Source organism: Mauremys mutica, chromosome 15 (assembly GCF_020497125.1).
Source record: "Mauremys mutica isolate MM-2020 ecotype Southern chromosome 15, ASM2049712v1, whole genome shotgun sequence".
Taxonomy (NCBI): Eukaryota; Metazoa; Chordata; order Testudines; family Geoemydidae; genus Mauremys; species Mauremys mutica.
The window spans coordinates 10179891-10240838 of NC_059086.1; the positions used below are offsets into that span (position 1 = coordinate 10179891).

Genomic DNA, 60948 nt, shown 5'->3' on the forward strand with positions numbered 1-60948 from the left:
TAAGCTTAGAAGTGTTCATGGAGGTCCCCACATTTGTACTCTAAAGTTCAAAGTGGGGGAGGAAACCTTGACACCCCCACACCTTAATCCTCATCCCCAGACAGAGCCCTCATCCCCCCCGCACCCTAATCATCAGCCCCAGCCAGAACCCTCATCCCCCTGCACCCTAATCCTCATCCCCAGCCAGAGCTCTCATCCCCCCCCGCACCCTAATCCTCAGACCCAGCCAGAGCCCTCATCCCCCCGCACCCTAATCCTCATCCCCAGCCAGAGCCCTCATCCCCTCGCACCCTAATCCTCATCCCCAGACAGAGCTCTCATCCCCCTGCAGCATGAGCCCCTCATCCTCCTGGACCCTAATCCTCATCCCCAGGCCTGAGCCCCCTCCTGCATCATGAACCCCTCATCCCCCCACACCCTAATCCTCTGCCCCAGCCCTGAGCCCCCCCCCTGCAGCATGAACCCCTCATCCTCAGCCCTCACCCCTGCACCCTAATCCTCTGCCTCAGCCCTGAGCCCCCCCCCACAGCATGAACCCCTCATCCTCAGCCCCACAGCCCTCACCCCACACCTCAACCCTCTGCCCTGGACTCAGATCCTTTCACTGTCCAATTCCACTAGGGTATTGCAGAAGCCAGGAAACTGCCCCAAAATAACACGACCATTCCCCTGCTTACACTGGCTACTGACTCCTGCTCTAACCAGTAGGCACAACCACCCATGTCCCAGTCACTTGGTCTCTGTTCTCCTCCTGGTTGTGTAGTGGGGGTGCTGTGAGCCATTGAACCAAACTGTAAACCCTGTATATGATGGAAACCACTGCAAGTCAAGGGGTGCTGCCACAGCCCCAGCACCCCTAGTTCCAGTACCCATCAGAGGGTCTCTGTGTAGATGGTGGAGGTTTGCGCTAAAACCTGGGTAAGAGCCAGGATTAACTGTGCAGTGAAGACAGAACCTGTGAGAGCTCCTCCAAATTTTTTTTCACTGACACTAGGTTACTGTCTGCATTTGGGGTTCAAATGGCTTGATGAGGAAGCAAAGAGACCTAAATCATAATGCCTGACAGACCTCCCTGCCTGAGCTGCCCTTTGTTCAAGTCACTTCAATTAATAGCCACACCCAGCATTCAAAGCTCCTGGCCATTTCCTACTCTGGTTTTTCAGGGTTTGCAATAAAGATAAATATTCCCAGCAGCAGTTACTGAATTCCTGTAACTGGTAGCGACACATTTCAGTTTCACATTTATGGGCTGTGGATACTGATTAACGCCTCAATCAATATTGCCTTTGACCAGGAATCGTTAGGGCATCTGTGTCCCATCGCCCACGTTGGTGCCTCAGCAAGAGAGCATTTCTCCCTTGCCCTCATGTCACCTCAGGGACTGAATCACTTCTTGCTCAGTCCTCCTCAGACTTTTCCACTTTATTATTCCCCTTCTTTCCTCTCCCCACACCCGGGCATTCGCCCCGGCTGCTCCCTTCTCAATGCTGAAGCTGCTTACTACCATTCCAAAGGGGGCCTTACCTTTCCTTGGCATCCAGAGAGATTTCTGGCTGAACTATTTGGAGCAATCGGTGGTGAAGACAAGTCACAGACGTCAGAGAAATGTAGGGCTGGAAGGGATCTTGTGAGATCATCTATCCCATCCTCCATGCTGAGGCAGGACCCTATACACCTGGACCATCCCTGGCAGGGGTTTGTCCAACCTGTTTCTTTAATCTCCAATGATGGGAATCCCACAGCCTCCCTAGGTCACCTGTTCCAGAGCTTAGCTACCCTTAGAGTTAGAGAGTTTTTTCTCATACCTAACCTGAATCTCTCTGGCTGCAGATTAAGCCCATTCTTTCTTGATTTATCTCCTATGGACATGGAGAGCAATTGTTCAGTGTCTCCTTTATAACAGACCTTAACATATTTGCAGATTGCTCTCAGGACCTGCTCATCCTTCTCTTCACTAGACAAAACAACCCCTATGCTTTCAACCTTTCCTCACAGGTCAGGTTTGCTAAATCTTGGATGAGTTGTGTTACTCTCCTCCGGACTTGCTCCAGTTCTTACATGTCTGTCTGACCATTGTGACAAAGTTCCTCCTCTACTTTGGTGGGTCCTGCACTTATTGGCAGATTTGCTCAGTGATCTTCCCCACAGTCTGGGTCAACTCCTCCTGTGTCTGATCAGGAGTTGGGAGGTTTGGGGGGAACCCAGGCCCACCCTCTACTCCGGGTTCCAGCCCAGGGCCCTGTGGATTGCAGCTGTCTATAGCGCCTTCTGTAACAGCTGCATGACAGCTACAACTCCCTGGGCTACTTCCCCATGGCCTCCTCCAAACACCTTCTTTATCCTCACCACAGGACCTTCCTCCTGGTGTCTGAAAACGCTTGTACTCCTTAGTCCTCCAGCAGCACAGCCTCTCACTCTCAGCTCCTTGCGCCTCTTGCTCCCAGCTCCTCACACGCACTTCCTCTACTCTGGATCCCTCCAGCCTGACAGGAGTGAGCTCCTTTTTAAACCCAGGCGTGCTGATTAGCCTGCCTTGATTGGCTGCAGGTGTTCTAATCAGCCTGGCTGCCTTAACTGGTTCTAGCAGGTTCCTGATTACTCTAGTGCAGCCCCTGCTCTGGTAACTCAGGGAACAGAAAACTACTCATCCAGTGACCAGTATATTTGCCCTCTACCAGACTCCTGTACCCCACTGGCCTGGGTCTGTCACACCATGTGATGCCCAAGCTCAGGAGCAGAAGAGGGGCATACCTGGTCTGCAGGCTGCCATCACAGTGCCTGCCATCATGCGGTCCTGGGGTGCTGCATTACCTTGTAGTGATGGGATAGAGCAAGGGGAGGAGAGTGGGGACAAGATGGGAAATGTATCCACAAGGTTTCCATGGCTCCAGATAGGCCCTAGTACCCCCAAACAAATTCTCTGTGTCCACGTTTCATGTGGAGCTATGTAGGGGAACCCTTGAGGCCAATTAGGCAGTGCAGGAGACACCGGAGTACAAGTTGTGTGTCCAAGTGTGTTGCAGAGTGGTATGTATCCCAGAACCCCGTGCATTATTTCCAGCCACAGAGCATTCTGGGTAATTGTTGTGAGATCTCGTCTGCATCACAGAGGAGCTGTGAGGCAGGGGTCAGACCTGTCACCCTTCCCACCCCTAGACCTCAGCTCCCACCATTTTCACATGGATGTTGCAGTGAGACAAATTCTGACTGGAAACAGGCACAAATGCACAACAGGGAGGGCGGTTAAGCATTGGGTCGCAGGCCCAAGGGATGTGGGGAGTTCTCCAGCACTGGAGTCTTTACACCAAGACTCCAGCTTTGATCAGCAGAGGAAAACTGAAAAGACAGAAAAATGAAAAAGTGACACCCTCCCCCAAAACCAGAGCATCCTTCATTCTCCTGCATCCTGGGGTGTGCAAGGAAAACAGCAAGGACATTTTAAAATGGTTCCAAAAGGCATTTAATCAAATATTCCAACTGTCCTTCAGTTTTGGAGTTGCTTCTGGTTTCTCCCTTTGGCCAGCTCTACATAACACCCCTTTCCTTGCCCTTTTAGAAAGGAAGAGGTTTTGCATAAGCTTTGCCTTGATGTTCCAGACAAACACCACAGGGTTCTGGAGGATGGGAGGTGGAGTCCTCCAGGCAGCAGCCAGATCTCCCCTGGAGAAGCCCCTTCCCCCCGGCTTACTGATAGAGCGTGAGAACATTTATTGCTCATTGCCAAAGTCCAGCTTCCTGAGATGTGCTAGCAGGAAGCCCATGCATCTGGTGCTGGTCCTGAATGCTTGGCTGGGGCCTGGAAGGGCAGTGAGTCAGCTCTGTCCAGAGAGGGGCTGTTGGTGCTCTGCAGGAGCTGCTGCTGAACAATCCCTCATTGCTGTGAGATGACTAATGTTGGAGAGCTGATTGCGCCAGTGAATGCAGGCCGGTGTGTGGGCATCCAGATAACCAACAACACCAGAGATGTGACCCTCGAGTACCCCAGGTAAGCAGGTTTCAGCCCCCTCGACATGGCTTTCCAAGTCATCCTGCAGCTGGTGTCTATACAGATGTTCCAGGTTGTGGGGTATGTGTCTGCTACTGAATATCTGTCTGTCCGTCCCTATACACCCCATCTATCTATCTATCTATCTATCTATCTATCTATCTATCTATCTATCTATCTATCTATCTATCTATCTATCTATCTATCCTCATACACTCCTCTCTCTCTCTCTCCACCTTACATATTGGATGAGTGATATATGTTCCTTTGGATCATTGCAAATCCCGCTGCCCTCTGGGCTGAATTTGCTGTTTCTAGCCCTGTAGAGGCACAAGATTGTAATGGACCTTCCAGCCAGGACATTTTATGTGATGTGTCCAGGACTAGGGTTGGGGGTGTTTGGAGGGAAATCACACTTTTGTTGGGGGCTAAGGGGGCGGGAGAAGAAGGAAATGTTTCCCTAGTCAGTTGATTTGAGAGAAAACAGCTGCTGGAAGCCTCTTGGGAGGTTGGAAAGTCCCAGGGAGATGGACTGGAGGCAGGTGACATGGCGATAGGCCTGTGATATAATGTAAAGGTGTTCAGTGTATTTATTTCACATTGATCCACCTCCACATACATGTATGTATATGTCTGTCATGTACACTCACAGGTTTACACCCACACATAGTCACACAAACATACACACATGTGCATGTGTACTCACACACTCATACACAGCCGTATGATGAGTGTGTGTATGTATATGGCTCTGAACCAGGAGCGCTGTCGGCTTTTTTGCCGCCCTAGGCAGCGGAAGGTCCCACCCCCGAAATGCCGCCCCCGAGAGAGGCGGCAGAAGGTCCTGCCCCTGAAATGCTGATGATGGCCAGGGCAGCCGAAGATCCAGCTGCCGCGGTCGCTGCCCCCAAATGTTAGCGCCCTAGGCGACCACCTAGGTCGCCTAATGGGTTGCGCCAGCCATGCTCTGAACGCTTTACTTAATAACATAATGTGCAGGACCATGTAACACTTTCAGGATTGCCAGATTTCTACTGTATTAGTAGTCCAAAGTCACTTAAATACTAGCCCCAAAGGAGCCCAATATATTTATTGAAACAAAGGTGTTTTTTATTAACCCATTGGTCTGTCCATCAAATAACAAAGGAAAGCTTCTGTTAGATACCCAGTACAGATTTGATTTAAAAACAAAAAGCTACAAGTCCCAGCTGGCGATCGTCCACATTAGCAACAAAGCTGTGAGAAAACAATCAAATCCAAAATCAAACCCCCGAGGGGAATTTTGACAGGAAGGTCACTCCACCAACCGTCTCCCACCTCAACCATATTAAATTCCCCTTGACAGTTAGATCGCTACACACCCAGCCCAGATAAGACCCCCTACAAAAACTGTGACAGCCAGTGACCCCCACTAAAAATCCTTCCACCCAGAGTCCCCTACACCCTAGGGAAACCCAGAACTGTAATATAAACTCTGTCACCCTGACTCCGCCTTCTTTCCCCCCAAAGTAAACACCCTGATGCCCAGGGCTTCCTGCCACCCAGTAAAAACCCAGAAATCCCCATGAGACACCCTGCCACCTAGAGCCCCCCCTCACCCAGCCCTGTCATGTGCAGCCCCAGAGGGGCAGCTCTGGCTCCTCCCCCTGCCTTAGATCCAGCCTGGCTGCTGCTATCTCTGAGGCCGGAGGGCTCCTCCTTGCCCAGTCCTGGAGCCTGCAGGAAGCTGTTGGGCTCCAACACCTCAGCCCAGGCTCTGCAGCAGGCACTTCTACCAGGCAGGCTACAGCTGTGTGAGTGGGGAGTAGGGCAGTGGGGGAGGCAGAGCCCAACCCAGGTCAGGTCGAAGGATGGGGGCCAGCCCTGCCTCCCTTACCTTATCTCCACTACCTAGTGCCTTGATCATGCAGGAAAGACCCCTTTGTCCTGGGGTCTGGCCTAGGTGGGGCTGTGCTTTCTTGTCCAGCGACCTGTGTGTCCCCTCTGCAGAAGAGCGGCTGGGCTGTGACCCATCCCATCCCCTAAGGTCAGGATTTCCTTGCTGCTGGGATGGAGTTATTAATTATTGTTCGGGATGTTGTGTCATGAAGGAACTTTGTGTTGTTTTCCTCCAGGACTTACTGTTTCAGAGTCCGTTCTGTGATAGACCCTGTGTCCTGCATTCCCCCCCCCCCACCCGCCCCCGGGCTCTTCAGGGAGCAGTGTGATGGTGAAAACAAGCTACACGGCCCGTGGAAGTGTCAGGGTGCTGAGCTACAAGTCCAAAGCTTTCACCCTGGCCATCATGTTCTCCAGCCCCTTCGACCGCATGCTCTACAGCTCTGAGTTTGCCATCTAGCTCTTTGCTGGCAGGAAGCACTTTGACAGCATGGAGAACCTGTACTACTACATATACAACCATGGCCCACTCTATAAGTGCGAGTCCTATAGGAAAGTGAAGCTTGAGGTCCCGGATGACCAGCTGGAGGTGACCAATGAGAAGATCCAGGTGAAGGCCACCATATCCACAAAGGAAAAGTCCATCATTAAAGTGCAGATTGAACAGAAAGATCCCTACGCTGCCCACTCAGCCAACTCAGGCAGCCCAGGGAAATGCCCCAATGTGACAGACAAGAGGGCTGCTGGTGGGAAATAGTGACTCTCTTTCTCCCAGCTTGAATAGACAGCTATGTGCCAGTACTAAGAATGGCCAGAGTGGTGTGGATGGTGGGAAGAGCTAGCCACCCAAGTGCACTCTCACTTGACCTCCTGTGTATGTATTCAGATGGCTAACCTGAGCTACTGCCCATTCCACAGTGTCCACACTGCTATTTTTAGTCCACTAGTGCATGTCTCTCTACCCAGGCTGGGCGGTATCCAGACCTCCAGTGTTTTGTCATTCTAGAATATAAAAGGTTTGTTTCTTGTTTATTTTTTAACCTAAGAAATAACAGGTGAGGGAGGGATAGCTCAGTGGTTTGAGCATTGGCTTGCTAAATCTAGGGTGGTGAGTTTAATCCTTAAGGGGGCCACTAAGGGATCTGAGGCAAAATCAGTGCTTGGTCCTGCTAGTGAAGGCAGGGGGCTGGACTCAATGACCCTTTGGGGTCCCATCCAGTTTTAGGAGATAGGTATATCTCCATACATTATATTATAGCTGTTGGCATATGAAGATCTGAATCTTAAGCATTTATCATGGTGATAAAACTCCCAGAAAGCTTTGCAAAAAGTAATGCTAAAAAAGATAACATAGAATTATTAGCAAATAAGAGCTAAACTTCTTGTAAGTGGAAATATGTTTAAGAGCCTGGCCTTTGGGTAGAGCTGTATAAGGTTGTTTTTAATTGCATGCTATATAAAATATAATTGGCTAAGAAACTTAAATAAAAGTTATAAAATTTAATGGAAACTAAAAGAAAGGAATAAGTAGATAAGATCATAACAGAAGAATGGCCATACTGCATCTGCCCAGTGATCCATCTAGCCCAGTGCAAGATGCTTCAGAGGGAATGAACAGAACAGGGCAATTTCAAGTGATCCATCCCCTGTTGTCCAGTCCCAGCTTCTGGCAGTCAGAAGTTTAGGGATACCCGGAGCATGGGGGTGTGTCCCTGACCATCTTGACTAGTAGCTATGATGGGTTCCCCCCAGGGTGCAACCTGGAACTGGGGTACCACTGAGCCTGCCTAACCCACCAGCCTGGGCTCCCTTACATTGTCCTGCTGAGACAGGCCCCCAAGTCCCCTCCAGCACACACACAGGTAGGGACACCCCCAACTGCAGCAACACACAGACACTGAGATCAGCTCTGCATGGGAAGGCTTAAGCTAAGGAACTGCCCAAGCATTCAAGTGAACACCCCCTTCTGGGGGATAAGCCCAAAATTATACTGTCTTGCGCTGCACAGGGAACTGTACAGCGTAAGCTCATGAAATTCATCCCCTCCTTCAATGTGCAGAGGAATGTACACAGCTTTCTGCCCCCGGTTATGATTTCCACACGCTGGTTTTAGACAAAACAAAATAAGTTTATTAACTACAAAAGATAGATTTGAAGTGATTATAAGGGATAGCAAACAGATCAAAGCAGATTACCTAGCAAATACACAAAAACACAGTCTAAGCTTAATATATTAAAGGCATGGGATATGAGTAGCAAATTCTCACCCTAATTGTTGATTTAGGCAGTTTGTAGAGATTCTTGAGGGCAAGCTACTCTTCCTTGAAGCTTAAAACTGCAGGTATTTCTCTCACTGGCCAGAAATGCCTGTAGCCTGGGTCCAACACTTTTCCCTCAGTTCAGTCCTTGTTTCTCAGGTGTTTCCAAGCATCTCCTTTGGGCAGGGAGTCAGTGAAGAACTATGATGATGTCATTCCACTGCTTTTCCATATGGCGGGAACCCTTTGTCTCCCAGTTTAGTTCCCATGCCAGTCAGTGAAAAACACTGGTATTCCAAGATGGAGTCCTGTACCAGGTGACCTGGTTGTGTCAAAGCAGTCATGAGTCAGAGGCTGTTTGTAGCATCCTCGGGAAGGCTCCTGGTGGGAGATTAGCTTCTTCTAAGACCTATTCTTGCTAATGGCCCTTTCCAGCCAGCTATCTAGACTGATTGCATTCGGTCTAGTGGGCATTCCCCAAGTGTAAAAACATTTGTAATAGAAGCATAGACAATATTCCTAACTTCAGATACCACAATGATACATGCATTCAAATAGGATAATCATATTCAATGAATTACAACCTTTTCAATTATATCTTACATGACCTATCTTGCATAAAATACATTATAGTTATACCATAATCATATCATAACAATATTACTATTAAGAATAAGGGGTATAATGCCACAGTAGCCATTTCTTCTCCATGAACTTATGTAATTCTTTCTTGAACCCCATTATAATTTTGGCCTTCACAACCTCACCTGGCAATGAGTTTCACCCGTTGCGTGTATGTTGTGTGAAGAAGTATTTCCTTTTGTTTGTTTTAAACCTGCTGCCTATTAATTTCATTGGATGACCCCTAGTTTTTATGTTAAGAAAAAGATGATACTTCCCTATTTGATAAATAACACTTCCCTTCCTTTTTTCCTTTGTTTGCACCATTCATTATTTTATAGACCTCTATCATAACATGGTGGTCTGTGCCCTGTATACACCCATTTCACACTGTTGTAATAATGTTTGTACAAAGTTTGAAAACTCATATCTTGCAGGTTAATATTGTCCTCATGGGGTGTGGGTGAAAACGCTGTTAGGGGAGGCTAGCCCCTCCCCCTCTGCCCGAGCCCTCACACCTTCTTCCCCCCTCCTCCACTGGAGCTTGGAGCATACCCCCCTTAGCCCCCTCCCCTCACACTCCCAGCCCCAGCATGCCAGGCAGGTGGCTTGGTGTGGCATGGCGTGGCATGGAGTGGCCCCAGCCCGGGGGTCTTGTGCACACCACAGCCCCCATTCTGCCTGCCCCAGCCTCTTGGCCACAAAAGGGAACAGCAGTCAGGAGGGGGTCTGTGGGTGGAGCATGGGAGGGGCCACACCAGACTGTTTGTGGAGGCACAGCCACTCATGATTGTCCTGATAAAATGTGTGTAGCAACGTTGTATGTAAAGTTATAAGATTCCATTGCATGGTGTTAGTAAAAAATAGTCCAAGTCTGGGGAGTGGCCAAAAAAATCTACATCTTAAAAAGAAATAGCTTGGTGTTTCCATCCACACAGTCTTTTTGTCTCCTGAACCTCAGCTGGAGATGTTTCTCAAAGATGGGAAAGGACAATAAGAAGGAAGGGCAGATGCCCCAAATCATTCCTCATTTTCTCTCTGCCCATGGCACCCACAACACCTGGAAAACAAAGGGAGCAACATTGGACCAGGGGAGGGATCTTGACTGAAAATTCAGTCAGTAGAACTGCTGGAACACGCGATGAGAGCACTTGCTTTGAATTCATTCGAGTTTGTTAAGTTAGGCATTAGTTGCATTTTACTTTTATTTTTCTTGTAACCAATTCTAACTTGTGTCTCATTACTTGTGTTCACTTAAAGTCTATCCTTATGTAATTAATAAACTTGTTTTATTGTTTTTTCTAAACCAGTGTGTTTGCATTGAAGGGTTTGGGGAAACTCATTTGGGATAACAGGATTTGTGCATATGATTTTCTATTAATAAATGCCAGACTTTCTATGAGCTTTTATTGTCCAGGAGGGTGCAGGGCAGTACAAGACACACATACTTGGGGAAAGTCTGGGACTATGAATTTCCTGGCGTCCCTCTGCAGTGTAATTCAAGCGTGGCTGGCTGCAGCACTCACACACTAGCAGTGTAAAAGGCACCGCAAGTTAGAGAGGTGAGAGGACACAGTTGTTCATCAATCCAGATTGTATCCCGGGTATGCCACAATCCCCCCTCAGTTGTCTTTTTAATCTTTCCTTGCACTGAAGCTGTTCCATACCCTTAATCATTTTTGTTGCCCTTTTCTGAACTTTTTCCATTTCCAACATGTTTTTTGAGATGGGATGACCACATCTGCAGCAGTTTTCAAGGTGAGAGTGTACCATGGATTTATAAAGAGGTAATGTGATATTTTCTGTCTATTTATCTGTCCCTTTGCTAATGATTCCAAACATTCTGTTACCTTTTCTGACTGCAGCTGCACATTGAGCGGATGCTTTCAGAGAATTATCCAGGAGGATAATTTTTTTGAGTGGTAACAGCTAATTTAGACCCCATCTTTTTTTTGTATAGGTGGGATTATGCTTTCCAATGTGCAGTACTTTTCACTTATCAGCACTGAATTATGTCTGCCATTTTGTTGCCTAGTCACCCAGTTTTGTGAGATTCCTTTGGATTAACTATCTTGAGTAATTTAGTATCATCTGCAAACTTTGCCATCTCACTTCCACCCCTTTGTCTAGATCAGGGGTTCTCAAACTTCATTGCACCGTGACCTACTTCTGACAACAAAATAAAATAAAATAACTGGAGATATACCAATCTCCTAGAACTGGAAGATACCTTGAAAGGTCATTGAGTCCAGCCCCCTGCCTTCACTAGCAGGACCAATTTTTGCCCCAGATCCCTAAGCGAGGCCCTCAAGCCTTAGAGCTCACAACCATGTGTTTAGCAGGCCAATGCTCAAACCACTGAGCTATCCCTCCTCCTTACTACATAACCCCAGGAAGTGGGAGCAAAGCATAAACCCACCTAAGCCCTGCCACCCCTGGTGGGAGGCCAAAGCCTGACCCCACCCCCCACACTGGGGGGAGCCCAAGGGCTGCAGCCCTAGGTGGGGGTTAGAACCTGAGCCCCACCACCCAGGGCTGAAGCTCTTGCCAGAGTTTATGCTCCTTTCTGTTTTTCTCAGGGCTTGGCTACACTTACAAATTTGCAGCGCTGCAGCAGGGTGTGAAAACACACCCTCTGCAGCGCTGCAAATTGCGGCGCTACAAAGCGCCAGTGTAGTCAGAGCCCCAGCGCTGGGAGCCGCGCTCCCAGCGCTGTCCGTTATTCCCCACAGGGATGTGGAGTACGGACAGCGCTGGGAGAGTTTTCTCCCAGCGCTGGTGCTTTGACTACACTTAGCGCTTCAAAGCGCTGCCGCGGCAGCGCTGCCGCGGCAGCGCTTTGAAGTGGAAGTGTAGCCAAAGCCTTAGTAGGATTTGACATCCAATTTTTTAAGGCTGCCTTTTTGCCTCTAACCATTTCTTGTGCATTGTTGTTTACTCCTGGGGGCATTTTTTGTCCTCTTTTTGTACTTTTTTATTTGCAGTATACACTTTGTTGAGCCTCTATTATGGCGTTTTAAAATAGTCTAAATCAAGAATTGCCTCTCTCCTTGTGGGTTCCAGGACTAGTTGCTCTAAAAAACAGTCATTAATGGTGCCAAGAAATTTTATCCCTGTATCCCGTCCTGAGGTGACATATACCCAGCCAATATAGGGATAGTTGAAATTATTATTCGGTTTTCTGTTTTTGTAGCCTCTCTAATCTCCCTGAGCCTTTCACAGTCACTGTCACCATCCTGGTCAGCGGGTTGGAAGTAGATTCCAGTTGCTATTCTCTTATTATTCAAGCATGGAATTTCTCTCCACAGAGATTTTATGGTACTGTTTGATTCATTTAAGTTTTTTATTATATTTGACTCTACGATTTCTTTCACATATTCTGCCACTCCCCTACCAGGGTGACCTGCTCTGTCATTCCTACATATTTTGTATGCTAATATTACCATGTCCCATTCATTATCATCCTTCCACCAAGTTTTTGTGATGCCTATTGTATCAATATCCTCATTTCATACCAGGAACTCAAGTCACCCATCTTAATATTTAAATTTCTAGCATTTGTACACAAGCATTTATAAAATATGTCAATGTTTAGTTGTCTGCCTTCTTGACATGTAATTGAATGGGACTCTTTTTCATTTGACTGTTTCTCTTCAGTTCCTACCTGAACTTTATCAACTTCCCTACTCTCCTCTTTACTAAGATAAGATTCTCTAATCCCCTTTAATAAATCCCCTCAAGGGATATCTCTGTCTGAACCTTGTGATTCTCTGTACCTGCAACCATGGAGGTCCTGGACTTTAATCTCTCACATAGCAGCCTAAATTTGACCTCCAGGACTTCTCTCTTACTTTTTCCTATGTTTCTGCCTTTTATAGTCTCTTCCAGGTGTAAGGACACCTCTCTGTTCTTACTGTGGAAAATTACAGCAAAATGGAGTTTGGAGTCACATGGGCAAGTCACATGTCCATGCATGACTCAGTTCTTTACAGGCAGCAGCCATTGCTCACATGCTATCTTGAATGTTCCCAGGAAGACTTCTTATGTGGATTGGAGTCTTCCAAGGTCCATTGTCCATTAAGTGTTTCTTGATTGGGCACTTAATTTACAAATTCCTTTCTCAAGAAGCTGACCAAATGCTTCACTAAGGGTATGTTTACACTACGGGATTACTCCAGTTCTACACAATTTGATTTTTGGCAACAGATTGTATAAAGTCGAGTGCATGCAGCCACACTAAGCACATTAATTCGGTGGTGTGCGTCCATGTACCGAGGCTAGCATCGACTTCTGGAGTGTTGCACTGTGGGTTCCCGCAGTCTCCCCCACCCATTGGAATTCTGGGTTGAGATCCCAGTGCCTGATGGGGCAAAAAACCTTGTCACGGGTGGTTCTGGGTACATGTTGTCAGGCCCCCCTCTCCCTCCCTCCATGAAAGCAACGGCAGACAATCGTTTCACGCCTTTTTCCTGGGTGACCTGTGCAGGCACCATACCATGGCAAGCATGGAGCCCGCTCAGCTCAAGACTGCAGTCCTGAACATTGTAAACACCTCGCTTATTATCGTGCAGTTTATGCTGAACCAGAACCTGAAAAAACAGGCGAGGAGGAGGCTGCGGCGGCAGGGTGGCGATGAGAGTGATGAGGACAAGGACACAAAATTCTCTCAAACCTCAGGACCGGCGCTTTGTAGATCATGGTGTTAATGGGGCAGGTTCTAGCCATGGAATGCCAATTTTGGGCCCGGGAAACAAGCACAGACTGGTGGGACCACATAGTATTTCAGGTGGGCACTTTCATGGAACTTTGTAACTTGCTTTCCCCTGCCCTGAAGCACCAGAATACCAAGATGAAAGCAGCCCTCACAGTTGAGAAGCGAGTGGTGATAACCCTGTGGAAGCTTGGAATGCTAGACAGTCACCGGTCAGTCGGGAATCAATTTGGAGTGGGCAAATCTACTGTAGGTGCTGCTGTGATGCAAGTAGCCAAAGAAATCATTGAGCTACTGCTACCAAAGGTAGTGACTCTGGGAAATGTGCAGGTCATAGTGGATGGCTTTGCTACAATGGGATTCCCTAACTGTGGTGGGGTGATAGATGGAACCCATATCCCTATCTTGGCACCGGAGCACCAGGATAGTCAGTACATAAACTGCATGGGGTATTTTTAAGTGGTGCTGCAAGCACTGGTGGATCACAAGGGACGTTTCATCAACATCAACGTGGGATGGCTGGGAAGGGTTCATGACGCTCACATCTTCAGGAACTCTGGTCTGTTTAAATGGCTGCAGCAAGGGATTTACTTCCCAGACCAGATAATAACCGTTGGGGATGTTGACATGCCTATAGTTATCCTTGGGGACCCAGCCTACCCCTTGATGCCATGGCTCATGAAGCCATACACAGGCAGCCTGGACAGTAGTCAGGAGCTGTTCAACTATAGGCTGAGCAAGTGCAGAATGGTGGTAGAATGTGCATTTGGACGTTTAAAGGGACGCTGGCACACATTACTGACTCGCTCAGACCTCAGCTAAACCAATATTCCCATTGTTATTGCTGTTATTGCTCCACAATCTCTGTGAGAGTAAGGGCGAGACGTTTATGGTGGGGTGGGAGGTTGAGGCAAATCGCCTGGCTGCTGATTACTCACAGCCAGACACCAGGGCGATTAGAAGAGCACACCAGGAAGTGCTGCGCATCAGAGAAGCTTTGAAAACCAGTTTCATGACTGGCCAGGCTACAGTGTGAAAGTTCTGTTTGCTTCTCCTTGATGAAACCCCGCCTCCTTGATTGACTCATTCCCTGTAAGCAACCCACCCTCCCCCATTCGATCACAGCTTGCTTTCAAAGGAAATAAAGTCACTATAGTTTTAAAATCATATATTCTTTATTAACTGATTATAAACATAGGAAGAGAACTGATAAGGTAGCCCCGTTGGAGTATGGGAGGAGGGGAGGAGGGAAGGAAAAGGTCACTTCAAAAGTTGTTGAATGACAGCCTTTTGCTTGTGCTGTCCACTGTAGTGGAGTGGCAGGGTGCATGGAGACTCCCCCCGACACGTTCTTGGGCGTCTGGGTGAGGAGGCTATGTAACTTGGAGAGGGCAGTTATACAGGGGCTGCAGTGGCACTCTGTGATCCTGCTGCCATTCCTGAAGCTCCACCAGAATGCCGGACCATGTCCGTTTGATTACGCAGTAGCCCCAGCATTTCATCCTGCCTCCTCTGATCTTCCTGCCGCCACCTCTCATCTCGAATGTCCCTCCTGTCCTCACATTCATTGGCCGTTTTCCTGTACTGCGATACTGTGTCCTTCCACTCATTCAGATGAGCTCTTTCACTGCGGGTCAACTGCATGATCTCAGAGAACATTTTGTCTCACATGTGGTTTTTTTGCTGCCTTATTTGAGATAACCTTCAGGATGGAGGAGGGAGGCTTGAAAAATTTGCAGCTGTGGAAGGGAAAAAAGGGAGAGAAGTATTTAAAAAGATACATTTCGCAGAACAATGCTTATACTCTTTCACGGTGAACAACACTATTCACATTACATAGCATGTGATTTCGGTACAAGGTCACATTTTGCATCTTAATATTGAGTGCCTGCAGCTTTGGTGTTAGAGATCACAGACGCAGGGCTGGGCAACAGAATTCGGCTTGCATGCGGCCATGGTAAGCCATTGTCTTTTGGCTTCTGCAACCTTCATAAAAGCAGCGCCCTCCTTTCCCATACCAAACAAAGCCCATTGAGTGCTGTGGTTTTCGTGTTAACGTGAAGCAGCAGCAGAAACCAAACTAGCCCCCATACCCCATCCAATTCTCTGGGATGAGCTCCTTACCCCTCCCCCCACCACATGGCTGGTATCAGGGAAGATCCCTGCTAGCCAAACACAAACAGCTCAGCGGCAATGCCCCCCCAAGCCGCCCACCGCTTGGCTAACTGTGGGGAGGATTTATTTTCAGCCACAGTAGGAACGGCCACCTATGAATGTCCCCTTAATTAAATTCCCGTATTACAACCAGGTTACCATGAACGATATCACTCTCCTGAGGATAACACAGCGAGATAAAGAATGGATGTTGCTTGAATGCCAGCAAACACTGGGACCATACACTGACGGAATAAGGCTGCTCTCCCCAGAAACCTTCTGCAAAGGTTTTTGGAGTACCTCCAGGAGAGCTTCATGGAGATGTCCCTGGAGGATTTCTGCTCCATCCCCAGACACATTAACAGAATTTTCCAGTATCTGTTCTGCCCACAAATGCATCCCAAGTCCCCAGGGTAAGTTAATCATTAAAAATGCTTGATTTTAAACTATGTTTTATATTTACAAAGGTACATTCACCAGAGGTCCCTTCCATGGCTTCATGGTCTGGGATACTGCCATGGGAGGGTTGGGAGGGTATTTCAGTCAGGCTGAGAAAAAGATCCTGGCTGTTGGGGAGAAATGGAGTGCTGTGTGCTCTCCGCAAGCTTGTCCTCCTCCTCCTCATCATCTTCCCCATCCGCAAAATCCTCAGGCACGGCTGAGAGTAACCTCTCATCGGAATCCACAATCAGGGGTGGGGTAGTGATGGCAGCCCCCGCTAGAACTGCATGCAGCTCAGCGTAGAAGCGGCATGTCTGCGGCTCTGCCCCGGACCTTCCATTTGCTTCTTTGTGTAAGCAGAGTCAAGTTGAGCTCTACCCTTACATCTGGTGGTGAATTATGGCAAGTGTGGAAAAGAATTTCAGGGGTTGATCGTGTTTGCATAGGCACACCCACCCCGCCTAGCATAGCCCACGGCAGCCTAAAATGGTCACTTTGACAGCTGTGGGATCCTCGATTTCTTTGTTATTGGGGCAGGAGAAATAAAGTGTTGTCACCCTGATTATGTGAATGAGGAATTATGAGTCTGCTTTATGACAGAGGATCTCACCATCAATGAAGTAGCACTGACTACTGTTCTAACTAGTGGGGGAGCCTGAAGCTATATTGCGGAGCAGAGCAGCTGGTGGAGCGGAGCAGAGCAGTTTGTGGGGACAGTTAGAGTGCCCACAGAGCAAGTGGAGCCAAGCAGTCTGTGGTGACAGCTGGATCGGATCACAGGATGGCTGGTGGAGCAGAACAGCTGGCAGAGCGGAGCAGTTTGTGGGATGGTTGGAGTGGCCCACGGAGCGAGTGGAGCCAAGCAGTTTGTGGGGACGGCTGGAGGAGCAGAGCAGAGTGGAGTGGCTGGTAGAGTGGAGCAGCTCATGGTGAAGACGGAAGCAGAACCCCACGGAGAGGCAGGGCAGTCGGCCCCGGACCACGTAAGGTGCCCCTTTCTACCCAGGCGGGGGTGGGGGCAGGAACCCTGCAGATAGACTCTTGAACTCTGGGACTGCACTGACCTGGGACAGAGACTTTTGGGTTACGGGACTTTTGGGACTGTGGGTGATTTTTGGGTTGCTGAACTCTAGGGACATTTGGGATATTGGACTTTGGAATCTTGGGGTGATTTGGGGGTTACTGGACTCAAGAGCCCAGGGAAAAGGACATGGCCCAATGGCTCATGGTTTGGTCTATGAACTCTAGTTGACTTGTTTTCCCAATTTAATGCTATGTTGGTTATCTCATGTTATTAAACATTTTCTGCTACACCAAGACTCTGTGCTTGCGAGAGGGGAAGTATTGCCTCTTCGAGGTGCCCAGGCGTGTGTGTAAGATTTTCCCAGGTCACTGGGTGGGGGCTTGAGCTGGTTTGCATTATGTTGTAGGGAAGGGACCCCTATGTATTGAACCCAGCCCTTGCTGCTATCAATTTGGCCTGGCAGAAGGGTTACACTCATTATTGTAAGTAACAAAAGGTATAAATGCTTCCTGTAATTGTAAATGTCAAAGTGAATGGCTATGTTGTGTGGACGGGTGCAGGACTAATTTGATTTAACGCTGCTAAATTCGATATAAACTCATAGTGTAGAACAGGCCTTGGACTTAGAATCAAAACACATTGAGATACAAGTACATAGCCAGTATGATACACACATACAGACAGCATAATCATAACCAGCAAATCATAACCTTTCCATAGACACCTTACATGACAACATTCTGTTATATCCTTGGGGGCAGCCGGTTTAGGAAGAAATCACTTGAGGCCAGACAGCAGACAGCTAACAAAACTACCATTTTATTTACAGACACAGAGCTCACCCAACCGGCCGAAGCTGGCCGGGCTATCCCCTAATAATCTAACTCAGTTGCCATAGGAACAAAAACCATGACAACCAAATACACAACATATTCCTCCCCCCTAATAAGAACATCCCCTAAATAAAACACACACTAAACTAGAGAAGGAGGGTAGACTGCCTCCATTCCCGGCTAAACCCTGGGGATTATTTTGCCCCATAACCGTGGGTTTGCCCTAGCTAAAGATTTAGCCGATGAGGAGGCCTTCTGTCTCTAGGTGGATTACGGCGAACTTCTGGTGTTGTTGCACCCGAAAGTACCATGGGCTCAGGGTCCGCAGCACGAACAGGTGAGGAGGTGGTATCAGCTCGTGCTGGGCAAAGGGGTATCTCAGCTGCCGGCAGTAATGGAGGAGAACAGTCAGGAATAGGTGATTCGTGATTCGGTGTCTCACCAGAAGAGGTGAAGTCAGACCCCGCATCTGCAGATGTGTCCTGAGGACTGGCATGACCTGGCAACAGCTGATCTACATGTCGCTGCCAGGTAAGATTCTCTGCAGTCCGGACTGTGTAGGAAACAGGTCCTGTTTGAGTGATGATTGTGGCTGGGACCCATTTAGCTCTGGAAGTATAATTCCGAGCCAAAAATGGCTGACCCGGGCTAAAGGTTCAGTCTTTTGCTCTGGGTGCCCATCTGATGACTTGATATTGCTGCTGATATTGCACAATTTGTCGGGGTTCAGAAGGTTTCAGCAGATCAAAGCAAGTGCGCAGCTGTCGTCCCATCATTAGAAAGGCCGGGGATGCCTGGGTCGTAGCATGAGGTGTGTTTCTGTAGGAAAGTAAGAAGGTATCCAGACGCTTTTGAATGGAGTGTTGTCCCCTTGCTGATTTCAAAGCGTTTCATTGTCTGCACAAATCTTTCAGCTAATCCGTTGGTGGATGGATGATATGGTGCTGACGTGATGTGGTGTATCCCATTTGCCTTCATAAAATTTTGAAACTCCTGAGAGACGTACTGCGGTCCTTTGTCGCTTGCAAGTTGTTCTGGCAGACCAGATTGGACCGATATCTCCACCCTCCTGGACATGTAGGTAACAAGGTCGGATGAGACCGGAGAGGTTTGTCGAGATTTTCCATGCATCACCAGGTCCATAACTTGGGACAATACTGTGTCAACGCGAGTTGCCTTCTTTATCTGAGTAGCAGTGATGGGTGTATTCTCTACCTGTTCAAAATAGAAGATTTCCTTTTGGGCACTATCTTGATGTGCAAAGGCAACCTTGAGAGGCCATCTGCATTGCCGTGCAGAGTGGATTTCCAATATTTGATTTCATATGTGTGTGCTGAAAGTAACAATGCCCAACATTGCATACGACTAGCAGCTAATGGGGGAATGCCTGTGTAGGGTCCAAAAATTGACGTCAGAGGTCGATGGTCTGTGAGAAGAGTAAACTTTCGCCCAAACAGGTACTGATGAAACTTCTGAATTCCAAAAACAATTCCTAATGCCTCACATTCGATTTGGGCGTAGTTAGTTTCTGCTTTGCTTAGAGTGCGTGAAGCAAAAGCAATAGGTCTCTCTCTTCTCCCGAAGGCATAATGTGTGACACGACCGCTCCCACTCCATAAGGGGAGGCATCGCAGGCCAGTTGTAGGGGTAAGGATGGATCAAAGTGCGTTAGAACTTCAGAATTTAGCAATGCATCCTTAGCTTTGTTAAATGCAACATCACAGGCTTCAATCCACTTCCAGGCCTTGTTCTGCCCAAGGAGCTCATGAAGTGGTTTTAGCAGTGTGGCTAACTGTGAGATGAACTTTCCATAATAGTTCAGTAGTCCTAGAAACGAGCGCAGCTGGCTTACATTTTGAGGTGGGGGAGCCTCCACAAAAGCTTTAACTTTTGCAGGGGCCTTATGAAGACCTGCAGAATCAATGATGTGTCCCAGATATTCAACAGAGGGCTTGAAGAATTCACACATGTCTTTGCGAACTCGTAGGCCATAGTCTTCCAGTCTTTGTAGGGTAGCCTCTAAATTCTTTAAGTGATCCTCTTCATTTCTTCCAGTGACCAGGATATCATCCAGATAGCACTGAACTCCTGACAAGCACACAAGATCTGGTCCATAGCCCTCTGGAACAGGGCGGGAGCAGACGTTATTCCGAAGGGTAGACGACAGTATCGATAAAGCCCCTTATGAGTCACAATAGTCAACAGCTCTTGGGACTTTTCATCGATGTGCATCTGTAAATATGCTTGACTCAGCTCAATCTTACTGAACTTTTGTCCCCCAGCCAGGCCTGCGAAGAGGTCATCGATGCGGGGAAGCGGGTATTGCTCTGCACACCACACTGGGTTGACAGTGACTTTAAAATCACCACAAATCCGGAGAGAGCCATCTTTCTTCACTATTGGAACGATAGGAGTGGCCCATGAGCTATGGGTAACTGGTATTAGGACTCCATTGGTGACCAGGCGCTCCAGGTTTGCTTCAACTTTTGGCCTGATGGCATATGGCACAGTTCGGGCTTTCAGATATTTTGGTGGACTGTCGGGTTTAATATTCAATATCACAGTGATTCCCTTCATACTTCCCAAATCATCTCCAAAAACAGCAGCATGTTTCCTTAGTATAGGGGTTAGACTGGTTTCTTCTTTAGTCATCCGGTGCACTTCTGCCCAGTTCAGTTGAATCTTCCCAAGCCAAGACCTACCCATTAAGGCTGGGTAGTTACCTCTCACCACAAACAGTGGCAATTTAGCAGCCTGTCCAATGAGCTCCACCTTAACATCAATAGTGCCCAACATGGGCACAGCTTCTCCCGTATACGTCTTCAGAACAGTTTTTGTTGCCTTAAGCGAAAGATGCTGTAGCTTTTCTTTATACACAGTCTCGGAGACCAGTGAGACGGCTTCACCGGTGTCCAGTTCCATGCGTATAGGTTTGCCATCCAACAACGGGGTTACTCAGTATTCATGTGAGCCCACTGCCAAAGACAAAACATGGAGGGGCTCTTCTTGTGAGGAGGTATCTCCTTGGCCAGTCTGGGTATGCTCTAGGGTATGCAGATTTCCCTTGTTGGTCGGCCAGACCACAGGCCTCTTTTTCTGTTGTTTACAGGCACACGCAATGTGTCCCTTTTTGCCACAGTGTCGACACACCAGGTCCTTACACCAGCATTCTGATGCCTGGTGACCTGGCTTACCACAGCGGTAACATTCTTGACTCTGCACAGTTTTGTGGGTCGGTTCTTGTGACACTTTTTGCACCCTAGGGGATGCACCAATGTATTGTGCCTCCCTTGTAGCCAGTTCCATGGAGACAGCAATATCAACAGCCTTCTGTAATGTAAGCTGAGACTCTATCAGTAGGCGCTTCACTGTAGAGGCCACACACTAACCTGTCACGCAGGGCATCATTTAACATCTCTTTAAATTCACAGTGTTCTGCTAGCTTTTTTCAAAATTGCTACAAATTGTACAACTGTTTCATCTTCCTTTTGGTCTCTTTTGTGGAACCTATATCTTTCAGCAATTACCAGTGGTTTTGGGGAAAAATGGGACCCCAGGATTTCCACAATGTCACTGTAAGATTTAGTCTCAGGCTTAACAGGGTGTAGTAAGCTGCGTAGCAGGGAGTAGGTTTTAGCCCCTACAACACTAAACAATATTGGCACCTTCTTCGCTTCTGTAATGTCATTTGCAATAAAAAGCTCAAAACGCTCAGTATACACATGCCACTGCTCTATATTCTCATCAAAGGGTTCCAGTGGCCTGGTCAGAGTAGCCATGATTTTTAGTTTCACTTTCACAGTCAGTGCAAACAAGCTGTATTTTTGTTTGTTTGTTCTTTACCTTGACTTCTACTTCCTTCTGTTACTGGAGCAGCACCGAGATCCCATCTATCGTCGCCACATGTTATATCCTTGGGGGCAGCCGGTTTAGGAAGAAATCACTTGAGGCCAGAGAGCAGACAGCTAACAAAACTACCATTTTATTTACAGACACAGAGCTCGCCCAACCGGCCGAAGCTGGCCAGGCTATCCCTAATAATCTAACTCAGTTGCCATAGGAACAAAAACCATGACAACCAAATACACAACACATTTGTACAATATTTGCTGCAAATATATAACAGTGGTTGCAACAATGATCTATACGGTTATAGGTTATCTCAGTAACGTCACACCCGCAACGCAAAATTGATGCAGGAAGGGATGACACAAACATCACTGATTGCATCCCAAGAGCACCTCATCCTTGGTTCTGTCTTACTACAGCTAGTATTGGGTTAGAAGCTGTACCAGTGTATAACAGAAATAGTTTATCAAAGTCATGTTCAATAACATGATTGAATCTCTTTACAAACTCAAGGTAAAATTTGGTTAGAACAATAGTGGATTGGATCTGCTCTTGCAGCATGGTTCCTGTATGTTTCATGAGATCTTGCCAAGAGCTAAAGAAGATAGCTACTTTATCCATATAAGCTCTGGCAAATGTTTGGAACCTAATTACCATCAAGTTAATGTAGATATTAATGTTGTGCACAGTACTGGAATCTTACACAACAACCTTTGTACAATATTTGCGGCAGATATATGACAGTGGTTGCAACAATGATCTATATGGTTACAGATTATGTCAGTAATGTCACAATGTTGCATCCCAGAACAGCAGTCCGAACACACACAGACACACAAATAAAGCAAGACACACAGGTAAGTTGTCCATCATCATGTAACTGAGCACCTCTCAACATCAAATCTCTTCACACAGCCCCGGGGACACTGGCAGAGGTGCCCTGGACTCCTTTACCCATGATCCCAAGGAATTGCAGGGATTCCCAGGAGCGGGGCTCCCTTCCTATGGGCACTCTAGCTAGCAGGAGACCCTCAGTCAGTTGAGTGTAGGGCCTTGCTTTGCTCAGCAAAACACCCAAAACATTGTGTTGTCCTGTGAGAATAACTGGAGAGGAAGCTGTAACGGCCCCAGGAATTTCTATATGTTTTTATTGAATATTTGTTGTTTGAAAGCAAGTATTAGTGTAGTTAATTAAAGCTGAATAGAATTGTTGATATCCTTATATAAGAGTTAGATAAGAGGGCTCAAACACAGAAGATAGGGAGCCCAGCAAAGCCAACACATTGTAGGTTACGCATCCCAGGAGGGATTCGTACTGAATTTCTAAAAGTTCTGTTGATGAATTTTTAAAAATCAGTTCATCCCATGTGGCCCATGTGTTCTCAGATGGGTCAGTTATTCATCTGATGCAGGCAGCACGTCCATTTCTCTTCAGTCTTTTGTTCTGGTTTTGGAGACAGTATGTGTTTTTTCAGTCAAAGTGATAAATTGCATGTTTTTGGGGTGCCACCATGATGGTTCTAAGCAGATGGTGTAGGCCATGATATAACTCTAGCATCAATTTTCTAATATCAGATCAGTAAAGAAAATGCTTATATTTTCAATGTTTATATTTATATTCATTATAACCCTTATAATGACTAATGAAGAAACTCAAGATTCCCTTTTACACACACATCAGCTCTGGTGACCCTTCCAGAAGTTCTCATGGGCTTTATAAAACTCCCTACCAACCTGACATAATCTAGAAATTTTCAGAAGACATGGCAGACTCTAGAAAGTCTCCTGTTCTAGACTCATGATTCTCCATGGCCCTGTGTCCATGTGTCACCCCAGAGGTGGCTGCACTCCCTACTGGACAACATTATCTCTGTGGATATTTTCTATTTCTGTTTATTACATCTGTAAATGTGCTGGCATCCTTTGACCTGAAAAGCCCTATTGAACTCTCCAGCCTTTGTTCTTCATCTTTTTATCATCAATCATCATCATCATCATCATCACTGCTATATTTACCCTGTTAGACGACAACCTCTCCTCAATTAACAATCTGGCATCCTCCTTGAGTGGCCCAGTTTAAAGGTTGCTGCTCCTTTCCCATTCATCTGCGGCACCTTCATGTGGCTGGTCAGCACAGCCAAGGTCACACCAGGATAACGTCAATGTACCCTGCACCTCTCCCACCCACTTATTTCCCGTGAATGCTGGCCCAGGTTCCTCCCTGTCTCTTGTGATTTGAAGACAGGCCTAGAGTTGATTAAACACCACGGCTGGGCACTGCCTTCCAGTAAAAACAGCAACAGCCACGACCTCTGAGGCACAGAGAGAATCTGGAAACCCCCAAGTAACTCACAAGAAGGAGGCTGTTGATCTGCTACAGTTTTGTGAGTGACTGGTGCGTAGACCAGAGGGCCTGATTCTGCATTTGGGCCTGATCTGACCACTCTCAGCCGCATTGGATGAAATTCCCCTTGTGCACAAAGTCAGTAGGAGTCCCATGAATCCCACCGAAGTGCCCAAAATTTGATTTAGTTGGGGTTGGCCCTGCTTTGAGCAGGGGGTTGGACTAGATACCTCCTGAGGTCCCTTCCAACCCTACACCGCCTGACTGATTGGAAGAGTCAGCAGCCCGGCTCCTGAGCCCAGCAACAGCAGCTGCTCAAAACATTTGCCCAGGGCTCTGATAGGCTCTGCTCCTGCTTGTTCCCAGCCATACTCCTGCCTTGTTCCAGCCCTGCTCCCGCCAGCCTCACATCAGGTAGCCCCGTCCTGACCCTCGGCTCCAGTTTCCTGGGCTCTGGCTTCTGGACTCTGACTCCTCCTCTGCTCCTGGAACTTGATTCCTAATGTCAGGGGCTGTTGGCCTCTCACTGGAATTAGTGTTTTTTTTCAATGGGCCCTTTTCCAATGCCAAGAGAAAGGGGAGGGCTGAAGAGAAATCAAGCTACTGAGACTGATAGTCCCCAGGGCCATTGGGGGAGAGGCCAACACTCCAGGTCAGCTGGATTGACAGGACAGGCAGGCCAATGAGGCAGTCAGACTGCAGTTGACTGAGCCAGAGCAGGGCAGAACTAAGACGAGAGCAGCTGCCCAAGCTGAGCTGGAGACGGAGCTGGACCTGGAGCAGTGCAGACCAGTTGTGCCGATTGGGAGCAAGGGATGAGCTGTGGGGCCAGAGCCGGGATGGCAGACTCTGGCCCAGACATGAGTAACACCGGAGCTGGGTGCAGCAAGTAGCTGGGGCCAAGTAGGGGGCCCTGGGCAGAGGGCACAATGCAGGAACATGTCAGACAAGATGACCAGGAAGGCCGAACTCGGAGCGGGGTCGTGGCCCTGACAGGAGGCACAATGCTGGGAGAAGTGTCCTGCCACCTAGCACCTGATGGCGTGTGGCCACCACCAGAGCAAGTGTCTGACCCACAATATCAGTGCAGTGCAGTCAGTGCCTGGGAGGGAGGCCTGGGCCTGGGGGGAACAGACTGTGACCTTGTCTCGTGTCCCAGCGATGGCTGTTTGTGGTGTTCCCCTGCCCACAGGGTGGCGTCCCATGTTCCTTTAACCTCTTCCATTTCCCTTATTTTTCTTACAATTGCTGTTTAATAACTTGCATTGGCTTGAACTGTATGTAATGATCAGTGGGTCAGGGAAGTGTCCAGTGCAGAGAGAGCCCCCCAGAGTGGGGACACCCTAGCCCCTGTCCTAAGTGACCACAACAAGGTTCGGGGGTCAACCCCACCAGGACTCTGCCACACCGGAAAGTGTAAGGAAAGCTCTCAAGGTCAGGCAGGCCTCTGGGTGAAGAGAGTGGAAGTGAGGACTCAGAGCTTTTCACTATTCATTTCCACTGGGGTAGTGCAGAAGCCAGGAAAGTTCTCCACAATAACAGGACCATTCCCCTGCTTATACTGGCTACTGACTCCTACTCTAACCAGTAGGCACAACCACCCATGTCCCAGTCACTTGGTCTCTCTGTTCTCCTCCTGGCTTCCTGGCTCCTGTCCCCACAGCCTGCATCCAATATCCCCATCCTCGCATTTGCAACTGGGGAAACGCCCCCATCTCCACTCATAGCCCCCTGTTTGAAGTTGTCTCTAGTACCTAAAGGGGCTTTATTACTTCTTCCACTGAGCCTGAAGGAGGGAGCTTGGCACTCACTTGCTCAGCAAGGTCTGTGGTTGTCTGGATTCAAAACCTACCTGCTAACAGCCACTAGCACCTGTCAGCATGATGGTATGAAGGTGGAAAGGAATGCACATGCCTTATGCCCTGCTGGTACGGTTTGGCTGAGCTCCTGCTACAACTTTCACTAAATGGATTTTTTATTAGTGTTAATATAAATATGGAAAATGGAAGTACAAATTTCAGCAACAATGGCACTATTCAGTCTGGAGCCCGGCCCCGGGGCACTGTTCGGCGTGGCCCCTGGCTGTTTTGGGTCTGGAGCCAAGCTCTAAACCCCCAGGCTCTAAACTCCAGGCTTGTATTAAACTCCCAAGGTTACAGCTTCTCTCTGACCTTGGATGGGTAGATGCTGCCACCACCCAAGTGCAAAAAACCCCTTTGGACCCAGGAAGGAGCACTTGGGAATTCCTTCCTGTGAGGTACCCTCAAGCCCTTTCACCCCCACTCCAGAGCAGAGAAGAGCTGAGCAAGAAAACAAAGGAAATCAGCTGTTGCCACCAGCTAATTAAACAACATGTGCACAAACCTCTGAGGACACAAAAGCACAATTCTGTTCTTAAAAAAGGTATATTTTATTAAAAACAAAAAGAAAGAAAATAAATCTGGAATTTAGGCTTTTGCTAGATTTTAAAAATCCACTTACAAAAATTAAACATCAAGAATAACCTTCTTGAGGTCCAGATTAAAGGTTACAAGCAAAACAAAAGCATTTGGGATTAGCACAGAGAAGTACGCAAGCCAATAAGAAATAAACAAGAGATAAATATAATCACATCTTTCTAGACATTTTCTGATTTACTTCCATATCTGGGGTCTCAAATGAGGAGGTTTTAGATATAATCTGATGATTTCCATACCTGATAAAAATCTTTTTACAGCATAGTCTCAGCCCTGTCTCTGCTCTGTCCTCTCTCTCCGGAGAACAACAACAGCCAGACAAAGGGAAAGTTTTTTTCCCCGATTTTAAAAAGTTCTAAGTTACATCAGGGCCAAAAAGAGAGTGGGCCAGTAGGGCCTTTTGGCCTGGGGCTCAAGCTCAAAAGGAGCCTCAAATTAAGACACTTGTTAATTTTTTGGCATTTCATAAAGTTTTTCAACTTGTTTTTATGCTCATCTATCGGACCAAATGCAAGACACTCTTTCAGCTTAGAGCTGCAAATAAGAGACGTGATTTGGTAAAAGACATATTTTTTTGTTAACTAATATAGATTTTGTCATATTAAAGAGTTTTAAATGTTCATAAATATTAATAAAAATATATCGGTTCTGATGGCACAAGATTAGACCGTGATGAACGTGTCCTCTCAGATCAGCTGATTATATAAACAAACCACTACTAGTGGCTGGTGCTAGATCAAGTGCGTGTTGAAAGGTAGAGAATTGTTACATTTTAGTGTCTTTATATCTAGTTGACTAAGGAATTATTTATGTGTGAGAATTCCTCAGTATTATCTTCATATGGTAGCTAAAAGAGGTGACTGGTTGGTTGGTTGAGTTCTAGCTTGGTAGCTTGGTCATCATCATAGGCTTTCATAGTCTATAGGCCCAGAGTCAAGGTGAAAATTTGTGAGGACAATCTTGTATAGTGAGTTTCGTGAGGATACACGTTTGAAATTTTTGAACATTATCCCTCTATCTGTATCCGTGTCTGTGTTTACTATATATATGTCATCCCTTTGTCTTCAGCGTGCTTGAGTTTTGATTCAGCAATAAGTATAATAACTTGTCTGTTTCATTGCGTGTTCTTAATTAGTATTCCTTCATTATAAGTCTTTTCAGCATTTGTGTACCATTCAGCATTTGTGTACATGTTTACAGTAGAATATTTCAAGTGTGAATAGGCTACATATTGACCAGATAGATCACTATGAAGAGGAGATTTGAAAGTGGTGCAAGCAAGAGAAGGTGAAAACAACTGAGTGAAGCAGCAGCTAAGAGCTCAAAGCCAATAACTTCATTTCACAAACCACTGGAAAACACGCCCTACCCAACAAACAATGCTACAGATAATGAAAACTCCGCAACTGCAACAGGTGATATTTTAATGCCAATAACTGAACATGAGAACAGGAGTCAAGAAGGAGATGTGCCAACAGTAACAGATCTAGCAGAAGATCCTGTGTACGATCAAGCAACAGGAAGATGTAGATCTTACGCAGGAAGAGCAATTGATGAGTACTACAGGTTTGACTGTGACTGACATGGGAATTATTGATGAGAACAATGCTGCCAAATGCAATCTTTTCTTCAAATTAGTTGTTTTGAAATTCCAAGTAACATTCCATGAGATGCTGATAATCATGCTTTCCCTACTCATCTGCTGAGAAAAATTCTTCCAAATGGTGACCCCCCAAACAAGACACTGCTTATCCTGGAGTACGGAAAAACAATCTCTGTACTGTGCACCCTGCTTCATTTTGAACAAAAGTATTGAAAATGCATCAGTTCTCTCTGATCAATCAGGATGGAACATCAACAGATGTTGGAGGAAGTTGAAAGACCGAATACCATCACATGAGAGTTCAACGTCACACAAAGAAAACTATGTTGCATGGAAATCAGTCAGTAGGGCAGCATCAGCTGAAAGTTCCGTTGAAAATTTATTCTTGACTGAACTCTCTTTACAGAACCTAGTCACCGGAAAAAACTGCTTGAGTGCATCCTGAATGTCATCCTTTTTCTTTCTGAGCGTTCCAGTCAACGTATTGGTGATTGTGCAAATGGAAACTTTCTAGGTATAGTTGAGCTCCTCGGCAAATATGACCCACTTTTATCAGAGCATGTTAAACATGTTCAAGAATCGTAAGCAAGTCAAAAGCGCATGCAAGTCCATTATCTCTCCACACGCATAGAACCAAATGAGTTTATTGAGCTATGAGGGTCATTTGTACAAACAACAATTCTTGATGAGATTCGAAATTCCAAGTATTTTTCAATCATTCTTGATGCCACTTCAGATTGTTCTCACAAGGAACAGACTACTATGGTTATTCGATATGTTAAGATTGTAGACAGCTCAAAATTTTCAATTGAATAAAGGTTTATTTTGTTTGATAATTTCATGAGAATAACTGAAAAAGAAATTGCTGCTGGAGTACTAGCAATTCTAGAGGGTTTTAAGTTAGATTTTCAAGTCTGCATTGGTCAAGCCTATGACAATGGATCTAATATGGCTGGGAAGTACAAAGGTGTACAAGCAGTTCTGCATGAGCATAATTCAAACTGTATTTTCTCCAGCTGTGGACACCACACACAAAACCCTGTAGGTGTTGACTGTGCTGAATCATGCAAGGAGGCAATTACTTCCTTTGGAACAGTTCCTCAAATGTACAATCTCTTCAGTAGCGGTCCACAAAGATGGGAAATTCTGAAGCAATATCTTCCTGTTTTACTACATGGGATGTCCCAAACTAGATGGTCTGCACGGATTGATGGTGTTCAATCATAAAAACATAAGAACGGCCATACTGGCTCAGACAAAAGGTCCATCCAGCCCAGTATCCTGTCTACTGACAGTGGTCAATGCCAGATGCCCCAGAGAGTGAACCTAACAGGTAATGATCAAGTGATCTCTCTCCTGCCGTCCATCTCCACCCTCTGACAAACAGAGGCTAGGGACACCATTCCTTACCCAGCCTGGCTAATAGCCATTAATGGACTTAACCTCCATGAATGTATCTAATTCTCTTTTAAATCCTGTTATAGTCCTAGCCTTCACAACCTCCTCAGGGAAGGAGTTCCACAAGTTGACTGTGCGCTGTGTGAAGAACTTCCTTTTATTTGTTTCATTTCATTTGGTGGCCTCTAGTTCTTATATTATGGGAACAAGTAAACAGCGTTTCCTTTTTCACTTTCTCCACACCGCTCATGATTTTATATGCCTCTATCATATCCCTCCTTAGTCTCCTCTATTCCATGCTGAAAAGTCCTAGCCTCTTTAATCTCTTCTCATATGGGACCTGTTCCAAACCCCTAATAATTTTAGTTGCCCTTCTCTGAACCTTTTCTAATGCCATTATAGCTTTTTTGAAATAAGGAGACCCCATCTGTACGCAGTATTCAAGATGTGGGCATACCATGGATTTATATAAGGGCAATAAGATATTCTTTGTTTTATTCTGTATCCTGTTTTCTTTTTTGACTGCTGCTGCACACTGCATGGATGTCTTCAGAGAACTATCCACAATGACTCCAAGATCTCTTTCCTGATTAGTTGTAGCTAAATTAGCCCCTATCGTATTGTATGTATAGTTGGGGTTATTTTTTCCAATGTGCATTACTTTATGTTTATCCACATTACATTTCATTTGCCATTTTGTTGCCCAATCACTTAGTTTTGTGAGATCTTTTTGAAGTTCTTCACAGTCTGCTTTGGTCTTAACTATCTTGAGCAGTTTAGTATCACTTACAAACTCGGCCCCTGTTGTTTACCCCTTTCTCCAGATCATTTATGAATAAGTTGAATAGGATCAGTCCTAGGACTGACCCTTGGGGAACAGCACTAGTTACCCCTCTCCAGTCTGAAAATTTACCATTTATTCCTCTGTTCCCTGTCTTTTAACCAGTTCTCAATCCATAAAAGGATCTTCCCTCTTATCCCATGAAAACTTAATTTACGTAAGAGCCTTTGGTGAGGGACCTTGTCAAAGGCTTTCTGGAAATCTAAGTACACTATGTCCACTGGATCCCCGTTGTCCACATGTTTGTTGACCCCTTCAAAGAACTCTAATAGATTAGTAAGACACGATTTCCCTTTACAGAAACCATATTGAATTTTGCCCAACAATTTATGTTTTCTACGTGTCTGACAATTTTATTCTTTATGATTGTTTCAGCTAATTTGCCCGTACCGACGTTAGACTTACCGGTCTGTAATTGCCGGGATCAGCTCTAGAGCGCTTTTTAAATATTGGTGGAAGATTAGCTATCTTCCAGCCATTGGGTACAGAAGCTGATTTAAAGGACAGGTTACAAACCATAGTTAATAGTTCCGCAATTTCACATTTGAGTTCTTTCAGAACTCTTGTGTGAATGCCATCTGGTCCTGGTGACTTGTTACTGTTAAATTTATCAATTAATTCCAAAACCTCCTCTTGTGACAGTTCAATCTGTGACAATTCCTCAGATTTGTCTCCTACAAAGGATGGCTCAGGTTTGGGAATCTCCCTAACATCCTCAGCCGTGAAGACTGAAGCAAACAATTCATTTAGTTTCTCCGCAATTGCTTTATTGTCTTTAAGCGCTCCTTTTGTATCTCGATTGTCCAGTGCTCCACTGGTTGTTTAGCAGGCTTACTGCTTCTGATGTACTTAAAATACATTTTGTTATTACCTTCTTAATTTTTGGCTACCTGTTCTTCAAACTCCTCTTTCGCTTTTCTTATTACACTCTTGCACTTAAGTTGGCAGTGTTTGTGCTCCTTTCTATTTACCTCACTAGGATTTGACTTCCATTTTTTAAAAGATGCCTTTTTATCTCTCACTGCTTCTTTTACGTGGTTGTTAAGCCATGGTGGCTCTTTTTTAGTTCTTTTACTGTGTTTCTTAATTTGGGGTATACATTTAAATTGGGCCTCTATTATGGTGTCTTTGAAAAGTGTCCATGCAGCTTTCAGGGATTTCACTTTAGTCACTGTACCTTTCAATTTCTGTTTAACTAACCTCCTCATTTTTGCATAGTTCCCCTTTCTGAAATTAAGTGCCACAGTGTTGGGCTGCTGAGGAATTTAACAGGAATGTTAAATGTTATTATATTATGGTCACTATTACCAAGCGGGGTCCTGTTATAGTTACCTCTTGGACCAGATCCTGTGCTCCACTCAGGACTAAATCGAGAATTGCCTCTGCCCTTGTGGGTTCCCGTACCAGCTGCTCCATGAAGCAGTCATTTAAAGTATCGAGAAATTTTGTCTCTGCATTTTTTCCTGAGGTGACATGTACCCAGTTAATATGGGGATAATTGAAATCCCCCACTATTATTGAGTTCTTTATTTTGATAGCCTCTCTAATTTCCCTTAGCATTTCATCGTCACTATCACTGTCCTGGTCAGGTGGGTCAATAACAGATCCCTACTATTATATTCTTATTAGAGTATGGAATTACTATCCATAGAGATTCTATGGAACATGTGGATTCATTTAAGGTTTTTACTTCATTTGATTCTACATTTTCTTTCACCGACATTGCCACTCCCCCCATCCCCCTGCACAACCTGTTCTATCCTTCCAATATATTTTGTACCCCGGAATGATTATGTCCCATTGATTGTCCTCACTTCACCAGGTTTCTATGATGCCTATTATATCAATATCCTCCTTTATCACCAGGCACTCTAGTTCACCCATCTTATTATTTAGACTTCTAGCATTTGTGTACAAGCACTTTAAAAACTTGTCACTCTTTATTTGTCTGCCCTTTTCTGATGTGTCAGATTCTTTTTTATGTGACTGTTTATCATCTGATCTGGCCCTTACATTATACTCTTCCATCCTCTCCTCCTGACTAAAACCTGGAGATTCTCTATCAATAGAAGAACAGGAGTACTTGTGGCACCTTAAAGACTAACAAATTTATTTTAGCATGAGCTTTCGTGAGCTACAGCTCACTTCTTCGGATGCATAGAATGGAACACACAGACAGGAGATATTTATACATACAGAGAACATGAAAAGGTGGAAGTATGCATAACAACAGGAAAAGTCTAATCAATTGAGATGAGCTATCATCAGCAGGAGGAAAAAAACTTTTTGAAGTGATAATTAAGATGGCCCATAGAAGGTGTGAGGAGAACTTAACATAGGGAAATAGATTCAATTATTGTAATGATCCAACCATTCCCAGTCTCTGTCTAGGCCAGTGTTAATTGTATCTAATTTGCATATTAATTCGAGTTCTGCAGTTTCTCTTTGGAGTCCGTTTTTTAAGTTTTTTTGTTGCAAAATTGCCACCTTCAAGTCTGTCACTGAGAGGTCACTTCAACCTCTCTAACCACTCAGTGACAGACTTGAAGGTGGCAATTTTGCAACAAAAAAACTAGTTCCACCCCTAGTTCCAGTACCCATCAGAGGGTCTCTGTGTAGATGGTGGAGGTTTGCGCTAAAACCTGGGTAAGAGCCAGGATCAACTGTGCAGTGAAGACAGAACCTGTGAGAGCTCCTCCAAATTTTTTTTTCACTGACACTAGGTTACTGTCTGCATTTGGGGTGCAAATGGCTTGATGAGGAAGCAAAGAGACCTAAATCGTAATGCCTGACAGACCTCCCTGCCTGAGCTGCCCTTTGTTCAAGTCACTTCAATTAATAGCCACACCCAGCATTCAAAGCTCCTGGCCATTTCCTACCCCGTTTTTTCAGGGTTTGCAATAAAGATAAATATTCCCAGCAGCAGTTACTGAATTCCTGTAACTGGTAGCAACACATTTCAGTTTCACATTTACGGGCTGTGGATACTGATTAACGCCTCAATCAATATTGCCTTTGACCAGGAATCGTTAGGGCATCTGTGTCCCATCGCCCACGTTGGTGCCTCAGCAAGAGAGCATTTCTCCCTTGCCCTCATGTCACCTCAGGGACTGAATCACTTCTTGCTCAGTCCTCCTCAGACTTTTCCACTTTATTATTCCCCTTCTTTCCTCTCCCCACACCCGGGCATTCGCCCCGGCTGCTCACTTCTCAATGCTGAAGCTGCTTACTACCATTCCAAAGGGGGCCTTACCTTTCCTTGGCATCCAGAGAGATTTCTGGCTGAACTATTGGGAGCAATTAGTGGTGAAGACAAGTCACAAACATCAGAGAAATGTAGGGCTGGAAGGGATCTTGTGAGATCATCTAGCCCATCCTCCATGCTGAGGCAGGACCTTATAAACCTAGCCAATCCCTGGAAGGGGTTTGTCCAACCTGTTTCTTTAACCTCCAATGATGTGAATCCCACAGCCTCCCTAGGTCACCTGTTCCAGACCTTAGCTACCCTTAGAGTTAGAGAGTTTTTCCTCATACCCAACCTGAACCTCCCTGGCTGCAGATTAAGCCCGTTCTTTCTTGACCTATCTCCTGTGGACATAGAGAGCAATTGTTCAGTGTCTCCTTTATAACAGACCTTAACATATTTGCAGATTGCTATCAGGTCCCGCTCATCGTTCTCTACACTAGACAAAACAACCCCTATCCTTTCAACCTTTCCTCACAGGTCAGGTTTGCTAAATCTCGGATGAGTTGTGTTGCTCTCCTCTGGACTTGCTCCAGTTCTTACACATCTGTCTGACCATGTGATCCCCAAAGCTCAGGAGCAGAGCAGGGGCATACCTGGTCTGCAGGCTGCCATCACAGTGCCTGCCATCATGCGGTCCTGGGGTGCTGCATTATCTTGAAGTGATGGGATAGAGCAAGGGGAGGAGAGTGGGGACAAGATGTGAAATGTATCCACTAGGTTTCCATGGCTCCAGGCAGGCCCTAGTACCCCCAAAGAAATTCTGTGTGTCCACGTTGCATGTGGAGCTACGTAGGGGAACCCTTGTGGCCAATTCAGCAGTGCAAGAGACACAGGAGTGCAGGCTGTGTGTCCAGGTGTGGTGCAGAGTGGTAGGTATCCCAGAACCCCGTGCAGTACTTCCAGCCACAGAGCATTCTGGGTAATTGTTGTGAGAGCTCTCCTGCTGCCCAGAGGAGCTGTGAGGCAGGGGTCAGACCTATCACCCCCCAACCATGCCCCAGACCTCAGCTCCCACCATTTCCTCACGGACGTTGCAGCGAGACAAATTCTGACTGGAAACAGGCACAAATGCACAACAGGGAGGGCAGTTAAACATTGGGTTCCAGGCCCAAGAGATGTGGAGGGTTCTCCAGCACTGGAGTCTTTACACCAAGAGTCCAGCTTTGACCAGCAGAGGAAAACTGAAAATGCAGGAAAATGAAAAAATGAAAAAAACTCAAACCAGGGCATCCTTCATTGTCCTGCATCTTGGGGCAGGCAGGGAAAACAACAAGGACATTTTAAAATGTTTCTAAAAGACATTTACTAAAATATTCCAAATGTCCTTCAGTTTTGGAGTTGCAGCTGGTTTTCTCCTTTGGCCAGCTCTAGATAACACCTGTTTCCTTGCCCTTTTAGCAAGGAAGAGGTTTTGCATAAGCTTTGCCTTAATGTTCCAGACGAACACCACAGGAGAACTGGAGGTGGAGTCCTCCAGGCAGCAGCCAGATCTCCCTTGGAGATGCCCTTTGCCCCTCGGCTTACGTACTGATAGTGTGTGGGAGCATTTATTGCTCTTTGCTGAAGTCTGGCTTCCTCAGATGTGCTGGGTGCTCGGCAGAAGCAGCGAGAACCCTGTGTGAGGAGGAGCTCAGCTGAGACTTGCTGAAAATCCTTGTGCGCACTGGTGAGCCACAGAGATGGACAAGAGCGAAGCCATCGAAGAGATTCTTAAAGGTGTGGACCATTCAAGATGTGTGGGAGTCGAGATAACCAACAAAACGACCGTGTCCCTCGCATCCGCAGGGTACGTGGGATTGTTTTATCCAGAATGCTTACTTCCAGATGCTCTCTCTCGACATCTAGAGCAGTGTATATTTCTCTCGGTAGCTTCTCCATATGTCAGCAGCCATCTAATTTCTTTTTACAAAGCCTCTTTATTTTGTGTAGCTCACAAGCTTGTCTCTATCACCTCACCCACCTTGTATCTCTAAAGTAGGTGGGACTGGGAGCTGCTTGGATGGGAAGGGCACAAGCCTGAAGAAAGTGGTGCTTAAATAGGGAAGGCCTTCATCCAGCAGGGGCCTGAAAACAAATGATTGAATAAAAAAGGAAGGGTAAAGAGGAGGCAAGGGCTTTGTGCATATCCACCAGGGGCAGAGTTAAGGGTGCCTTGTGCCACTTTGACATTTTCTACTTACATTTTTTGTATGCGTAAATAAAGATATTGGGCAGGTGCTACCATAGCAAATGCCAGATGGTGTCAGGGCAAAGGTCTTCAAGTGAAAGTCCACAGGGAATGGCTGTTTAAGGGAAAAGCTCTTTGAATCTACAAATATCAGCCGGACCTGATGAGACATTCCTGGCTAAACACAGACACTAGAGGCTGACTTGTTGTTTGACTGGAAGTTAGCTAATGTAACGCCAATATTTAAAAAGGGCTCTAGGGGTGATCCCGGCAATTACAGACCGGTAAGTCTAACATCGGTACCGGGCAAATTAGTTGAAACAATAGTTAAGAATAAAATTGTCAGACACGAAGAAAAACATAAACTGTTGAGCAATAGTCAACATGGTTTCTGTAAAGGGAAATCGTGTCTTACTAATCTATTAGAGTTCTTTGAAGGGGTCAACAAACATGTGGACAAGGGGGATCTGGTGGACATAGTGTACTTAGATTTCCAGAAAGCCTTTGACAAGGTCCCTCAACAAAGGCTCTTACGTAAATTAAGCTGTCATGGGATAAAAGGGAAGGTCCTTTCATGGATTGAGAACTGGTTAAAGGAAAGGGAACAAAGGGTAGGAATTAATGGTAAATTCTCAGAATGGAGAGGGGTAACTAGTGGTGTTCCCCAGGGGTCAGTCCTAGGACCAATCCTATTCAATTTATTCATAAATGATCTGGAGAAAGGGGTAAACAGTGAGGTGGCAAAGTTAGCAGATGATACTAAACTGCTCAAGATAGTTAAGACCAAAGCAGATTGTGAAGAACTTCAAAAAGATCTCACAAAACTAAGTGACTGGCCAACAAAATGGCAAATGAAATTTAATGTGGATAAATGTAAAGTAATGCACATAGGGAAAAATAACCCCAACTATACATACAACATGATGGGGGCTAATTTAGCTACAACGAGTCAGGAAAAAGATCTTGGAGTCATCGTGGATAGTTCTCTGAAGATGTCCACACAGTGTGCAGAGGCAGTCAAAAAAGCAAACAGGATGTTAGGAATCATTAAAGAGAGGATAGAAAATAAGACTGAGAATATATTATTGCCCTTATATAAATCCATGGTACGCCCACATCTCGAATACTGTGTACAGATGTGGTCTCCTCACCTCAAAAAAGATATTCCAGCACTAGAAAAGGTTCAGAAAAGGGCAACTAAAATGATTAGGGGTTTGGAGAGGGTCCCATATGAGGAAAGATTAAAGAGGCTAGGACTCTTCAGCTTGGAAAAGAGACTAAGGGGGGACATGATAGAGGTATATAAATTCATGAGTGATGTTGAGAAAGTGGATAAGGAAAAGTTATTTACTTATTCCCATAATACAAGAACTAGGGGTCACCAAATGAAATTAATAGGCAGCAGGTTTAAAACAAATAAAAGGAAGTTCTTCTTCACGCAGCGTACAGTCAACTTGTGGAACTCCTTACCTGAGGAGGTTGTGAAGGCTAGTACTATAATAATGTTTTTAAGGGGACTGGATAAATTCATGGTGGCTAAGTCCATAAATGGCTATTAGCTAGGATGGGTAAGAATGGTGTCCCTAGCATCTGTTCATCAGAGGATGGAGCTGGATGGCAGGAGAGAGATCACTTGATAATTGCCTGTTAGGTTCACTCCCTCTGGGGCACCTGGCATTGGCCACTATCGGTAGACAGATACTGGGCTAGATGGACCTTTGGTCTGACCCAGTACGGCCTTTCTTATGTTCTTATGTTCTTATGTTCAGGGAACGACAGCTGGGGAAATGCACAGCCACAGCCCCAAGGTGGGTTAACCCACAGAGATGGAACTTCCTACTCCATGCATGGAGTACAATTATTCTGTTAATTCTGGGGATCAAACATCATGTCTGCTTTGCTAACAGCTAGTGACTATAGTAATCCCACTGCTGAAGATGCAATATAACAAGTCAATTTCCTATCTCCCCGCAGTGTTTTCTGTTACAGCGGCCATACCTTCAGTCCTGTCCCACCATCCATCGGCCCCCAAAGCAGGGAGAACTGTGTGTTTGTGAAAAGGAACTTCAGCACTTGGGGGGTTGCAGGAGTCTTCACCTATGAGTCAGACAGATTCTCATTTATCGCCATGTTCTCCAACCCCTGGGACAACAATCTGAACGAACTTGAGTACGGACTGGAAATCTTTGAAGGCAAAAAGAACTTCAGGGAAAATGAGCTGCAGTTAAAGTACGAAGCAATGCGCAGCCACAAGTGTCGAACGGAAACATACGTAAGCGAGAAACTTGTCAGAAATTCAACAGCTCTTGTTGTTAAGCTAGGGCAGTTTAAAATTTCTGGCACCATGTCCGACCACAGCAAAGCTGTCTTTAAGATACTGATTGAAGAAACTGATTCCCCTCCTGCCTACTCTCCAGCATCTAACCAGCCACAATCCTTATTTCAGAAACCCAAGCAATAAAATCCCCACAAATGATTGAACTGCCCCATGATGCATTTCAAATGAGCAGGAAATGTCCCCCTCCTTTTGAATCCCTTTCGACATGCTGCAGAATTCAGGCTGCTTTTCCCCTAAGAAGTTCCCTGCTTTTTGTCTGCTTGGGAACTTCTCATGAACAAACTCTGAGATTTGGAAACTGTTTGAGTCTGGTCATTTTTCACCTACAACTTTTAATGAAGATTTCCCCCCTGTTTGCTTATCTGCTTATTTTGCATTTTAATCTATTTTTTTTATTTCCAGTTGCTACCAGTTATGCTCACTCCTTAGCTGTGCAAAATACGGTCTGCTTTTATCCCAAATAATAGTCTGAAAAGAACATTTTCCTACAAAAATATTTTTGACTATATCCCATTTTTTGGTGGGAAAATGATTCTGATAAAAAAGTTTTAATTCGTGCTAGTGCAGTGGTTTGACAGACTCCTCAAAACTAGAGCAGGGGCTTGTTAGGTTATAAGGCTCAGTATTGATCAAAAAAATAATGGAAAAGAAGAGAGATTTGCTAGAGTGTGTGTATTTAGTAGTGGCTGTTTTGTCTGTATGTTGCAAATAAATAAATAAATAAATAAATCTTATGATCCTAGGCTGGGCTTTTCCCATGTCAATAAAATAAGTTGAAATAAAAGTGAAAAGCCTAAATCAAGGGAGATTGCACATCTGCATTCCTTTGATGATGATGATTGTGCTCGGTAAAATGTTTTGCAATCTGTTTCCCTTAACTTTTGTGCTCTTCTTTGACAAACAAAGTCAGGTTTTATTTTTTTTAAATGAAGAAGACTCAACCCGCGAGCCCTGGGTTAAAAGGAACGGTCTCAGTACATTTCTAGCACTGAGTGAGTGAGAGGTCGGCGTGGGGTTAGGCATGGAACAGGGGCGGTGGATATTAGTTAGATTGTGTTTGTGACGACTTGCGCTGTGCAGTGAAGGGAGCAGGGCAGGTTCCAGCTTCCAGGGGCAATCGTCTGGCACTGTGAGATAGTCCTGGAGCTGCTCTTTTTGAGCAGTGAAACAATCCAGATAGGAAAGAGATCCTGACATGCACCGCCACCTACTGGGGATGCGGCTCAGCAGGCTGGGTCCTTGGCTATGCTGCTGCAGGGGAGGGTGGGGGAGACTTGGAGCTGCAGGCCAGATGCTCTGGCTGGGGGGACACACACAGCAGGAGGCACCATGAGGGCATGTGCGGGGCAGGGGGGGAGTGAAGCCTCTAATATCATGGGACCAGCTTCCCCAGCAGTTGTTGGTGCACAAGAGCCCCCAGCCTGGTTCCAAACCTCCAGGCTTCTTGGCTGAATTGGCGGGAGGAATGAAACCTACAATTCCGCACCAGCTCATGGGGCACCAGCAGAGGCGGCGGAGCCCTAGGCACACCCCACAGCCCTGCCCCTAGGACATGGCCCTGCCGCTCATTGCTTGGCAATTGCCGGGGGCCCCCCACTGTCTCCTGGGTTCATCAGGGAATTGCCACACCTCCTGTCTGGATGGCTCAGCCCCTGCTTGCCTGAGCAGAGAGATCTGGGGGCTGGAGGGGTGGGGGGCTTTGTGAGCCACCCCAGCAGAGCCAGGACAGCAAGGCAGCAGCAAACAAAGGGCCCTCTGCTGGGGTGGTGTTGCTGGGGCCCAACCAGAACTTCAAGTGTCATAGAGCAACACCTCTGGGAGCTATTGTTACAGACTCTCTGCACACTCAGGCGGGTCCCATTTCCAAGCCTTTCTCCCCAACTAAACAGGCCTGGAAAATGCCATCCAATTGTCATCCCGTGGCTTCAGGACATGAGCCCTGTGCCTTTCTCCAGCGCCGGAGAGGGCCAAATTCAAAACAGTCCCACAGGCACGCAAGGCTGCTCAGGTGTGAGAGATAACGGCAATACCCAGCATGCCTGCAGCATGCCAGAGCAGGGTGCAGCCTGTGCTATTTCTATGGCACATGGGTAACCAGGAGAGGCACACGGCGGGGCTGGTGTGAAACCCCGATGAGGGTCTGAGTTGGTGGCAAAAATACTGTCTTAGAGAGAAGGAGCGAAATGAGCATCACCCCGAGTGGACGGGCAGCTCTGGGGCACAGCACAGGGTCTGGGGCTGTACCTGGGAATGGTCCAGAACTAGGAGCTGTTCAGTCGGTGCTAAACTCCTCCAAGTGAGTTACCCCAAGCAGCTCAGCACGAGCCAGCCCAGGGTCTGTGCTGAGAGCCAGGGTGAAAAGCAGCTTCTAGGGCCCTGAGCCACATTGAGCTGCGTAGTGTGTTGGTTATTTGAACCCAGAGCGCCCCCTGCTGTCAGCACAGGATGCTGGTTTGCTGGCATTTCACGGATGGGGAAGGATCACCCAGCACACCCCAAAGGCTGTGAGGAATCAGACTGCCTGCCCTCAATGGAGCTAAGAAGAGTCACCATCTGAGGGTCCCCCATGGCATTATTTGGTGGGGGGCGGGGGAGGGCAGTGAAATTTGTACAGCTCAAGGCCAGAAGTGGCCACTGTGATCATCTAGCTTGAGTTCCTGTTTGGCCCAGGCCAGAGACCTGCTCCACATAATGGCAGCAATTCCCCAGCTCACAGGACCCCAGTGAACGTGCTGGGGCCAAGGGCAGCCAGCTGCAGAAACGGGCTCTGACTTGAGGCACAAAACAGCAGGTACAAGCCTCCGGGGCAGCATGATTCCAGGAGTCCAGTGGAGGGCAACAAAAATGATTAGGGGGCTGGAGCACATGATTTATGAGGAGAGGCTGAGGGAACTGGGATTGTTTAGTCTGTGGAAGAAAAGAATGAGGGGGGATTTGATAGCTGCTTTCAACTACCTGAAAGGGGGTTCCAAAGAGGATGGATCTAGACTGTTCTCAGCGGTGGCAGATGACAGAACAAGGAGTAATGGTCTCAAGTTGCAGAGGGGGAAGTATAGGTTGGACATTAGGAAAAACTTTTTCACTAGGAGGGTGGTGAAGCACTGGGATGGGTTACCTAGGGAGGTGGTGGAATCTCCTTCCTTAGAGGTTTTTAAGGTCAGGCTTGACAAAGCCCTGGCTGGGATGATTTAGTTGGGTTTGGTCCTGCTTTGAGCAGGGGGTTGGACTAGATGACCTCCTGAGGTCCCTTCCAACCCTGAGATTCTATGATTCTATGATCTTACCAAGAGTCTTCTCACTGTAGCCCAATCAGAGAACCTTATTTAGTTTGTTGTTATGACCACACCTACACCTTATGTACATGCATGAGAGCATCAACCCTCTTTTCCTTATCTATATTTCCACACCCCATGAATGTTGGGGTGCCCCATTTTTTCATAGGCTGTTTGCTTTGTTCCCCTAATTCTGATTAGTTGGTGTTGGTCCTGCTTTGAGCAGGGGGTTGGACTGGATGGCCTCCTGAGGGCCCTTCCAACCCTGATATTCTATGATCCCCCTTCCCACCAGCAGCACAGCAGCCCTTCTCAGCGCCCCACCCCAAGAGCAACCTCTGTCTCAAGCAGTGAATAGCTGCATTCTGCCTCTAACATTAACAGCTGTGTGACCACAATGAACAGCACTAACAACTTGCATTGCCATCCTTACACTTCAGAGTCAACAGCCATTGAGATGAATGGGGCTGGTTCACACCCCTCTGGAAAGTCAGGCTGGCTGCAGACTCAGGCACCATCACTGCATCAGGGCATTTTTAAGCCAATCTCATGATTTCAGGGGCCCAAATCATGACGTTCAAAGTCCTGGGAGTGGCAATGCTCATTGCAGGTTTGGGGGGGGGGGTTTCTTTGCCCTGTGCAGAATATTAATTTGAATGGACCCCCTGGTGTTGGGATGGGGGAAGCCCTCACTTAGTTACGCCTCACCATGGCTTGCAAACAGGCTCAAACCCTGGGCAGCTGGCTCATTTCCATGTGGACTACTCAGGGGCGGCTCTAGGAATTGCGCCGCCCCAAGCAGGGCGGCATGCTGCGGGGGGCGCTCTGGCGGTCGCCGATCCCGCGGCTCCGGTGGACCTCCCGCAGACGTGCCTGCGGATGCTCCACCGAAGCCGCGGGACCAGCGGACCCTCCACAGACGTGCCTGCGGGAGGTCCACCGGAGACGCCTACCGCCCTCCCGCGGGACGCCGCCCCAAGCACACGCTTGGCGCGCTGGGGTCTGGAGCCGGCCCTGGGTCTACTGGCTAATGCAGAGGGCCCTATACAACTCAGCACTGCTATAGACCTGCAGTGAATGGGTGACTCCGACTTGACCTTGGGGGATTTGAGATCAGAATCCAGTCCAATGGATGAGGGGCCTGGAGCACATGATTTATGAGGAGAGGCTGAGGGACCTGGGATTATTTAGTCTGCAGAAGAGAAGAATGAGGGGGGATTTGATAGCTGCTTTCAACTACCTGAAAGGGGGTTCCAAAGAGGATGGATCTAGACTGTTCTCAGTGGTACCAGATGAAAGACCAAGGAGCAACGGTCTCAAGTTGTCATGGGGGAAGTCTAGGCTGGATATTAGGAAACACTTTTTCACTAGTAGGGTGGTGAAGAACTGGAATGGGTTACCTAGGGAGGTGGTGGAATCTCCTTCCTTAGAGGTTTTTAAGATCAGGCTTGTCAAAGCCGTGGCTGGGATGATTTAGTTGGGGTTGGTCCTGCTTTGAGCAGGGGGTTGGACTAGATACCTCCTGAGGTCCCTTCCAACCCTGATATTCTGATTTAGGCCACGTTTATCTGTTAGGTTTGTTCCAGGGTGAACTCCAACCTGACTCCTAGGCTCACCGTGCCCTCCCCCCCCCGCCCCGCCATGGCTGCAGTTCCATTGGCGGCGAAGAGGCATGGTTGGGAACAATTAGCATCTTTTGGGTTAGAACTGCTGCCATTCCAAGCAGCAGCCAGGCCAGAAGGGGCCCTGCCTGTGGCTGAGCCCTATGGAAACCTGTGACACAAGGAAGGTCAGCCACCCACAGGCACAAAGACCAAACGGATGCACTGCCTCTGTCCTTTTATGCTGGAGCCCACTTGTGCATGTCACAAAGCCACTGTATAGTGCCCTGCTGTTCAGGAGTGGCCTAGCACTGCAGGAGGGAGAGGAGGGCTGTGGGTCAGGATTGTGGGTCACTGGCAGCGCTGGGGGCCGACTCTGGCTTTTTTGCACCCCCCAAGCAAAAAAACAAACAACCAAACAAAACGTGCGAGGCAGCCGGAGTGGAGAAGCAACAAACAACAAAACGTTCAGGACGGTCAGAGCCAGGGTGCAAAGTTTCAGTGCCATTTACTTGGTGGCTTGCTTCCCCCGGCCGTGCTGGCTAGCGGGACTCCCTGCGTGGAAGATGTGCCCTAGGCAGCGGAGTGCGCGCCCCGGCTAGCGGGGGGGAGAGAGAGAGAGAAGGGGGATGGCCAGGGCTTCCTTCAGCCCCTCCCGCCGCGCCGCCTGCCAGGAGGGCTCCACGCCGCTCCCGCCTGCAAGTGAATTGAAGGTCAGCGGGGAGGGAAGGATGCAGGCCGCCGGGCTTGCTGCAGACCTGGCACCAGCTGGGGCAGAGCGTGCAGCCGGCTCCCAGCAGGGCGCTCCCCTCCTCCGTGCCGCTGCCTCCTACAGGGCAGCTGGAGCGGTGAACTGGGGAAAAAAAGGGCAGCCGTGCCACCCTAGGACTGGACAGAACGCCGCCCCTTAGAATCTGCCGCCCCAAGCATGAGCTTGCTCGGCTGGTGCCTGGAGCCGGTCCTGGGAGGGACAGACCCGGGGCTGGGAGAGGGTTAAGGGGCACCTCAGGGCTAGGGAGGCAGGGGTTGTCAGTTGGGACACTAGCATTGCTCCGGGAGGTGGATTAGGTAACACCCACCTGTTCTCCCCCTTTCCCTGCCCTACCCCCTCCTCCACAAGCACCAAACTGGGCCCACATTTACAAACCGGTGGCTCTGGGGCAGGTGGCAGTAGATCCCCCTGGGATAACAGGAGCAACTGGCGAGCTGTGATCAGGCCTGGCCCACAGAGCAGAGATGAGACAGAGACACAGTTAAATAACTGTCCTGTAATTAGTGTTGAGGAGCTGAGTGGGGGTCCCCCACCCTTCCCTACAGTAGCAATACAAAAGGGGGACCCGAGGCAGCGAGTCCGCGCAGAGTCCCATGGCTTCGGTGCTGGGGAGTTTAGTGTGGAGCCAGGCACCTCCAGGCCAGCACAGGCGCAGGGTGAGTCTGGGTACAGGGGGTTGCTGCCCCCCAGTGTGACCTTCTCTGGGAAAGGTCCTTCCCCAGCCTCCCCCCGCTGATGGGCAGGCAGAGCCATCAGTCCGCAGGAACCAGAACGGAGCTTAGCAGCAGCCGGAGCCCAGAGATGCTGCCCGGCAGTCGCCCCAGGCCCCGAGAAGCAGGCAGGCCCAGCGGTGTAGTGAGAAGACACCTGGCTCTCCCTAAGGCTGGCTGGGCCCATCCCCTCCACCCCACGCTCCTTCCTGGCTGCAGGGGATGCAGGACCTGCCCAGGAACTTGAAATGTCCCATGACCACTTAAATAATTATCTGTGCCCAGAGGCCGCCCTGCCCCCACCTTCCTGAGGGAGGGCGTGGCCCCCCCGGCATGTTGGGATAGTGTCCCCAGCCAGGCCCTGCAGATGCCAGCTGGGGATGGGCAGCCCCAAGGCGTGGGCACCCAGCAGCCAGGCCAGGCCCCTGCAGGGGAGGGTTAGCGTTTGGAATCTACAGGCATTGGGCGTGGCGCGGGCTGAACCAAACATGCCCGCTACAGAGCGACCACAGTGCCCTCAGACCATGGGCAATACACTGCCACCCCACCGGGCCACACCTCACTGCCTAAAACAGTGCGGGGCACGGCCACAGCACGGGGATGCAGCACCCAGCGACAGGCTGCAGCTGTCAGGTGAACCCTCTGGGCACCGTGTGGGTGAATTGCTCTACCTGCCGCTCCCAGGGGCAAAGCCCAGTGGTGCCACTTCCCCTGCCAGGTCTCGTCCCCTATGCACCCCACAGAGGCCGGAGGGGTGTGTGCGCGTGCAACAGAACAACCAATCACCAGGCGGCAAGGTTCCCTGCTGCTTGGAGGGGCGGGGTCGGGCAGAGCAAGCAGCCATCTCCTCTCAGTCACAGCACCGGAAGCACGACCCCCCCTCCCCCACCATGCAGGAGCTGTGTCAGAGCGCCTTCACCTCAGCTACAGCCCTTTGAATTAGGGAGGGGACTGCTCTGGACTGCCCCCCAGGCTCTTCCCATGCTAGCAGCAACCCTCCCTCTACTGAGCCCCAAAACACAGCCATGGAGAGAACTGCTGGCTGAGGGGTGCAATCAGCAGCCCCAGGAGAACCTGGCTCACCCCACACCCTGCTCCCCTGGGGTGGGAGGCTGTAAACCCTTCCGCTACTGCACACATGGCTCCGCTGGTCCCATCTCACACATCCTTGCCCTTTCTCCACTGGGGGGTCTCTCTGAGCAGCCTTTGCTACAGGAACGCACCCCATCTGAGCAGAGAAAGGGGTACTGCGGGGGGGGGGGGCGGAAGGGAGCAGATAAAGGGCACCTGCCTCCTCAGCTGCATGTGGAATGGGGGGGGACACTGTGTGCCCCGGGGGGAGCTAAGGCCAGGAAAGGGCCTGAGTTGGGTTCCCTGAGGGTATCCTCAGGCCTGGAGAGGCAGATGGATCAGGAGCTCTCACAGCCCCACACGGGACAAGGCTGCTAGGGCATTAACCAGGGGACTCCCCTCCCAGCACCCTGTAGGCATAAGTTAAATGGGTGCAGGAAAGGGGGCCGGTCCATGCTGTCCCTGCAGGAGGACTGGCCATTTGAGGAACTGGCTCCACATCTCCTAAGCTCAGTGGTTTGAGCATTGGCCTGCTAAACTCAGGGTTGTGAATTCAATCCTTGAGGGGGCCACTTAGGGATCTGGGGCAAAATCAGCACTTGGTCCTGCTAGTGAAGGCAGGGGCTGGACTCAATGACCTTCCGGGGTCCCTTCCAGCTCTACGAGATAGGTATATCTCCATATTTCTATTTCAACCCTGAGAACAGGGCAAGGATCCCACAGCCCCATCTACATTCCCTCAGCACTAGCAGGATTTGAACCCAGGCCCTGCTCTACCAACCCCTGGACATCTACAGCTGGAACTGAAGGAGGCAGTCCCTTAGCTGTAGCAGTAGTAGGCATTTATCCTCTCATGCCCCACATGGCTCCTGGGAGCACCCCACACAGTAGGTAAACCGGCACATGAAGGTGTGAGTGCAGCAAGCACACCTGCACAAGCAACGGCGGTGGTGGGGACACCTCCTGCCACCTACTCCACACACAGCCAGGCCTGCTGGCTCTGGGTCCACACTCAGGGGCCAGCAGCACACAATGGCTGCAACTGAACCTTGTCCTCACTAGCAAATTGGGTCCTGCCAGGACAGGACCTGGAGGGGCCAAGGTGACTGACACGATGCCTGGTGTATCTCAGCGCAGATGGGAACACCTATTACCGGAGCTCCAGCAGGGTGACACTTCCAGGGTCTGGTGCTACGGCAGGCAAGCCCTCCCTGGGGCAAGGTACTGTCCATGGGCGGCCCGAGCGCTCCATAATAAAAGGCAGTGCAGTGCTGGGCACGTACGGCACCGCGCCAGCCACATTTCAGCTCTCGTGTGGGTCACCCAGGTGCCAGGCTCTCAGCTCGGCTAGCAGGGCCCCCTAACCTCCCACTGGCTGCACATCTCTGCAGTCTGGCACAGCAGGCATCTTTAACCCCTGCCTTCCCAGGGCAGAGGGGCCAGGAAACAGCCCGGCAATGGGGGCCTCATTCAATCCCCCCTTTGTAGCTTCTTGTGTCTCAAACAGGAAATTGGGGTGCACCCCTCGCTTTGTGTGCTGGTGCTTCTGGATGATGTTTACAGGAGCCCCTGCTGCCCTGCACCCCCACCCCGCCTTTCCCTTTTTTACTGAGATAGGGAAACGCAGGCTGCCTGTCCCACTGTTCCTGGCAGTAGGGGGGGTTTTATCCAGACTTTCTGTTGACACCTATTTAACCCAAGCATGGAGAAGTGTCAGACCCGACCCCCACTCAGAGCTGAGAACTCCCCTGAGCCGACTCTCCAATCCCCAAGGGATCCCCCCAGCCCAGCAGAGCAGACAGCACATGGGGGTGCACCTGGCACCAGCTAGCAGCGAAGTGGCTCTGGGCTGTAATTCACATTGTACGCCATTCTGGCACGTGCGCACACAGCGCAGGTTCAGAGAACCCGATCTGGATCTAGTGTAAGTTGTTTTCTTATTGCGACACCAAGAGGGGGCAAAAAGGTTTGAGCTGATCCCGTTACCTCCCCTTCTGTCTGTGGAGCGACGAGGGCGACTCGGTCACGTGCACATCCCAGTGCCCACAGGCTGGGGGTGCCAGATGCGAGGAGGGGCTGCGGCCCAGCCCTCGTTCTGTGGGTTCAGTTCCCACAGCTGGGTAGACGGAGGCTTGACTCCCCAGCCCCCATTGCAGTGGGGGAACGAACACAAGCTCAGCTCAGCTGGAGGCAGCTGGGAGCCATGTTGCTGATCAAGAAGGAACCTGCTTTCCCATCCCCCCTGGGGCTCACCCAGGAGACCAGAGAGCCCCTTCCAGCTACACGGGGAGTTGCCAGCTCACGACCCCCTGGCAGGGACTATGCTATCCCAGGAGAGGAACCCTGGGTCACAGGGATGCTGATGGAGCATCCCCAAGGGGCCACCCTGGCTGTGCACAGTCTGGTGTGTTGACCCTGTCAGGAGGCTGCCATTGGACAATGGCACAGAGGTGGGGCTCACAAACCCCTTTCTTGCCAGGGAGCACAGAGGAGCCCCCTGCTCAGCGTTCACCACACTGCAGCTCCTTGTGGGGAGGGGGAGCTCCCCCTAGCTGGATGTAGCACTGCCCTGCTGAGCAGACGGGTAGTGCTCAGGGGGGTTTCCCTGCTCTCTGGACCTGACTTCTCTCTCCGCAGCCCAGCCCCCATGACAGGCACAGAGAAAACCCCTTGCTGAGGAGCCAACCATTCCTCTCTTTCCCCGAGCTCCAGGAGTGCCCAGAGAAGGGCCACGGAGTCCTGGAGCCAAGCAGCGACTCAGGCCAGGGCAACCAAGCCCTCCGCAGACCTATAGCCCATACCCAATGTGCACATAGGAGCTTTCATCACCCCTTGTAGTGAGGGGGTGTGGCCTGGCTGGATTGCTCCTCCCAGCATGCACTGCTTCACCCTGATGCACGAGGGACTACAGTGCACGTTGGGAGATGTAGCCTCCATGGTCCCCCTGGCCGGCTCAGTGCCTGCTGGCAGCTGTCTCCCATGAGGGCCCAGCCAGAGTGGCACCCACTGGGAGCTGCATGCAGCATGGGCCGCACTCCCCGGCGGGGCATGCTGGAGCAGGAACTGGGTCAGCCGTCGCGGTGCACACGCTGGTGCTGCAGCAGGTTGGAGGGGTGGGCGAAGCCCTTGTCACAGACACTGCACTTGTAGGGGGTCTCGCCCGTGTGCACCTTCTCGTGCACCGTCAGGTAAGCCAGGTCCTTGAAGAACTTGTCGCAGAAGCTGCACTTGTAGGGGCGCTCCTCACTGTGCACCCGGTGGTGCTGCAGCAGCAGCGAGGGCCTGGCAAAGGCCTTCTGGCACACCTCGCACTTGTAGGGCCGCTCGCCCGTGTGCGAGCGCTCGTGGATCACCAGGTAGGATGACTGCTTGAAGGCCTTGCCGCAGGTCTTGCAGACGAAGGGGCGCTCGCCGGTGTGCACCCGCTCGTGCGAGGAGAGGGCGTTGGACTGCTTGAAGCCCTTGCCGCAGATGGGGCAGACGAAGGGCCGGTCACCGGTGTGAACCCGCTCATGCACCTTGAGGCTGTGGCCGTAGGTGAACTTCTTGCCGCAGACGCCGCAGACGTGGGGCTTGTCGTCGCAGTGCTGGCGCTGATGCAGCAGCAGCGAGTTGGAGGTGGGGAAGTCTTTCCCGCAGTCGCCGCATTTGAAGGGCTTCTCGGTGCAGTGGGTGAGCATGTGGCGCTGCAGCTCGTAGGGCGTCTTGAAGCTCTTGTCGCAGCAGGCGCACTGGTAGGGGCGCTCGCCGGTGTGAATGCGCCGGTGCTCCTGGAGGTTGGACGAGCGCTTGAACTTCTTGCCGCACATCTCGCAGTGGAAGGGCCGCTCCTCGGTGTGCACCAGCCGGTGGCTCTTGAAGTCCGAGTGGCGCTTGAAGGAGGCCTCGCAGAGGTCGCAGTGGAAGGGCCGCTCCTCGTTGTGCACCACCTCGTGGCTGAACAGCTCCCAGGCCCGCTTGAAGGTCTTCTCGCACACGCTGCACGCGAAGGGCTTGTCGTCCACGATCACCTCCCGGATCTCCAGCTGGGGGCCTGCCCGCCTCAGGTGCGGTGGCAGCACCACCCCCTCGTCCAGCTCGCCCGCCGTGCTGCCCAGCACCAGCTTGGCTGTGGAGTAGATCCCGTGCTCATCGATCAGCTGCACAAAGTCCGGCTTGGGGCGGGTGGTACCAGGCCCAGCCAGCCTGGGGGAGCCGAACCTCTTCTCTTCCTCCTCCCCCCATTCCAGCGCTAGGCCCTGCCCCTTCTCCTCCTCCCGCTTCAATGCCAGGCCCTGCCTCTCCTCCTCCTCCCGCTTCAATGCCAAGCCCTGCTCCTCCTCCTCCCCCTCTGGTGCCGGGCCCTGCCCCTCCTCCCCACTGCACTGGCGGAGTGGAAGGGAGGGCCCCACGTCGCCAGGCCCTGCCTCGTGGCCATTCTCCAAGGGTCTCTTCTTCCTCCGGAAGTTGCTGGCTTGGCCTCGCAGCAGCCGCAGCCTTTTGCCCTGGGAAGGCCCTGGCTCCTCGGAAGTGGCTGGCTGCCCCCTGTCCTGGCTTGGGGACACACTGACCTGGCCAGGGGACAGCTTCACGTACAGCCGGTGCTTCCGCCGGAACGGCCTGCGGGGCTGTGGCTCCCCTGGAGCTGGGGACTGGGGGGGCTCCCGGCACAGAGGGGACACCACCTCCTCTTCTGCCCCGTTCTGGTTCTGGTCTGTCCCATCAGTGTCCTGGGGGGTGGCAGGGCTATGCCTCCCTTGGCACCGGCTGAGTGGGCAAAGAAGGGGAGAACTCCTGGGTCGCCCTGGAGAGCTCCCCACCATCGCTGGATCCTGCACGCTTCCGCTCTGTTCCCAGGCCCCATCCTCCTTCTCCGACCAGCCTGCCTGGACCATCCGGATACAGCTCAGTGGGGACGGGGCCTTGCTGGCAGGAGAAGCCGGATCATCTTCCATGACTGTGGGTGCCAGCCCCCGTTCCAGGCAGGATCCTCTGCAAGAGAGCAGGACGGAGAGTTAAGAGCCTGGCACGGCCACCTTTACCCTGGCAAGGCCCACTACCCTAGCACCACCCACGCAGGCCTGCCCCCCTCCGCCCAGCTCCCTGCCCAATCTCCGGGCACCTATCCCAGTGAGAAAGGGCTTTTCCATGGCTCACCTGCAGCAGTTACCATGCTAATCAGCTCACCAGAGGCAGAGAGGGAGCAGAAGCAGCACCTGCACCAGCCGGACACGTGGAGGGGAGGGAAGTGCATGGTGAATGATGGAGGGAGGGGAGTGTACAGGGCATGGCCCTTCCCCTATTCCAAATCAGCCCTTACCCGTGTCTATGCCATTCCCACACATGATGTTCTACCACCCCCTCGGGCGAGTGGAGTGGCTCAGACACAGGCACAACCATTCCCAGGGCGGGAGGGTGAAAACCAAACCTAGGTGGGCGAGCACAGAGACAGGGATGGGAGTGGAGAACAAGGAGCGGGACAGGAGGGGATGCAGGGCATGGTCAGGATGACATATGACTCACATCCACATAATGCTCCCTCCAGGATGCTCACCCTCCGTGGGGGCTCCTGGGTTCCCCTGCCACCCCCCACCTGTGTGGTTGTCCCCATCCCGTGGTCCCCTAGAGGAAGTATCCAGGAGAGGACAGGGCTCTCAGGACAGAATCACTGCACCAGAGATTAGCGCTCTGTCCTGGATGACTGGAGGCCTCAGCTGTGGGGGCAGTCTGTGTCCACGCTCACTCTGGTGGGACCCATCAGCCTCAGCGACTCTCGGGGCGGGGGGGAGGAGCAGGCCCAGGGGAGCAGGCAGCAAGGAGCTGTCCTGCTGCATGGACCAGGCAAGACCCAATGAGCTGGCCCAGCATGATAACCCCCTGATGGATGGCTGAGCCTGCCTCCCAAGGCACCACATCGCTCCCTGGCAGGAAGCCTGCAGGACCCACACCCAAGGCTGCCAGAGGCAGAGCGACCTTCTGCATTTGAGGAGGGTGGGGAGGGGGAAAAGGTGGGGGGGGGCCAAGACTCTGCCCCCCCCGAGAGAAGCCCCAAGGTCCTGCCATGACCACACCTGGCTAGTGCGGAGGAACTGGCTCTGACCAGAAAAGGCCAGGACGTTCACAGCTCACTCACACTGAGGGACAGGCAAAAGATACCCAATGCCCTGTGCAGGGCATGTTCCGACGCCACTCCTGCACCCACTGGCTCAGGAGCTTGGAGGGGCCTGCATCCCTCTATCTGGGGGCACCCGCACCCCTGGAAAGGATCCTGCTAAAGCATTTCAGGCCCAGGCTCAGTTCACATGACACCAAGCATGACAGTATGGACCTGCGTCACCCCTGTCCCAACCATCGCCTCTGCGGCCTCCTCAGCGGCACAAGGACAGACAACAAGGGCTGTCTCCACTCACAGTTGTGCCTGTTCAACCATAAGAACGGCCATGCTGGGTCCGACCAAAGGTCCATCTAGCCCAGTCTCCTGCCCTCCAACAGTGGCCAATGCCAGGTGCCTCAGAGGGAATGAATAGAACAGGGCAATTCTTGAGTGATCCATCCCCTTTCATCCACTCCCAGCTTATGGCAATCAGAGGTTTAGGGACACTCTGAGCATGGGGTCGCATCCCTGCCCATGTTGCCTAATAGCCATTGATGGGCCATCAAGCTTCTCTAATTTATTTTTGAACCCAGTTATACTTTTGGCCTTCATAACATCCCCTGGCAATGAGTTCCAGAGGCTGACTGTGCATTGCATGAAGAAATATTGCCCTATGTTTGTTTTAAACCTGCTGCCTATTAATTTCATTGGATGACGCCTAGTTCTTGTGCTACGCGAAGGGGTAAATAACACTTGCCCATTCACTTTCTTCACACCATTCATGATTTTACGGCCTTCTATTGCATCTCCCCTTAGTTGCCTCATTTCTAAGCTGAATATTTCCAGTTTTTTTAATCTCCCTGAATATGGAAGCTGTTACTTACATCTGATCATTGTTGTTACCCTTTCTCTGTACCCATTCTAAAATATCTTTTTTGAGATGGGGCAGTCAGAACTGCACGCAGTATTCAGGGTGTGGGCGTACCATGGATTTATACAGTGGCATTATGATATTTTCTGTCTTATTACTAATCCTTTCCTCATGATTTATAACAGGGTCTCAAACTCAAATGACCACAAGGGCCACATGAGGACTAGAACATTGGCCAAAGGGCCGCATTACTGACACCTCTCCCCCCACCGCTGCCCTTGGCCCCGCCCCCACTCCACTCCTTCCATGAGGCCCCGCCCTGCCTCTTCCCTGCCCCGAAATCCCCACCCCAAATCCGCCCCCAAGGGGTGCAAGAGAGGTGTGGGGTGTGGCAGGGGCTCAGCGCAGGGAGTTAGGGTGTGGGGTTCAGGAGGGAAGTGGGTTGGGGTGTAGGAGGGGTGAGGGGTGTGGCAGGGGGTTTGATTGCAGGAGGGGATCAAGGAGCGGGCTCTGGCCCGGCACGCACCGGGAACGGGGAACCACGGCCAATGGGAGCTGCTGGGGGCGGTGCCTGAAGCAACATCAACACACACACCCCTGTGCCTCTCCTCCCCCAGGTTCCTTCCATTTCCTGGCATGGCGTGGGGGCAGGGCAGGCAGGCAGGGAGCCTGCCCTGCCCTGCCCCAGGTGCGCGCCGGGCCGGACCTGCTCTAGGTAAACGCTGGGGGAGGGTGGGGAGGCCACGAGGAGCTCGCGGGCCGCAGAAAATAACCTTGCGGGCTGCATACAGCCGGTGGCCGCGTGTTTGAGACCCCTAATTTATAACATTGTCAGCTTTTTTGACTGTGGCTATACATTGAGCGGATGTTTTCAGAGAACTATCCACCATGATTCCAAGATCTCTTTCTTGAGTGGTAACAGCTAATTTAGATCCCACCACTTTGTATATATTGTCAGGATTAAGTTTTACAATGTATATTACTTTGCATTTATCAACACTGAATTTCATGTGCCATTTTGTTACCCAGTCACCTCATTTTGTGAGCTCCCTTTGTAACTCTTTGCAGTCAGCTTTGGACTTAACTATCTTGAGTAATTTTGTATCGTCTGGAATCTTGAAAACGTCACTGCTTACCCCTTTTTCCAGATAATGTACGAATATGTTGAACAGCACTGGTCCCAGTACAGATCTGCTATTTACCTCTCTCCACTGTGAAAACTGACCATTTATTCCTACCCTTTGTTTCCCATCTTTTAACCAGTTATTGATCCATAAGAGGACCTTCCCACCTGTCCCAGAACTGCTTACTTTGCTTAACAGCCTGTGCTGAGGGACCTTGGCAAAGGCTTTCTAAAAGTCCAAAGTACACAATATCCACTGGATCAGCCATGTGCACATGTCTGTCGACTCCCTCAAAGAATTCTAATAGTTTGGTGAGGCATGATTTCCCTTTACAAAAGCTGTGCTGACACTTCTCAATCTCTGAGTTTGAGAATTCTGTTCTTTACTATAGTTTCAACCAATGTGTCTGGTATTGAAGTCAGGTTTACCAGCCTATAATTGCCTCTGGAGCCTTTAAAAAAAAAAAAAAAAAAAAAGGATTACATTGGCTATCCTCCCGTCATCCGGTACAGAGGCTGATTTAAACGGCAGGTTATATACCACAGTTAGTATTTCTGCAATTTCATATTTGAATTCCTTCAGAACTCTTGGTTGACTAAACAATAGTAAGTTCTCAGGAGGAGATGGTAATTTATCAATTTGTTCCAAACCCTCCTCTATCGACACCTCAATCTGGGACAGTTCTTCAGATTTCTCACCTAAAAAGAATGACTCAGGTGTGGGAATCTCCCTCCCATCCGCTGCAGTGAAGACCGATGCAAAGAATTCATTTAGCTTCTCCTCAACAACCTCTATTTCCTTGAACACACCTTGATCATCCAGAAGCCCCAATGATTGTTTGGCAGGCTTCCTGCTTCTGATGTAGTTACAATTTCTTGTGGTGTTGTTAGTTGCTGTCTTTTGTTAGTTGTTCTTCAAATTCTTTTTTGGCCTGCCTCATTATACTTTTACACTCAACTTGCCAGAGTTTATACTCCTAGTTTCCTCAATAGGATTTGGCTTCCAATTTTTAAAAAGACATCTTTGTTGCCTCTAACTCCCTCTTTTACTCTGTTGTTTAGCCATGGTGGCATTTTTTGGTCCTCTTACTGTTCTCTCTCTTTAAACTATTATTTGGTGTATACATATAGTTTAAGTCCTTATTATGGGATTTGTAAAAAAGTTTCCATGAAGCTTGCAGGCATGTTACTCTTGTGATTGCTCCTTTTAATTTCTGTTTAACAAGCCTCTTCATTTTTGTGTCGTTCCCTTTTTTGCAGTTAAATGCTACGGCATACGTTTCTTTGGTATTTTCTCTCCTACAAGGATGTGAAATTCAATCACACTCTGGTGGCCATTACCAAGTGGTTCAGCTATATTCACCTCTTGGACCAGATCCTGTGTTCCACTTGGGACTAAATCAAGAATTGCCTCTCCTCTGGTGGGTTCCAGAACTAACAGCTCCAAGAAGCAGTCATTCATGGTGTCTAGAAACTTTATCTGTGCATCCCATTCTGAGGTGACATGTACACAGTCAATATGGGGATAACTGAAATCCCCCATTATTACTGAGTTTTCTGTTTCTGTAGATTCTCGAATTTCCCTCAGCATTTCTCAATCCCCTTTACCATCTCGGTCAGGTGTCGGTTTCATATTCCTACTGTTATTAGTCAAGCATAGAATTTCTATCCATGGAGTCTCTATAGTTCTGTTTGATTAATTTAAGATTTTTACTATATTTGACTCTTTGCTTTCTTTCACATATTCTACCACTCCCCCACCAGCATGGCCTCCTCTGTCATTCTTACATATTTTGTACCCTGGTATTCCTGTGTCCCATTATCATCTTTCCACCACCTTTCTGTGATGCCTATTATATCAATATCCTCATTTAATATGAGGCACCCAAGTTCACCCATCTTATTTAGATTTCTTGCATTTGTATACAAGCTCTTATCAAATTTGTCAGTATTTAGCCCTCTGCTTTCAGGTGGTGTAATTGGATAGGATTCTTTCATTTGACTGTTTCTCTTTGGTTCCTACCTGTATTTATCAACTTCTATCTTCACTTGTCTATGAATATAGAGTATCCTCTAATAAATCCTCAAGTAAGGGACGCGTCTGTCTGAACTGCATGCTTCTGCACAGCAACACTGCCACTGCAAACCCGTTCAGTTAAACTGGCGCCTAAGGCCCTACTGGACACAAGTCACCCCCACAGGTTGGTTTGGGCCAATCCCCCTGCAAGCCAGGATCATGGTTGTAGCAACAAGAGAGCCTCCATGCAACCCCCAGCACCACGCCAGCTAGCTATACATACTGAGCTGAGGGGCGCAGGCAGTCACCCCAATGGGCAGGCAACTGACCTGCAGCACTGACATCGAAAACATTGATATGAGGTGCCTGAAGCAATTCACAGGTCGACACTGACTCTGCCCCAATGCAGGGAAGGCTGATCTACCTCCTATAGGGTGCACACAATGGCTTCTTCCTTCTCAGAGGGTACACACTGTGGTCTCCCCCAACCTCATCCCATACCCCCACATAGGGCGCGCGCACACACACACACACTGGTCTCTCCCACCCCACCCCCGATAGGGCACACAGACACAATGGTCTCCCCCATCAAGCACACACACACACACATTGGTCTCTCCCCATAGATTACATTTACAGACAATGGTCTCCCCCATCCCCACGGCATAGAGCGCACACACCGGTCACCCCCATCTGCTGCATTCACACAATGGTCTCCCCCATCCCCATGCCATAGAGCGCGCACACACACACACACACTGGTCGCCCCCATCTCCCCCATAGGGTACATTCACAGACAATGGTTTCCCCTATCCCCAGGGCATAGAGCGCACACACACGATGGCTTTCACCAAGTTAACCCATCAAGAGTCCTGTTTAAACCTCATTTCATCAAGCCTTGGCCAATATCCACAGATATTACACCACAGGTCTTTGGGATCTCTTGGAGATGCTCAACCCGCATCGGTTGTCTCCCTTGGTTTGGGTTAACTCAGATCCCACTTCTGGGGCGACTATATGACACCCCTCCCCCCCTTTTGGGTACCCAACCTGGGTCTTAATGTTCTCCATAGCGGGCCCTACCATCCACAAACTCATCACCCAGTTGGCCTGTGCTACAAGCACCTTAGGTTTCATGTTCACTGACCACCTTTTAAGCTCATGGGGACAGATCCCACAGAGTTGTTTCAACCCAATAAGTTATATAAATCCTCCAGCATAGTGATGTAAGAACAGCCCTACTGGGTCAGATCAATGGTCCGTCTAGCCCAGTATCCTGTTTTCTGACAATGGCCACTGCCAGAGGCTTCAGAGGGAATGAACAGAACAGGGCAATTATTGAATGATTTGTCCTCTGTCGTCCAGTCCAGGCTTCTGGAGGTGAGAGGTTTAGGGACACCCAGAGCATGGAGTTGTGTCCCTGACCATCTTGATATTGACATCCTCCATCAACTTCTCTAATTCTTTTTCTGAACCCAGTTATATTTTTGGCCTTCACAACATCCCTTGGCGATGAGTTGCACAGACTGACTGTGCGTTGTGTGAAGAAGTATTTCCTTATGATTGTTTTAAACCTGCTACCTTTTAATTTCATCAGGAGACCCCTGGTTCTTGTGTTATATGAAGGGGAAAATAACACTTCCTTCACACCATTCATGATTTTATAGACCTGTCATTACCCCATTAGTCGTCTCTGTTCTAAGCTGAACAGTCCGTCTTTTTAATCTCTCCTCATATGGAAGTTGTTCCATACCCCTCATCATTTTTGATGCCCTTCTCTGCACTTTTTCCAGTTCTAATATCTTTTTTGATGCCTGCACCTTTCTACCCCATTTGTAGAGATTCTCCCGTCAGGGTAGTGGCTTCCAAACACATCACACCCTGGATCTTTTGCATACACTGAAACCTTTTCCTAGAAGCTTCAGGTGTTGATTCAAACATAAGCAACAAAGCCCCCACTGTCAACTCCATCCATCTGGCTATATGCCTCTTATAGCTTGGGACCAAGTAACAGAGTCAGACAGTGAAGCCAGTCCGCAGGGTCAACCAGGTTCAAATTGCAAGCCTTCTCAATGGCATCTATATCCCACCTCCCCATAAACTGGGGTAGTTTGGTATCTAGAATCCTTGCAGAACTGGCTTCTCATGGTCTCTCCCCACCTACCCCTCTATGGGACCTTGTGCTCCTTCACTTCTCCCTGGCCAGTTCATGCTGGTTCTGCGCCTACTCATGTTTTTACTGTTTCTATCAATCAGCTCACTCCCTTTCACGGTCCTTTAGTGTCTGTTCCTTTAGCTGAAGCTTCCTCACTTCCAGCTCCAACTTCCACTGTTCCATCTCTGGCGATGGAGAGTCAGGTCGTGAGGACACTCTGCTACTGCCTCTGTTGCCCTCAGACTCTCTCAGGACTCCTCCTGGGCCTGGACCCTGGCTCAATCATCCTTCTCCAGCCATGCAATGAGCTGGGCCTTGTTTAACTTCCCAACATTTAACCCTCTTTCCGTACACAGCTCTTCTTAGGGAGGTGGATATACACCACAGTCTTGCCTTTTCTTTTGACTAATCTTGTTTTGACTGCTGCAAGTCACTTACTGCAAAATATTATTGGTGCATTCAGTATCCCACCTCTACGACCAACTGTCCCAGGCCCATGGGATCTGTGTTATACCCTAGATTTTGAACAGCCCCTTGGAGGAACCCCATCAGTGTGCCAGGCCCCCAAGGGGTCTCACTCTTCCTTAGGGGTAGGCCACACAGCCTCAATGCCTCGGAGCCTGAGCCTCTGGGCTCCAGCCCGCCTTCTTCACCCTGTGAGCTCTGCCCAGCAAGTCTCACTGAGACAGACTCCTGTTCAGAGACTTTTTGCCCTCTTCAGGGATCAATGCACCTCATCAAGGATTTTCAATGACACCAGGCGGCCCTTTCAAAACAGAGCAGGGTTTATTAGCCAACTGGAACACAGCAAGGCAGTTCTTAGGTTAGCACAGAGAAGCAAAGATGAAGACAGAGTTCAGACTGGCCAAGGCCAGGGCTCCATCCAGCCAAGCTGCTAGAATCCATTTTGGCTCTCTCTCTGTCTGTCCGTCTCAGGTGACAGTGTCTGTCTCTCTCCAAAGACCAGCTCTTAGCATAGCCACCTGATACCTCCCCCTTTGTTCTCCAGCTCAGAGTCTTTCTTTGGGCTGCTTCCTTCCTTTTGGCTGTTGGTTGCTAGGCATGAAAGTCCCTGCTATTCGGGTTTCCATTGTTTTCAGGATCCTCCACTAATTCTGGATTGGTTTCAGCCAGTTCTTTAACAACCCACTGATACCATCCCAGACAACAGTTACCTGACCCAATGTCTTATGTCATGTCTCCTGCTCTGCCCCTAAAGCAGCTTTTTAACCCTTTACATTCCATGCACAGCAATGCAGAACACACAGAGAAACTGCGGCACACATACGAGTCATACAAATATTAGCAAAATTCCCACATTTGTCAGACACTACAGAAGTTGGGGGAGGGGAGGAGGATTCTCTGAAGGACATGCTGAAGGAGTGATTAGAGAGATAGGAGAACTAAGAGAGGACAGAGTCATAGAAGCCCAAGTAGGACTAGATTGCAAGAAAAATACATGGTCAACTGCATCAAAGGTCGGCGTCTGGCTAGAGAAGAAGAATGAGGATGGAGCAGTGACTCTGAGATTTGGCTAGACAGGTCACTGGAGGCTTTGGTGAAAGCTGCATCAATGTAGTGTTGGGAGTGGAAGCCGGATTGGAGAGGCTCTAGGATAGAATTGGAGGAAAGGAATTGAGGGAAGCGTGAGCTCATGGACTTTTGTTTTGTTTTAAAATGGGAACCTCCATGAGGAACAAATATTTAACAACAGGCTCTTGAATCTAGGAGAGAAACCTTGAACATGACTCAATGGCTAGAAGCTGAAGCCAGACAGATTCAGCCTGAAAATAAGGTGTAAATGTACAGTGGGGAAGGTGACGAAGCATTGGAAGAAGGTACCTGGGGTTGTGGCAGATTCTCCATCACTTACCATTTCTGAACCCGGACAGGCTGTTTTTGTAAGAGCTCTGCTCCGGGGATCAGTGCGGGGCAGTTCTCTGGGCTGTGCTAGCTTATGGGGAGGGTCCCTTCTACCCTGGGATCTAGGACCCCCACAGGGCACATCCACACTGGACTTCCTGCCCCATCTTCACCCACTCCACAGGGTTCACACAATGGTCTCCCCCATCTCCTCCCTGCCCCCCCACATTACTATCCCCCATCTGCTACCCCATCTCCACCCCCACAGGGTGCATAAGATAGTCTCCCCCACAGCCCTTTCCTGCCCCCCCATGCACAGTGGTCTCCCCCCATCTGCAACGACATCCCCCCCCCAGGGTGCACACAATAGTATCCCCCATCTCCATCCACTCCCCGCCCCAATCACCCTCAACACATCATAATCCCCCCATCCCCTCACATAATGGTCTCCCCCATCCTCCCCGGGCGCACAAATGGTCTCGCCCGCCCCGCTGTGTGCATGGGGCGCGGACGGGCTCACTCTCTCCCGGGGAGGGGTGTTTATCCCCGGGGGTGGGGAACTCACCGGGCCACCACCAGCTCGCTCCCCTCTACCCTTCACATCCGGCCAGTGTCTCAGCAAAACGTCTCCCCCGCTCCGCCGGCCCCCCAACCAGCCCTTCCCCCCAGCAACACTTCCGAGCTGCAGCACCCGTGCCCACGTGACTAGGGGCAGCCCCGCTTCCGGCCCCAGGGATGTGGACGGAGCTTGGCCCCCCCATTCGCTCTGCGCGTGAGAGCGGAGCTCGACTTGCTGGGGGACGGCTTTGCACATGCGCAGTAACCACCCCGTCCCTGGGCTGGGCAGTGAGCCTAAGCGGGCACGATGCGGTGGGAGGCGCCTGATCAGCCCCCGTCCGCGGCTGCACCGCGACTAATCGGAGCCCAGCTGGTGATAAGCGATAATCAGTGTCTGTCTGGTGCCGATAAACGGTCACCGATCACCAGTAGCTGGTCACCAACTGTAACAGCCCCAACGGCCAGTCCCCAACCGTCACTAACCGACAACCAACCGCTAACAGCCCCAACGGCCAGTCCCCAACCATCATTAACCGATCGCCAACAGCCCCAACGGCCAGTCCCCAACCATCATTAACCGATCGCCAACAGCCCCAACGGCCAGTCCCCAACAATCAGTAACCGACAACCAAACGCTAACAGCCCTAACGGCCAGTCCCTAATCATCACTAACCGACAACCAACCGCTAACAGTCCCAACAGCCAGTCCCCAAC

General features: G+C 49.3%; 1 protein-coding gene across 1 annotated transcript; it reads right to left on the bottom strand.

Moving 5' to 3' along the window:
• Positions 1-44290: 44290 nt before the first annotated feature.
• Positions 44291-60734, bottom strand: LOC123350253 (zinc finger protein 2-like). Its single transcript, XM_044988743.1, has 2 exons — positions 60718-60734; positions 44291-50545 (listed from the first exon to the last, which is right to left on the bottom strand). Exon 2 carries the CDS (start codon positions 50506-50508, stop codon positions 48643-48645), a length of 1866 nt encoding a protein of 621 aa, XP_044844678.1. The 5' UTR covers positions 50509-50545; positions 60718-60734; the 3' UTR covers positions 44291-48642.
• Positions 60735-60948: the final 214 nt, after the last annotated feature.

Bases quoted from the DNA above. Each gene is read 5' to 3' on its own strand.
- LOC123350253 (XM_044988743.1), bottom strand. From the start codon at position 50,508: ATGGAAGATGATCCGGCTTCTCCTGCCAGCAAGGCCCCGTCCCCACTG.